This window comes from Sesamum indicum, linkage group LG8 (genome assembly GCF_026168435.1).
Source record: "Sesamum indicum cultivar Baizhima isolate 11 linkage group LG8, ASM2616843v1, whole genome shotgun sequence".
Lineage (NCBI taxonomy): Eukaryota > Viridiplantae > Streptophyta > Magnoliopsida > Lamiales > Pedaliaceae > Sesamum > Sesamum indicum.
Genome location: NC_142664.1, coordinates 1,892,677 through 1,956,610, shown reverse-complemented (window position 1 = coordinate 1,956,610; position 63,934 = coordinate 1,892,677). Strand labels below are relative to the sequence as shown.

Sequence of the window (63,934 nt, the reverse complement as noted above, 5' to 3'; positions counted from 1 at the left end):
TTCAAAATTCCTATATATTAAAATTATTAGTCAATATATCTCATATTTTAATTTTATATAATAATAAAATACGATTTTTTATTTATATTCTTTAAAAACATGCTTAAGCAACAATTTAGTGAGTTTGGTACTTCATTTTTGTAAATAAATATTTAAAATTCACCATAAATTAGAACTATTAGTTAATATCTCATATTTTAATTTTACATAATATCAAATATGGTATTTTAGTTTGTATTATCTAAAAATAAGTTTAACTAATAATTTTTTTGTAAATAAGAATTTAATATAATGCCTTTGAATTTTATCGTTATAATTTCAATATCCACTACAACAAAATATTTTTATTTCAAAATTCACCATATATTAGAATTGTTAGTCAATATATCATATTTTAATTTTAGATGATATTAAAATATGGTATCTTGGTTTATATTATCTAAAAACAAGCTTAATCAACGATTTTGTACGTTTTTTTTATAATTTTTTAAAATAAATATAATGCATATAAATTTTATTGTTACAATTTCAATATCCATTAAATAAAATTCATTGTATATTAGAATTATTAGCCAATATCTCAAATTTTAGTTTTAGATGATATTAAACTATGTATTTTAGTTTATATTATCTAAAAACAAGCTTAATCAATAATTTACTACATTTTAATAATTATTTTATAAATAAAAATTTAATATAATTCATATGAATTTTATCATTATAATTTCTATATCCACTACAAAAAAATGCCTATATTTCAAAATTCACCATATATTAGAATTGTTAGTCAATATATCATATATTAATTTTAGATCATATTAAAATATTGTATTTTAATTTATATTATCTAAAAATAAGTTTAATCAATAATTTAGTATGTTATGATAATATTTTTATAAATAAATATTTAATATAACGTCTATGAATTTGTTGACGTTACTTCTCATTAAATGGGACTGAATATTTTTTTATGGCTGTCAATTTTCTCATCGTATTGCTTCTTTTTTATTTTCTTGTGAAAAAAATTTTCCTGGTTCTTATTTAAATTTTTGAATAATATATTTCAGATGGTATAATGGTTCATATTTTTTTTAAATTCAAATATTTTTTTTAAAAAAAAATTAATTGAGCCCGTGAGCTTTTGCGGTTCACTGAGCTCAAGCTCAAATTTTTGATCGAACTTGACTCGTTTACGCCCCTAATCTCATTATATAGTTTGAATTTTTTGTAACAAAAAAAATATTTCTGGCAATTTATTTGTATTCGGCTATTACTAATTACACATTTGTATTACAAGGCTTCCATTAATACCATCTCCTTTGAGGTTCAGTATAATTGTAAATACTCTCTTATTATTTGAAAAATTGTAAATATCTTTTAAAATTTGATAAAATTATGTAATTCTTGGATAGAGATATGAAATTGTCAACTATGGTATTACTGTATTTTATTTTTAAAAATATATTAAAAACTTGTAAAAAAATCGGACAGGGTGGATAAAAGAATTTGAAAAATTATATAAAAAAAAATGATCTACTTAGTTAATAAAAAAATTAAAATTTTAAAAATAAATAAAATTATAATTCTTAGTTAACAAGAGTATTTTGGTCAGTTCACCATAAAAAATGGATGAAAACCTAACAGAGACTAACGGAATGGACTAATTATTAGACGGCCATTAAAATTAGGGGGTATTGATAATTTTTTAAATAATGAGGGGATATTTATAAATTGTGTCAAACATCAGGGAAAGTATTTGTAATTTACCATTTTTTTTATTTCTTATAGTCTATTAAACTAATTTCTGCAAAAAGGCCATGAGGTATCATCATTTAAAATAGAAAAAATGGGTAATTAAACTTACATCCGTTTTAAAAATATAAAATTATACTTTTCTCTAAAAAAAAATTAAAATTACACTTCTATTAGAGTTTGGACGAAAAATACGGACTTTTAGGAAAAGAAATATTACATAAATTTTTAACTTTCCTACTTATTTAACATTTTCATATATATTTCTGTATTTATAAAGGGATAAATACAATATATATATATATATAGAGAGAGAGAGAGAGTGTGGTTAATATCATTACAAATTTTTTCTTATAAGTACAAAATTATTATATAAAAATATCGAATTAGGGTAAAATTGAAGAATTATATTTTGTTTTGTTTTTTCCGCTAACGTCGGTGTTTTTTATCAAAATCCTAATGAAAGGGGGACACGTGTTAACAGTGAATTTTTATAGGAGGTATAAGTGTAATTTCAAAACTTTTTTAGAAGAAAATGTAATTTCATAATTTAAGGGATTGTAAGTGTAATTAAAAAAAAGAAGAAGAAGAAAGTTGAAAATTTTGACAAAAAGTTGGATAAAACTCCGAGATGGGCTTTTGTTCTTCCCTTTGAAATTCTTTGGTAGAATAGAAAATTGAACCTTCCTTCTAAAGTTGTAGACGGTAACTCAAATGCTAAAATTGCAAAATTAATCCCACAATTTTGGGTCACTTTATATTTGACCCCAATTTTTACTAGATTTTAAATTTTGACCTCATATTCTATTAAAAATTATAAAAAGAAACAAAAATGTTGCCAAAAAATAACCCTCAATATTAACCGACGTAAAACTACCAGCGAAAAACCCACATGAATATTACACGTGCACGTGGGTTCAAAAAATTGTCAGCCGTTAGTTTTGATGTTTGTTAGTGGGAGGGGCGTTTTTTGCGATGTTTTGGCCTCTTTTTCCAACTTTGAACTTCGAGTTAAATTTAAAATTTTATAAAATGTAGGGTTAAGTTTGAAATAATTATAAATTGTAGGAGTAATTTTATAATTTTGCGCAACTGAAATTATTGGAGTAGTGTCATATTAGTTTTTACAATGAAATTACGAAATTTGGATCAATAAATTTAAAGGTAAAAAAATCTAAATTTCTAATAATTAATGTTTGAATTTATTAAAATAATTATATATTGAAAAATGACTTTAAAATTTTGAACTTATTTTAATTATATTCTAAAAACTTATTGATAGATTTTAAATTACGTTCTGAAAAGCCTGTCTCGTTGCAGAGGATGTACTTGGGTCTGTACAGTATCAGGCTTTCAAATTTACTGGGCCAATGCACCGTCTCAATTCTCATGTAGTCCGTTAGTTCAAGATTCGATCGAAATTGATCGATAAAAGATCGTTGAACTCGATTTGTTAAACTTATCGAGCCAAACTTGGACGAAATTTTTGTTTGATAAATTTTCGAGTTTGGCACGAGTTCAATGTGTATCAATGTATTCGAGTTCGACTCGTGTTTGATCCAATTAAAACACGATTAAATCAATAACCAGATAAAATTTAAAAGCAAGTCTTGGAGTTCGATAAAAGCTTGCACAATAATGTGTTCAACTCGACTCAAATCATTTACAGTCCTATGGAGACATTAGTCGGACGTGAATATTAATTAAAACACCAAAAAATAAATGAATTGAGTATTTATAAATTCTAAAATCAGGACACATGAAATTAATAATAATCAAATTAATTAATTAGATGAAATAGTTAGGTCTAAATTGATGAGAGGGGCATTGTTGGTAGATTGAGATGGTTGATGGTTGGGTATACCCCAAAAGTTTAGGACACTCCCTTCTGCTAACTCAACATTTGCCCTTGGAATTTGATCTCTCTTTGTGTCTGCATTTCCTGTGCTTCCTTTTTTGCCCTGCACCTTCAAATATATTTACTCAACCAGCAGTTGGGTACATTCGATGAGTATGCTGAATTTAAAATATATATATATACATATATATGAGCTTGCAAAAAAATAAATTTATATTAACGATTGAAATACACTGATTAGGAGCATTGTTGTACTATCTCTTTTACTTATTAATGAAAATTACATTTACCCAAAAAAAGATATAATCATTAGTCACAAAAATTTTAAATAAAATTGTCACTATAGACAATCAGTGAATTGGTGAGATGTTGTCACTAGATCGTTAGTGATAATTTATGCCAAATAATTTTCACTATTAGAAATATGAAACTTATTATTGTCATAAAATAAAAATTATTATCACTTAATAAGTATATTTATTAAATCATCACTTAATTTTTTGTTAGTGTTTTTTTTTTTCAATGTGGCAACTATATGTGGAATTAGGCATGTTGAAGGGCGAGTATTACCCTACTCGACTCGGATCCGATAAATATTCGTATTTGTTATTTATATATTTTACTCAAATCTTACCCATAGAATACCCATTGGATCTCGCATAGTTTATACCAAAAATAATTGGGTCCGGTATGAACTTTACCCATTGAGTCTTACACATATATTATAAAGACTGAAACAATTATACATGTTTCTCTATAATGATATCACCACTACACCTAACTAAATTAATTTATTAAAAATAGTTTATGAACTTATGATCGATAAAATAAATTAAAAGCTGATAGAGGTATATTATACCCACTTGAAAAAAGACAAAAATAATCCTCCAATATAACTAAAAAATCATTGGAGCCCCAAGATCTGCGTCTTTCTATCTCAAATTGGGTTGTTCGATCGAACCTACTCTGATGATTCGATATCTGGACCATATATCATCTAACAACTCATGATTTGAGATGAGACTACGTAGACCAGAAAGGGGGCACATTTTGCTCTATAAATACCCTCATTCCATGACATTTATGGTAATACATACTCATTACTCGCTACTTCATTTACTACTTGAGATCACCATTTACCATCTCGAACTTGAGCAAACTTAGGTATTGGAGTGTTTTTGTCAAGGATCATCTCGGCTAGATTAACGTGTTTTTCTCTTCTTAGGGACCACCAAAATATTTGGGATAATCATACTGGATTGTGGATCACCTCGCCCTGGGAGATTGCATTACACTCGATCATAGATTGTCTTCCCCAGGGAGATTGCATCATACTGGATCGTGGATCACCAGCCGTTGGGAGATTGAAGATTTGACCCAAATCATTGGCGCCATCTATGGTAATCTGAGAAGAGCACTCACGTTCTAAGATGAAGGGACATCTAGTGGACCATACATTTGGAGGTGGTGAGAAGACCCCTTAAAAGGTAACCAGATAGTTTAACTGTCGAGACATGAGCTTCAACAATCGATCGAAGAGGCAAGTAGAAATGATTAATGGAATATGAAAAGAGAACCACTACTTCAATAACAAGAGAATATGAGAAGAGACATCAAAGGAAAAGAAGTCGCTAGGGACCCAAAAGAAATGACAAACAAGGAAGTGCCTGAGAAAGACCAAAAGATAGAACTTTTAGAGTTTGGATCCAGTGAAAAAGGTTAAGTATTTAGAGATCGTGATCACAGAGGAACATAAAGAGTTGACATCTGAAAAAGATGATAGAGGTGCATGACCTTTAGATCAACATAATAACTGTATAACAAGGATGAGGTGAATATGATGAAAGATGCTAAGTGGCCGAATCCTGAAAAAGGCCAAGAATTTATAGCGAGATCGCGAAGACGAACATAGAATGTTGAGGTATGAAAAAGGCCATCACAAGAATCCTTATGTAAAATACAAGGGAACACCCCATTGACCACAACATGGGTAAGAGCATTGATGATGGTAGAGAACACTAATGTCTTAACGTGGCTAGAAATGATGATGGGCACTCCAGCCATAGAAAAATTAAGTAAGTACTGTCACTTTTTTTAAGGTAGTATTGTCATTTTCATAAAAATAGAGGACATAATACACAAGTTTTTTGGTGCTTACAAGATAAGAGTGAAATGTTAATTAGACGAGGATATTTAAAAAATAGTGTTAAGAAAAATAAAGGCGAGAAGTAAGAAGAACAATCGAGGAGATCGAAGAGTAGATCACGTAGTATAGAGATATTTGCATAGGATAGATCTCGATAAGGCACCTGAAAAATGGGTCATAAGCATGATAGCATGACAACTCATTGTAGGTGACTCTTGTAGAGCGGTAAATTTCGCTACAAATATTTAGCAAGGCCATGAGATTAGCTTTAAACATGAAGTTTTGGACACTTGAGGAGTCATGGGATCTCGTGATACGTAGAAACAACTAAGCTCTATCTTCTCCCAATGTATTTTAGATTATCACTTGAAATGAAAATTTTCAAGTTAGAATAGAAGATTTTCAAGTCGTAAACAACCCCAAAAATGAATCAAAAAAAAGTAAAGGAAAAACAAAAAAGGAGAGGGAAAAAAATGAAAAAGGACAACCACATGGATCAGGTAGAGAAGGACCTCGACCTCAAACTCAATCTCGATCTTAAAAATAAAATTATTGGAGAAATAGAGGTTCGCCGTTAGAACCTAAATAATTTTCAAGGAATAGAACTTGAGGTCATTGTAAATATAACTAGATGGAAAGTAGAAGAAGCGACATATTGGAGGCCATAAAAAAATGATGATTGCACCAAGAGGTGATGAAAACTAACCGCGTCCCTTGAGGTCGTGCTTTTATCTAAAAAAGATTATCTTCATGGAGGTTGCACATGGAGGTCGAGATCGCATTATTGTCTGAAAAAGACTAGTTGAAAAATCTGAAAAAATTATCTTCATGGAGGTCTCGTGATTATCTGAAAAAGATTTGACTTAAGCTCCAATGGGGTCACGTACCTCCCACGAGGTCGCACTAGTATCCAAAAAAGATTATCTTCATGGAGGGCGCACAAGAAGGTCGAGATCGTATTATTGTCTGAAAAAGACTAGTTTAAGTATCTGAAAAAGATTTTCATGGAGGTTGCGCACCTCCTAGGGGTTGTGCTATTATCTGAAAAAAATTATCTTCATGGAGGTCATGCAACGAGGTTGAGATCGCATTATTGAAAAAGATTGAGTTGAGCTCCAATGGGGTCACGTAACTTCTACGAGGTCGTGCTAGCTAGTATTTGAAAAAGATTATCTTGATGAAGGTCGCACACCGAGGTTGAAATCACATTATTGTCTCAAAAAGACTAGTTGAAGAATTTGAAAAAGATTTTCATGGAGGTTGCGCACCTCCCGTGGGCTGCACTTTTATCTGAAAACGATTCTTCATGGAGGTCCACACTGAGGTCGAGATCGCATTATTGTCTGAAAAAGACTAGTTGAAAAATCTAAAAAAGATTTTCATGGAGGTCACACACCTTCCACGAAGATCACCTTATTTGAAAAAAAAAAATTTGATTTGAAAAAGATAACCTTGATCTAAGAAAGATCACCTTAATATGAAAAAGCTTTGATTTGATAAAGATCACCTTAATCTGAAAAAAGATCACCATAATCTGAAAAAAATTACCTTAATCTAAAAAGATTTTAGATCTGAAAAAGATCACCTTGATATGAGAAAGATCACCTTAATTTGAAAACAAAAATTAATCTGAAAAATATCACCGTAATCTAAAAAAGATTGACGTGAAAAAGATCACCTTAATCTGGAAAAAAAAATTAATCTTGAAAAGATCACCTTAATATGAAAAAAGATATTGATCTAAAAAAGATCACCTTAATCTTAAAAAGATTTTTTATTTGAAAAAGATCACCTTAATCTAAAAAAAATTTATCTAAAAAAGATCACTTTGATTTGAGAAAGATCACCTTAATTCAAAAAAGATTTTTTATTTGAAAATGATCACTTTAAATCTGGGAAAGATTTTCTATCTTAAAAGATTGTACAACTATTCGCCCCAAGAGGTCGAGGTTATCAATGTAAAGTTTGAAAGATTTCTAAGAACCCAAGAGGTCGAGGTCCTAAACACCCTAGAGATCGAGAGGTCATATTCTACTTCAAGTGTTTTTCTGCTTCTTCAAGTGCTCTTTCAGATACACTTAAAGAAATGGGGGACTTATGATAGAGTATATCATACCCACTTGGAAAAAAAATATAAATAACCCTCAACAAGACTAAAATATCACTAGAACCCCAGGGTCCGCGTCTTTCTATATCAGGTTGGGTCGCTAGATCGAATCCGCTCTGATGGCTCGAGATCTAGACCATGGATTATTTGACAACTTATGATTTGATATGACACCACGTGAACCAGAAGGTGGGCACATTTAGCCCTATAAATACTCTCATTCTATGGCATTTATGGTAAGATATATTCATTACCTCTACCTCATTTACTATTTGATATCACCATTTATCATCTCGAATTTGAGCTGACTTAGGCATCGGAGGGTCTCTGTCGGGGTCCATATCGACTAGCCTAATGTGCTTTTCTCTTCTCAAGACCACCAAAATATTGGGGATAATCATACTGGATCGCGGATCACTTCGTCCTAGGAGATAGCTCATACTGGATCGTGGATCACCACTCCTTATTTGACCCGGATCAAAAGCTATTTGAATTTTTAATATATATATACAAATTGAATATCATTGAAATATATATAATAATCTTGATTTTATTTAAATAATGAATCGTTATTAATTAATTACAAAAACAACATAGACTAAGATAGGAATTGGTAAAAAAAAAAAGTATGGAAATCATATTTTATCTTTAGAATATTATTTTATTGTTTTAAAATTGCATTCAACTTTTATTTCATGAGTTTTTTAAATTCAAACAAATTTTGTTATAACTAATTATTATAATTAAAAATAAAAAATTATAACCAATAAATATTAATTAATCGTGATTGGACAACAATTATTAAACATTGTTTCCGTAAACTAGACCAAAACATTGACCAGAACCCAAAATCACAAAAAATATTTTGTTCAAAACTAAAAACACAAAAAATGTTCGATTAAACATGATCAATACCTAAGTATTTGCACTGATTTTGTTTGGCGGTAGTATAAAATATTAATTTATTATGATTTTACACCGTGATTATTTATAATGTAGATTATAATCCATCTTTTTGTAGTAATATATAGACAAAATGACCAAGGATCAATACTGATCACCTGGATCCAGTCTTTTATTATCTTTGCCTCTAATAATATATATTAAATTAAATAAGCTATTATATATATACAAACATGTATTATTATTATTATTATTATTATTATTATTATTTGTGTGTGTGTGTGTGTGTGAGAGAGAGAGAGAGAGAGTGGGACTGATCACCTGAATATGGTATTGATGGGAAAATAGATTTCGAGGGTTTTGGGCAATTTTCCTTCTTCCTTGGCAAGTACTTTTGCCTTTTGCTTGTTTCCTATGAATGGGGGGCTCTCTTAATCCTTGTCTGCACAATGCATGCACTAATTGCATAATTATAAATTGCATTGCAATAAAAAAATGATAAAAAAATGGTAAATGCAGACTGAATTTTCTATTTCAAATTATGCATGCTGCATTTTATTTTTGTAATATATATACGCTATGTGTATAAAAATTATGTCATTTATTTTATTTAGAAAATAATTTTATACATATATCGTGTATATATTTGATGAACAATGATGCAATACGATTTGAAATAAAAAAAAATTCCATCTGTTGTAATTGGGGCTGGCGGACTGCAAAACCCATCTGCGATCTAGCTTGAAAAGAGCGGACTTGGAGTTTTGAAATGATTTGAAAAATGACTAGTATTACCAAAATTTTAAAATTATAGGACTAAAAGATATCGCAATCTCTAAGTTATATGACTAAAATTGAATTTTTTCTAATTAAAATATATCAATGCATATAGGGTTATAAATGCATTTTGTACCATACTAAAGTATGAAAGGTAACAAAAAGTCCTTGACAAAATAATTTGACGTTGACAGGACAAAAATGTCATTCTTATCACTTTCACATGTATTCTTCGTTTGACGGCGTAAAGAATGTTTTATTAAAAATATATTTACAAGCTCAATATATACAAATATATTTCATCAAGTAAATTATTATGTTAAAAAATACATGTAAATATGTATCAATACATAATACATATAATATAAAAGTGGACTATATATGTTATATAAATAAAAAAAATTATTCAATTACATGTACGTATATAATTAAAATATAATATATCTTTACTCAAAAAATTATAGAATATTATAGATATATTATGTTATAGATTTACATACTTTTACTTGTATATATATATATATGTCTAATGTAATATTTTAAAATTATATTAATAATTTATTTCTAAAAAAAGATCAGTATATATAATAACACAAGCAAAAATCATGTAAATCTTAAAACAATTAGGTAAAAAATATAAAAATAATAGATTTACAAAGTTTATACAAATTTATACTCATTATAAAAAATTAATAATTTTGGGAAGTATTTTATTTTAAATAAAACTTTTATAATAATTCAAATTCCGGTTTAGAAAAAAATATTTAATAGACATATTTTAGGAGGTGTAAATAAGAAGGCATCTTAAAAAATTAATATTTGATTTAGAGAGGTAAATGCAGTTCATACACAGTTCGAGGATACAAAATGTATTTAACCCATACATATATAATAACTTACCGTAGAGGGAGCAAAGCGACGCAATCTGATCTCTTTTCTTGGTACATTCTGATAGCTAAAAGCTCGTCTGAATCGACAGACGCGTTCATGTTTCTATACATCTGTTCAAAATAGCAAGATTATCGATTATTATTTCAATTTTTATGTATATATATATATATATATATGTATGTGTGTGTGTGAAACACAAAGAAATCGAAAATATTTCTAGATCGATAAATTAGTAATGTTCATAATGTACCAAATTTTTAAATAAATAACTAAAATAATAGCAAATATATTAATTTTAGCAATGAACTACACATGTTGAAAATTAACTTCTTACTGAAATGTTTCATGAAAAAAAAAAATGATTTTCTAATATGAAATTCGTGATAAACCTTTTGTTTTAATAAATGATTAGTTAGGTAAACTTCCAACCAAACGAAAGGCTAACCTAGCTACGTACCTAGCTATACAAATATGTTACTTTTAAAAAAAAAATCATTATTATTCTTAATTATAAAATTAAAATTATAGTGGATAAAAAGTAAAACACTTTCAATAATTATCGGATGAAAAATGCAATTTTTTCCTAAAATACTTCATAGTCCATAATCATGTATAATTATTTAATTTCATGAAATTAATTAAAGTTTGCTCTAAATGTGCATATATATAATTAGTACTATGTTAATTACAAAATATTTTTTTTTCTCTAAATGATATATATATACATTCACATGGTGAGTACTTATTTAATTTTAATTATTAATGCAAAAAATGAGAAAAAAGAAAGAATAATTAATTTTGAAAACAAATTAAATATTTAATATCACCTGGAGATGGCTCTTGATATGAGAAATCTTGAGCCCCCTAACATCCATCATTTGCATAATTTTCTTGGGAGTTGCTTCTGTCAAAATAAATAATAAAACAACAATGCATTAATTATATATATATATACATAATTTAAAGTCATAAAATACCAAATACCCACAAATTATAATCAAAATTTCCACCATAACATTAAATACATCGTTACAAGAAAATAATTTAGTAGGTACGAAAAAATATAATGTTAAAATCGTCGAGCTAATTAGCAAGTAAAATTTTCGTTGTGTTGCTAATTTCTATACAAGTTAATTCTCGTTACTAAATGTGTTAACGAGTAAACTCCGTGTATTAATTAAATAAAGTAAATTAGTAATATAAATTTTACTTGCTAATTATCTCATTTTGATTCTTTTCGTTGCTATTGAATTATTTTCTTGTACTGCATTAACATATAATATTTGGCTTAAAGGCAATTTTCGTCTCCTAACTTCAAGTCATTCTCGTTTTAGTTCCCTAAGTTACTAGGGTTTCATTTTGATCCTGTAAAACTGAAAAAATTTCAATTTTAGTACAAATTTGATCGGAAAGTTGAGTCACTCGCCGGAAAAAGTCACATGCCAGACATGTGACTTTTTAAATTGGGACTTGCATTGTGATTGGTAGAAAAAAAATAATGTGGTGAAGACATGACCTAAAGTTAGGGGACTAAAACGAGAATGGCCTGAAGTTAGGGAATGCCTTTAATCCTATAATATTTTCTTCTTCCTCAAATCAAATTACAGAAAACCCTTTTCTAATAACCCCTTCTTTCCTCATCTCCACCACAAAAACAATCAAAATTATCACTTATCTCACAGATTCTACAGAGAGAGAAAGATGAGAGAGAAACCCTAAAGTACTTTTTTCTTGAACTATATATATATACACACACATATATATGTATAATTAAACTTACTGTGTTTCCCTCCGAGCTTGTGAACAGCTTCAACGAAGAGATGATGAAGGTCGGGCGTCCATCGTAGACGCGGGCTCGACGATTTCCTGTACTTCCTAACCCTAATACTACTTCTCTGAGAATTCTCCATTTCTACTCGACAAATAAACATAGACAAGATGGTCTATGAAACTAAACCCTATACGTATGTGTGTGTGCTTTTTATACTACAATTGTCGTTTGAATGAATGAGTATAATATAAATGCTGCGGCTAAGGAAGGAAGAATGGAAGAAAGTATATATATATATATATATATATATATATGTATGTATAGATGTAGGTAGCAGTGAATGTATGGTCGGAGATTATGGACTTTTTGTTAATGTCTATAGACTTTTTGGAACATCCATCAATCCATATATTGTATGCTTAGTACGTCCTTTTTTCATCTTGACTTTATGGGAATCTTGAAAATTACACACACAAGAATGTGATGAATGAAATGCTCTCAATAATGTTTTGTATAGTGGAATAAAATAGTATATTAGTCAATAATTTAATTAAGTTACGTGCTAATGAAATTGGAAATAATGCAAGCAACTCCCTTGTAATATCGCAGCAAATTATTCCCTTATAAAGAAATAAGTAGCGATTTACCTCATTGTATTTTTAAAAATACAATAATTTATCCCTTTATGAAGAAACAAATAGCGATTTATCTCATTGTATTTTTAAAAATACAACAATTTATCCCTTTATGATTTTCAAAATGAAGCAATTTACCTCCCTCCCTGTATAAGGAGGTAAATTGCTTTATTTTAAAAAGTATAGGGGGACAAATTGTTATATTTTTTTTCATAGGGGAAGTAATATGCTCATTTTCAATATTACAGGGGAATAAATTGTTATTCACCCTAATGAGATTTATATATGAAAGATGACGACGCTTAAATCAAACTCACAATTTATGCCGATATTGATGATGGGACTCGTGTGAATTTAGAGGGTTTAATTTAGCTTATATTTGAAATATACATGTCGAATTTTATTTTAAAAAATAAGCTTTTAAAATATTTAAATAAATAAAATATCAGAGTTATAAGAGGTAAGAGTATTCGATTTTATACATTATCAGTGTTTTTTTTTTATTTATTTTTTTGGTAGGGGGAAACGTCAATTATATAAAGAGAAAAATTTCAATTTGAAATTAATTTTTTTAAAGAAAAAATTATATGATGCAAAATATATTATGTTATGATATTATATAAACTCTTTAAAAAATGGTGAAACGATTTTAAAAAAGTTAAAAATTTTGTGTCAAGGTTGAGTGGCAAAGTTTTCTATCAGAATATATTGTTAGTCAATTTTTAGCAATTACGTCTATGACAAAGTGGGGACGAAAAATAAATTCCTTGTGCAAAAGTGTCCACTTTCTGTCATTCTTTTACTACTATTCCCCCCCCCCCCCCACCCCCCACCCCCCTCTCTCTCACGCACACACCCACAAAAACATTTAATTTTCTTTTCTATTTTCATCATGAATTGTGAGGAGCTAATGATTAGATATGATAAAAAAATTTACACATAGACAGACATGTGTGTGTATATATATATTGATGGGAATTTTATTGCCAAAATACAGTTGGAAACTTTTTCATTAAAGACAAGACTCGAAAATCTTTTATTGAGGGCAAGATGGACATTTCATCAGAGATAGCAGAGGAGGTCGCTGGTCGCTGGTCGCGTCAGGTCATGGTTATGGCAGTTGTGTCAAGTTGTTCGGATCCAACCCGTATATCGATCCGGACACGTGGAAGCCCAGAACAATGCTTAGTCAATGTATGGGTAATCCAGGAAACGACACATGCCGGGCGATGGGACCCACTTAAGCCCGATAAATACCCCAAGCAATAGTGAGAGGAGATAATTTCACATCTATTATCCTAATCGCAAACTAAAATCGCATTATTTTCCTTCGATCGCCAACTAACTTATGCATCGAAGGGTCGTCGTTGGGGACGAACCTGACTAGCTTAACCTTACTGTTTCATCCTCAGGCCCTATATCAGATCTGGAGAAGTGACGTGGATTAGATCGTGGTCGTTGATCAGGATCGCACGAAATCGAGCCAGATCATATATATATATATATATATATATATATTGAGAGAGAGAGAGAGAGAGAGAGAGAGAGAGAGATAGGCATGTGTAAATATATGAGGCACAAATATCTTTTGGTTTTTTTTTTTTGAATGCAATATCTAGTGATTTATTTATTCTATATATATTAGAATATTATGAAACAAAATTTTTGGAAACATGTTATAATATAATTAAGTTTAAATTGAACTTATAAAATCTTTGATATATATATATATATATCATACATACTGTAATAAAATTAATTGTGTGTTGAATTATAATAAATCAGAGATAATTACAATTCCACACTTTTATGTTTAATGTAATTGTACGTAAATTTTTTGTAATTTTAAAAATTATATTTCGGACCTATGAGGTATGACTTCTATCTAATAAATAGGTCCATTCGTTGTCAAAATTCACATAATTTCTTGATATTAACAAGAAAATTAAACAAGAATTGATATTTACTCTCGGTTAATTTATTAATTATCGACTTAATGCAGGTTAAATAGTTCATTTTTTTTTTAACTAAACTACCTTTATAATGATGACGACATATCTCGTTACATGCATGCATTAACGTGTGAAGATTATATTTAAGATAATTTGATCATAAAAGAATTTACCTAACCTATAATAAATCAATAACAAGTAATCGGAGATAAATATAAATTTCTATCTGTTTTTTTTTTTTTTTAATATCACTAATAAATACAAATCTTTTAAATAATAGAAAGTTTGTGCGTAATTATCCCAATAAATTATTATCAACGAAATCTGATTGAAGTGGTGGAAAATTCATATTTCATAATTTAAAAAATATATATTTAAATATAATTAAAAAGAACAAAGTCCATCAAGATGATAAGACATGAATAGCAAAACGTGGAGTACATGGGCAAATAAAGTTGTGTATTTATTGAATTATAATAACAATAATATAAATAGGAATTTTTGTTTCTTTTCATGGGTGCAGTTGTCATGTCTATAAAAGCCGGTGCCTAATTTTGGACGCAATAAGAAGAACTGAAGACGTCCCCCCCCCCCCCCCTCTCTCTATATATATATATAAATGGATGAATAATAATTTACTTTATGTGATATTAAAAAACGCCACATTACTCCCTTATAAAAAAAAAAACATAGCAATTTACCCTCTTGTTTTTAAAAAGGGGAAAAGTATTATTTTAGTCCGTTAAGTATGTATAATTTTAATTTTAGTCCGATAACTATGTTCACTTTTTGTTTAGGTCCAGTAACTTACGAAATTACTTACTTTTAGTCTTCTGGTAGATTTTCGGACAATTTTATCCCTATGCAACTTTTGAAAGGCAGTTTTAGTCCATATGCACTCATAGGGGTAAAATTGTCCGAAATCTGCCAGAGAACTAAAAGTAAGCAATTTCGTAAGTTATTTGATCTAAACAAAAATAGACATAGTTATCGGATTAAAATTAAAATTAGGCATACTTAGCAGACTAAAATAATATTTTTCCCTTTTAAAAATCATAAGGGGTAAATTGTTGTATTTTAAAAAGTATAAGGAGGTAAATCACTATTTATTTTTTTTATAAAAGGATAATTTACTTATTTATAATATCACAAGAGGTTACTTGCATTTTTCCCGTATATAAATATGCAGTTTGAATTCATTCTATTTTTGTTTTTGTCATGTCCGTAGGTGGACTACATATGAGTTAACGTGGCCCTTTTCACTCCTCAATTTGGTACTTGTCACAAGTTTTGACCCTTGAATTTATTCCTTTTTGCGTGTCGATTTTATGCACGTAATAGGAATTAGGTGTGTTTTTAATAAATTTTAAAATAATTTGTGTAAATTAATAAGATGAGCCAAAAAAAAAAAAAAAAGAAGAGTTGTCTGCTATAATTGACCATTTCATTCTCTATTACGAAACAAATAAGGTTGAAACTGTCCTTGAATTTGTTAGGGAAAAGTATTATTTTAATCCGATAACTATATCCATTTTTGTTTAGATCCAGGAACATACGAAATTGCTTACTTTTAGTCCTCTCGCAGATTTTCGGACAATTTTTTACCCCTATGCAACTTTTGAAAGACAGTTTTAGTCTATATGTACTCATAGGGGTAAAATTGTCTGAAAATCTGCCGGAGGACTAAAAGTAAGCAATTTCGTAAGTTATTGGACCTAAACAAAAATGGACATAGTTATCGGAGTAAAATTAAAATTAGGCATACATAGCGGACTAAAATAATACTTTTCCCAATTTGTTATATCTATTAGGGAAAATAGCATTTTTAGTCTCGTAAGTTAGATTTGTCACTTTCGATCTCATTCATTAAGGGATTATACAGCACTTTTAGTTTCATAACTTACAAAAATTAACACTTTTGGTCATCATGCACTTCTCCATCTACAATTTAACGATGTAGGTCATGTGCCCAACACGGTGTCTTTAAGTATTTTTGGTTGGAGGAAAATTGACCCTTTTTTCAATAGCAACATATGAGTGTTTCATTTGGCTTACTTGATTCATTTATGGAAAGCATGATTCTTTGTGTTGCTTCTACTGGGTTTCAACTTATAAAAATATAGAAAGGATATGATTCAGTTTTTGTGAGAAAAGATAGAAATCGCTATGTTTTTTTGTCTTAATTTCCTTCAAAATTTATTTTTTCCCCTCAAATGTTAGTTATGTTTTTCCTTAAAAATGGTTTCAAGCTGGAAAATAAACCACTTTCCTCTTCAACCACAAATATTTAACAATCACATGCTAGACACGTGCACTACACCATTAAATTATAAATTGAAAAAAAAAAAGTGGATAAGGACCAAAAATATTAATTTTTATAAGTTACGGGACTAAAAATATTAATTTTATAATAGACATTGTAAAAGTTTTTGTAAGTGTTGATATATATAGTATGAATCATATTGTGTTTAGATGCAAAGTTTATTTGAGAATGAGTGTGTTCTTTAATGCTAATAAAGGGCTGTTTGGATGGTGTAATTAAGAATTATTACAAAACGTGTAAGAATTATAGTTAATATTCTCTAGTAAGAATATTCAATAGCTTGTACCCATACTATGATCGATTTAGTCATATATGGTAATAATTGTGTTTGGCCCTAATTATGCTGCAACTCTACTTTTCTCAATACTCTTTACGGCCCTAAAAAAAGCTATTTCACACGCCCAATGTGTTAAGCTAAAATATTCCGTGTATTTTAAAAGGTTCGTTGAACGTAGCTCAATTGTTCTTCTTTGTTAAATCTAACTAACGATGTTAATTCTTTTCATAACATGACCGCTATAGCCGTGGTTGAAATTACTATACACTCTCATCTCCCGAGGTTTGATGTAATTATACATTTTCTCCCTATAAATTATATTTATTACACTCGAGGTTCGCTTATTTTTAACAAATAAACCCATTTGTGAGTCAAAATTCATCGAATTTAATGATACTAATAAGAAAAAAGAATAAAATTCATATTTACCCCGATTGACTTCTTATGAATTTATTGTAGGTCAAATAAATCTTTTTATTATCAAATTATATTTGTACATCTTTTTGCATTTAATGCATGTGGTGAGGTGATTATTCACCGTTATAAGAATAGTTTAGTTACAAAAGATTTGTTTCACTTGCAATAAGTCAATAATAAATTAATTGAGGCTATTGATTTTTATTTTTTTATTTTTTATTAATATCAACAAATAAACCTTTTCTTCATCATCTAAATTAGGAGTTTATTTAGTGTGAGTTCGACCATTTTTAGATAATTTTTCGGCACAACTCATCGTTTGCAGTTTTTGAAAAGCTTAGCTCAAGCCCAATCGGACAATCATCAAACTGGATTTTGCAGTCTAATTGGGTTGGAGGCGGTTTCAAGTATATAATCAATCATTTGTACAATTATATTAGTATTTTATGACAACTTATGCTTTTGGTATAATTATTTATCATAATAAATGCATTTTTTCTGTAGTGATAGTTAGCAAAAATATAAAGTATGATATATCATTACAATATGTAAAATTATATGCATGGTTATATATTTATTACAAAAATATAAAAATAAATATAAAAAACTTACCACTTTTTTTTAATAAGATTGTGAAAAAAAAGCCCTTATTTTGAATTAAATTATAAATTAAACTAATCATAATACTATATAAATATTATTTGAAATAAAATAAGATGATTATGAAAACATATTGTAATAATGATAATATTGTATGTGCATTATATACTTCAAAATATAAAAGTACATTAAAATAAAATAAATATTTTTATTTAATTTATTTTGACTTGGTGTTTTTAATTATAGTTTAATTTTTAATGTCAAAATTTTTCAGTAAACCTCATACATTCTCAATAAATATTATTTTACCTTGATGATCACATTACATAAATAATGAAAATAATTGGACATTATCCCATAGATTGCTGTAGTTTATAAAAAAGTATGTTTTTTAAAGTTTCTACATCGTATCTTCTTCTATTCATATAGCCTATATATTTTTTCTAGTTATTATCAAAATTTTTAAATATTTTTATTTAAATAGTTATCAGCTGTGACTAAAACTCTTTAATATTATTTATTTTATTATAATTCTATTTCAATTCAATTATGTACGTAATTAACAACTATATTATAAAAATTAATTGCAAAATTATTTATTTGGACACATAATTTATAATTCTATTTTTATATGAAAGGATATATTGGCATCACAAAAAGAAAAAAAAAGAAAAAACATAAAACATGACAAATCATTCGTACATTTATAATATAGAAAATAGATATATTATACAATACCAATAAAAGTATCGTAATTTTATTATTATCTTGAATATTACCTTATGTATTATAAAAAATTTATATAAGTTCCAGTATAATATTATTTTTGTTGTTGTTGATATCATTATTATTATTATATCGTAGTCGAACGTGATCTATGAAGTTTATGTAAATGCAAAATTGATGAATACCCCACCAATTACAGTGTGGTTTGGGTTGAGCCGATTAGTTGGGCGCAGTTATGAGTATTTGATGAACACCCCTAATCTAAATGGACTCGTAATTCGATCTGGCCAACAGTAAAAGAGGTCACTACCACGAGTAACGAATTTTACTTTTTCCAGTTCAAGATCATTGTCGGTATGGAGGAAGTTATTGAGGACGACCCATGGCTCTTCTAGGGGCAGTAGATTATTTTGCAGCGGTGGGAGCCTGGCTTGTAATTACGTCAGCATACATATTCTATTTGTATGAACCTAGTAGACTTACTCGTTGAATACTGGAGGGACGAGAGACTCAACACATGGCCAGCGGGGTGACGAAACCATTATGGAACACTTGTTTGAAATGGTTGTACAAATGGTATTTTGAGCGTTCCGTCCAGTTTAGGAACACGTGTTTAGAACGATTTTAGGAACGGTTATGTATTTAATTTTGTAATATTTTCTATACCATTTCTACAATCATTCCTAATTTTTTTAATTTTATAATTTATTTATATTTTTATAATTTATTAATATATTTAATAGATTTGATTAAATGAATAAATTTATACATTTTAATAAATTTTCATATATAATTAAATTATGTTAATGAATTTTTAATTAATTGTATTTATAAATTTTATTAATTGAATAAATATTAAATAATAGAATATAATAAACATTAGGAAACATGAACAATTAAGAAAAAATATTGTATTATTATGAAAAATTATTTAATTACAAAAATGAACAAAAATATAAAATCTAATCCAATCCCTCCTCGTCAGCAACGTCCATATCGTCCTGATTCGAGGTCGGGGGATTTGTCAGAGGTGGTGCTGCGATCGAGGAGTGAGACTCGCATCTCTTCATCATGGCCATCATGAGCTTGAGGCAACCGATGTTGTCCTCCATACCCGGGTTTGGCGGTGACGGTGGGAGTGGTGATGGTGATGTGAATGTGTGGCTAGAGACGGGGGCCTCAGAACCAAGGCTGAATATTCGGTCCTTGTTCTTGGCCACGACTGCAGGCAATCACACCTGATGCTATGTGTTGGCGATGTCGTTTGGGCAATGAAGGTCGCCCTTCTTTTCTAGGCGACCACCATCACCCAGGTCTAGGCTCGTCGCTCAAACCCAGGCAGTGTGTCACGGGAAGATTCTTTTATCTCGTAGTGCAATATATTTTTCGCCCGTGCGGGGTCTCAGGTTACAATCAACCTTCGACCAGCCTTAGTACATCTCAGAGTTTTACTGACTGTCCGTCGCATGTCGTTGATACTGAAGCTTGCTAGCACGACATCTGAACGCATCCCTGTGCGGCACCGCGTGCCCTTGCGCTCGCCTATTCAAAATGTCCATGTTTGCCGAGGCTTTCGGCACACCCGCCTTAACGTCTCTTAGCGGCTGGCTCCAACTAGCTAGTTTGCCGCTATGCGTCTTGCCTACAATCTCAGAACCTGCCGACACATTCCTTGAAGGCAAGGAGCATCTTCGCTCCGCCTTGGCATTATGGCGCTCTGCATGCTTCAGCAATGCCCATCTCATGCCCAATGCTCATTCGGAACATCCTCGGCACGCCTTCGTCGTGGCCGTCTTCTATGCCTCGCTCGAGTAGGACCGCATCATAAGTTCGAGGCCCATTCAATATGCCGACATCCTGTCTTGATCTCCCACGGCATGCTTTCTTACATTCTGGTGTGGCTGCATACTATACCCACAGTGCGGCGTCGCCCCACGACCGCTTATCTTAGCCAACGAACCCCCATGGACGGCTAGAACTCGATAGCACGTGCCATGAGTTGGATCACGAGGTCTTGGAATGCTTGCCTCGATCACCCGTTTGCACGAGAGGTGTTGCCCCGAATTTCTTGCAGTCTGCGGAGCAACCTTGCGCGTCACACGGAGCCTCTCGGCCGCATTTGCGCCCAACGTAGGCTATCTTGGCCCTACGCTGCCCTTCAGGTTCCCATGCCTTTTGAGGTTTCTAAGCACTCCTTTGAGCTGCCTAGAGCCGGCTCTTGAAGGCCTCCATCATGCCCCCAAGAGATGCTCATTTAGTGCAGACGTTCTCTAATATTGTTGTCGTCGTGCACGGGGAGAGTTGGCTGGAGTTCACCACTGCATGCCCCCCTTATAATAGGCTTAAAAATATTTTTTCTTATTCCATGAGTAGACACTTGCAATGGCCGAGGAGCGCACATTTTTCGCATCTCCCTCGACCGACATCCAAATCATGTGCCACTTGAATTTTAGCATAGCCTACAACTTCCACATCATAACTCTAGAGTTTCAGCCCCATCCGATCATCCATGGCTGAGGAATTGCCCGCGCAATACTCTGAAACTACAGTCTCGCTACTGCAATGGCAGACTCTGAACATCATCGTCGTTTCCTACTCAAACGGAACCGTCTACCTCTGAAACATCTTGGAGGTGCTCCCAACACTTCAAGGATCTCGCCATTGGAACAATATTGCAAATCTCAAAGGATAAAGCACTCTGCTTCACACATTTCTCTCCTGCTCGTGCGCAAGGTGGCGTCTGATCATCACCCTTATATCTTTGTGGCCAAACGTCCTCGGAATGACTTCATACTTGGCGGATGACATTCCCACACATCAAGAAAGTTCCCATATGAACAGTTCTGCAATCCCCAATCAGTAAGAGTCTCTGCTCAAAAGTCGTATGCGCATTTGCCGGCATTCCCTAGCCGCCCGCACGTCCTTTGCAAATCACTGTCGTCTGTCGAGCTCAAGGAGCGGCCAGTGATATAATGTCACCCGAATTTGGCAGCCACCCCTTCCAAAGGGGGACGAAGGCGAGGTCTCCCCCTTTGGGAGCGTCGTCGCCTAGAACAATACGGGTTGTGGCGGTGTCGGCTTTGTCGCCCACATAGGTTGTGGCTATAATACATTTATTGTATGTATATTATGTAATAGTGTACGTATATTGTATATTATATGTATGTAATAGTGTATATATATACTTAAGATTTGGATCATTCATTTTTTATAAGATCAATGATTGTTACAAGAAGAGTACAACGGGTAATTTAGTAAAAATTAACGTTATTAAACTTATCTAATGGAAGGGGAGAGTATGCAATATTTTAAAAAGTACATAAAATTTTTTTCTTATTTTTTAACACAGAAAAGTTATTAGCTAAATTTTGAAATATATAGGAGTTTTATACAATTTATCCAATTATTTAATCTGACCATTATACCCCTCTTCACATAGGTAGAGCACGCGTATGTCCACGGCAAAGGATATACACGGAAACGAGGGGGTATTCAACGGACGTCACCCTCCTGATAGCGGGGGCTTACTGTAAAAACCGAAACTTTAGGGGATGTAAATATATATTTCCAATATTTTTTCATTTGAATTTCTTGCCTCTCAATTCGAATTTGAAAAACCAATTGGATCGGAGCCAGGCCAATGAACACACATTGACGCCCCAAGTTCTCTTTCTCTCTCTAAAATAATAATGCAACTGAAATTCCGCTGTGTCTGTGCATTCTCTCTCTAGAACAATCTCAATTTGAATTTATGTACAAATATGTGCGTGTGCGTGCATGAATAGTAACTAAATGGTATGGCCGTGGTTTTCCGCTGAGAAGAAGAAAGGCGAAGGAGTGGCCGGAGCAGAAGGGTTTGTGCGGAGAGTGGTGGCTGCAGCTATGGGATGTTTTTTCGGTTGTTTTCGTATCAGAGATTCTCACTCGCATCTCATACCTACTGCGGTAAAATCTGGATTGTTTGATTTCTTCTCTCTTTAATCACATTGTTTTGGAGTTTCTTTTATATGTTTATGCATTTGTTTCGGAGTTCAGCAGGAAGTCGGGGTGTCTCACAATAAGAATGCATTGTCATCGCTATTCCTTTCTGATGGTAATTTTTTTTTAAAAAGAAATTAGATTCTGTTTCTTAAATTTACGCGATAATTGATCGAGATCAAGTGGATATGACCTTCTTGTAATGCTATCGAAATTTGTTTGATTTTGTCGGATCTTCATTTATCTAAATTATGTTTACTCTGAATTGGCTTTCTTATTACAAAGACGGTTCACTTCGAAAGGGAGGGGAAGGTCTGAACCCACTTCACGAAGATCATGTCAGGGAGCTTAAGGATGAGGTCTGTTTTTGTTAGATTCTTAGAGAGTCTAATGTTTCAGTTTGGAGTTCTAATTTCAATGGCTTCAGTAGAGTACAATGCTTTTTATCATCTAGTAGCCTTATGATATATTATGAATGGATCTTGAAATTTGTCGAATTTAAGTTATCTTGAGTTTTTTAACCAGCATGCATGGTAAATTACTGTCTATGCTTTGATAATTAAGCTCAAGTGTGAGGTCAAAATTTTATTTTATCAGATGGTAATGGTCGATTTTGCTTGACGTGATTTCATGTGGATAGCAGGCTGCTGAAAATCTATAGCTTCATTTTAAAGCACTAAATTTGTAAGATATTATGTTGAATGGGTCAGGTTAGATTAGAATTATGCAAGGCTAGTTCTTGTTGTTTTTGTGGCTGGAAACCCTCGTGGCATTGGAATTCAAGATGCAACATTTTGTTTGAGTTCTTCAGGGGTTTATATCCATGTATTCATCTAAAGTTGCTCCTTAAGTTGCTCATTACAGTGCCTATTGGTTAATTCTGATGCATGGAATATTTAGTACGATTCAGTTTTAATTTCTGTCACCTATTCTTAGGCTTTCAATGAACGGCTGTGCAAATCCAAATAATTCTTTTGTTTGGATGCACTTTGTTTGTGCAATTTCCTTAATTCTTAATTTTGCCAGTGGATATCATCTCATAAACTTGACATATTGATATATGCTCTTAGTTTCTTTATCGTCAAATTGTGTGGCTTTGTTCAATAACGAATTTTTCGGTCTAAGACCATTGAATTCAATATCAGAGTATTCCTAACGGATGGTCTTACCACTTAATAGTGCAGTATTTTCAATTCCCTGTTTTGCTTTCCTCAAATTGTTCTCTTGTTTGCCTATTAATATGTTAATACATGCTAGTGCCACATGCATGTTTAATTCGGTAAATGACTGTTGAGTATTTGCTCTACGGACACTTATTCAGCTTGTTCATGCCTTACGTATGGAGGTTACTATTTTATTCTGCAGGCCAAGTTCCTTAAAGCATGTGGAACTTTACTTGAGACTCCAGTTGAAATTCGAAAAGCATCACGAAAATTTTTGTCAACTCAATACAAAGAAGACGAATCATTGAATTTCAATTCATGGCTTCCAAATGCATCAATTGAGAAATTGAAACTAGAGAACCAACCTGATGAATCTCCAGAACCTGTCATAATTTCGGAAGCACTGGGAGCAGGTTCTTCGGTAGACTCTCCTAGCAGGTAACCTTAATTTTTTTTTGTATGGCTTTGAGATATCGAACAGCTGTGATTCTTGAAATATGCCGAGATTTTCTCAGAAATCTACAACTTATTACTCCCTACACTGATTTCTTGCTGTTAGCTGCATGACCGATGGACATAATACCAGAAGGGACTCTGTAATCTCCAATGCAAGCAGTGATATTCAGACTGTTATCACTCCGATAGATGTGCCAGATGATGAAACTCATTCTTCTGCAATTTCATCTGTTTCTCCTGAAGATGTTGCCAATGTGCCATGCAAAAACAAGTCTGTTCGTTTTGAATGCGAATCTGATAGCCCTGCATCTTCAGCAAGTTCCAGTCAACACCCGAAGCTATCAGGGTCAGCTGGAAAATGCTGTGTAGCAAAGGTTTCACCATATCCAACCCCACTGAAATTAACTGATGAGATGGAAACCCCGGGGACTGTATTCCCTGCATACCTGCATGACATGGCCGGTAGAAAATCTACGAGGATCAGATCACAGTACGTCCACTCTTTCCTAGACCGAGTTGAGTATCCCTCCCAGTGGAATGAAGCGAAGGATGAAAATTCTGATCCCAACCACCTGAGAGGACCTTTTGAGCCAAATGATGAAGCAGCCTTGAAATCAACCCCAGTACTTAGCATGTTAATGGAAGATCTTTCAGTTGTCAAAGACACGAAAGATGAAGTGAGCTCTTCCTCTTGGTTGAAGCCATATTTACCGAATCATGACTCTAATAATGAGCAATTTGGTCCCACTTCTAGTAAAAATGTCCATAGTTGTCCAACTCCAGGAGATAGGCCTATTTTGGGACTGGTCGCAGCCCACTGGAATGATGATGAAACCTCTTGTATTTCTCCTAAATGGTGGGATGGGAATGGCATTCCTAATTCAACTAACAAGTACAAAGAGGCACGTTTGCTTCAACTTTTTCAGCTTTAGGTTTTCTAGTCATGATCCTCTTTGTTTTCTTGACCTTGCTTAATTATCCAAGTTGAACTCATGAATGTTTCTTTTAACAGGATCAGAAAGTCAGTTGGCATGCAACACCATTTGAGGTGAGACTGGAAAAGGCATTATCTGAAGAAACCTTTATACCCCGGAGGTAGCTTAAGTTGCTAAAAAATTGTTTATAGAATATCCTATCTATTTGGTTCGAAGCTGCCATTAACTGTGTAGGTAGAGATTTTTAGTTTAACCAATGGGTGCAGTTCTGATTGTTCCTATTACTTGCAGTTTATGACATAGTAGCTTGTTCAATGACGAGTTGAGGTTCCTTATGCTTCAGTTTACTTTAAGATCTTCCCTTTATTTTAGTGCTTAATAAGGTTCACACCAGTTTATTTGATTCAAGCATATGAATATTTACCCAACTTTTTTCATGTTACTACATGCAAAGCATGCAGACAAGATTAACTGCATGCTTAAGGATAAATTAAGTATGCAATATGCATCACATATTGCATACTTAAGGATAAATTACATTCTGTTTACACAGAGGAAGAGGGCTTCCCTAGAACCTTCAGGAACTTAACTGAGTGAAGTGTGATAGTGAACAAGTTCAGCTGAAAGAGCTAGAATCTTCCTCAAGTCTATCATTCATGGATGTTCTAACTGATGCAAATTAGTTTCCTGTTTATGATTGGTCCTAAGCTCATGGCACTTCTTGACTGGATCTTGATTGGCCTCATTCCTTGCATGATTATGTGAAAGTTACATATCTCACATACACGAGGACCGAGTGACTAGTTTTTACAGTTTTATGCCTATGATTTTACCTTCAGAAGGCTAAAAAACTGTAATTTGATCTGCAAAATACTAATTTCAAGAGTCTCATTTCGCAGGAAGCCCATTGCAGGGACACCGCCACTTCATTTGAATGAAGCTGATGAATCTGATACAGCTTCGTCAGGACTGCAATCTTCAGCTCATCCCAATTCAGTTGTTTCATTCTGATGAAGGCTTAAAACCGTATCCCAGTTTTTGCGAGTTCACTACTGTGCACCGCCAACATATTTCTTCCATCATTATTCGTGAGCCATTCTAAGTTGGTATTGAGCAGAACTCACCCTGCCAATACCCTTCAAGGTCAATATTCGCAATGACTATAAAAACAAAGTGACACTTGTTTGAAATTCTTGGTCGTTTATCTGTGTCTGTCTAGCTTAGCTTTTCAGTCATATTCTATCAGTCAGATACATAAGATCACATCCTAACCTTGATCTACAGTAATTGAGAAAACTAAGCTGTTTCCCAGGACAGCTTCGCTTTCTGCAATCTTAAATGTGTACTGAAAGTTGGCCTGAACTGGAATTGGTTGGGGTTAGAGGGAAAGAAATGCTGCTGAAATGATTTCTATGAGGGCATGTTGTTGGCGCAAGAGGGGTTTCATAGTTCTCAATCTGAGTTTTAATAATATTGCGACAATAAAGCGAATATAATTGTATAGATTCGAAAAGTGCTACTTTGATTAAATTCTCAAAGGATTGTGTTTGAATTTAAAGAATTTAAGAAAATGATTTTATACTAAAAGAATTTGAAATTCATTTTATCCATCAAATCTTTACAAAACATAATTCAAAGTAAGAGTTGAATCTCTATTTTTGAATCCATCAATTCAATAATTTAGTTTGTTGCTTTCAATTAATTAGATGATAAGTACAATAATATTTATATTATAACTGAATATTTTTTTAGGATTATACATTGAATATATGACAATTGTAATTTATATTAGGGTCAATAGCTATAAAATATGAAGGTTGATTGATCGAATATTAAAAAAAAAAAGATTGGATTGACCCTCTTATGTTATTTTGTAATAAGAAGTGTGGAAATATTGAAAGAGGATGGCAACCATGATTTTGGTTTGTATTTCTTGGAAGGAATTTCACATACAGTATGTGAATACAAGCCTTCAACTCTCATAGTATTTAAAGAGCTGTAGATAACTATAACTCTTGATTGCAGCTGACCAACTGAGTCTTTCTTCCTTTCTTTAGTCTTTTTCTTAAAATATATTTTTTACATCAAATCAATGTTGCCTTAGTCTAGTGCATAAAATCAAGGTTGAGGTCCCATGAACAAGTTTTAAGTCATGAGTTTCGAGTCTCATTGGATTTATGGGTATTTGTCTCATTTTATATAAATGTTCGTCTCATATTATGTGTGTTATAATTATTTATTTGTTGCATCACTGATCTTAATTACATTGATATATTAATTGAATTGATATATAGCTCAAAAGGTCTAAATATTGAAATTTTTAATCTTTGCTCACTTCAACAAGGATAAGGATGATAAATTCAAAAATGGTAATTTATTTTTGGATTAATTACATCGATACTTTTTAAAAAATTAAGTTTAATTATATAAATACTCCATCCCTACGACGGGTGTTACTGTAATGTATTTTAAGATATATTTTGTATAAACTTCATCTGCCAATAAAAATATATTTATAATTACTACTATAACTGCAAGAAGCGTACTTGTAATATGCAAATGGCATGAAACATTTGTGTGATTGTACGCAACTTTAAAAAGCGCCAATATAATTGATAGTGAGAAATTTATAACTTTTGATTTACACGACTTCAATTTAAGCAATTGAAGACCATAAGCCGTAAATCAAAACTGATATTTTTAACTTATTTTCATAAAAAGTTGATAAAACACTTAAATTAACTTCTTACAAACATCCTTTTTATTTGGGATAAATTACATCGACACACCATAACAGTTTGTTGAGAATATATGATCAATATTGGAGAATTTTTGAAGCGTGATTTCACTATCCTTAAAATGAATTTTGCACCCATTATATGTTTGCTGTCAGATTAAGCAAACTCACTTTTAGGATACGACAAAACCAACCGAGGCTTACCGAATAGCAGTTCTAGAATCTTCCTTTCAAAAACAACTCGAGAAACTAAAATATGAGATGAAAGAACTTATGAATATAACGTGAAACCTCCTTTCAACAATATAGTTTGCCTAATTACACAAACACCCCATAATCTTTGTAAAATTATGGATGCAACCCCTTAAGGCACATCGGTGCAGTGTATTTCAGGAGTATTTGTGAAAAATTTTTGTATTCAGTAAGGGATGTATATGTAATTACGACTATAATGTCAAGAGATATATTTTTATTTTTTAAAAAATAAAAAATATTTGTGTAATTAAAATTAATTTTGGGGGTTACATAATTTCCCTTATAGTTTTTGCATAGTAAAATTTGGACCAGCCCATTGTGGGGCCCCGCAATTTATTTTGTTTTAGGCGGACTAGGTATAAAATCAAACCAGTCCCGGGGGCAAAAACCCCAATTCTAGTAAATTAGGGTTTCCGGCATCGGAGACTTGAGGTAACTGTTTTGATGAGCATTTTCTTTGTATTCCGTTCGAAGTTGGCATTGGAGGCTGTTGGCAAGAGCTGTTTCTACTTGAAATTTGTCTCAATTTTTTAAATGAATTTCAATTCTTTCCTAGAGTATTGTTTTGGGCTTCACTTAATTTTTTGAATTTGCTGCATTGATGAGTAGGTGATTCCGAAGAAGATGCAGCAAGTTGGTCAAGCTAAGGAGAGGCCTTTCTCTGTGAGTGCCGGAGAAGTGGTAACTTTTCCCGAACTCGGAGAATTTCCTTTTTGCTGATCATATTTTTTTAAATTATTTGATGATTTAAACAGATATCATTTTGATTCGCTTCAGTCTGGTCTTGCTATGTTTATGTGGATATGTGAAGAGGGACATTCTTCCCTTTTTCTTTTTCCCCAAAAAATTGCTTGTTTGGTGTTTGCAGTATTCACTCAAAGTATCTCATTCTATTTTTCATAGTGGGTGGAAATGCTTAGCTTCATATGTGTTTAAGAGACACGTCCGCCCCATGATTGAATTTGATTGATTGTTGAAAATCCACCTGGTCTTGTTTTACATTGTACCGGAAGGGAATACTTATTCCACCTATGACTTATTGAGTTCTCTTCAATCTATGTCTCTGTTCCAGTAGCCTGTCTCTTTTGTATTCAATGTAGTTTCATCTATGAGAAAAATAAAGTCAATTTGTAATTTCGTTATTTTGCCTGGATTTTAATCCTTATGGTTGCTTGGGTGGATGGATTTGGATTTGAATCAGGATTTTGTTGGATGGTAGGCATCTTAGGGAACAAATCCATTAGTATAAATTTCACTTTTTGGAAACAAAAGGATTTAGATCAGGATTATAAGCAGTTCTCATGCCAGATTTAGTTTCTGCAGTTCCTGACCATGCATTTCTTGATATATGATGGCCAAATATGTAGTTCTACATGCATAGCTGCTTCTTTAGTATAGTGATGAAAGCTTGTGATAATAACTTCAAAATTTTAAAGTTGCTACACAACTTTTGTAATCGTTATATTGGTTATATATGTCTCTTTCTTTCTTTCCTTTTTTATGTTTTGCTTTTCATATTTATCGGTGGCATGGAGCCAGGTGAGTGAAAATTTGGAGATGGGTAAGAGGATCTTTGATGATATCCTTTCATTTTTCCATTTACTTGCTGGTGAATCTACTTAGTTTTTCCTCTGTTTCAGAATTTTTCCCATGCTGAGGACGTACGGTTGGAGACTACCCGTGCAAGATGTATTTGCTCTGACATTTTGTCTTATATCTCAAAATTAAGCTAGTACCCTTGGGATATCTCATTGATGAAACCCTTTCTTTCCTCCTTGACAGTTTCAAGTATCCTTAAAAGACACGGAGAACTAACAGAGCGACTTTCAAGGTATAGATCCTCTAATTTCTCTTGATTCCATGCTGGAATGGTTTATAGCTGATCGGATGGAGTTTTTCCTAAAGAATGATTTGAGTATTGACTACATATATTAGTGGTGGTTATCCAAATTTGTTCTGAGGTTGAATTGGTGATGACAGCATTTGAGAGATTCTTTGTGACATTACGTGCTCTTAGAGTCATAGATACAACATTATTTAATTTCTCGGTGTTGTTATCTAGCCCTTTAAAATGATATATAAGTTCACGATGTGTAGCTTTGTGGGTTGGATTGTGGGACTAATGTAATTAGTGTGTCAAGATTTTGATTCAGCAATGAATTGGTCTGCTGAAAATGTAAATAACGTGCTTCAATATGTACTGCTGATTAAGGGGGAAGTTATTGAGTTTGAATTTAACTTTGAGGAGATCTTTTGGTATGATAAGAGTTTTGCATGGGTGACTAACTGTGCCTGCTACTGTGCTTCTATTCTCATTTCATTTCTCAGTATTAATTTATACTCTGTTGTGTTGGGCTGCAAACCCCATCCACTTAAGGGTCTGAGATAGGTTGTGTGATATGTCTGCCTGGTGTATGTGTGGGATACTTTTATATATTATGTACTAAACATGGTGACTTCTTGAATTACATCTTTAACTGAACAATTTAGATCCTTTTTTTTTTTTTTTTTTTTTTTTTCAATTTTCCATCTCAAGGACCTCTGAATTTTGATGCATTAATATATTTTCTTTCAACTCTCAACTGCTGTTTGACAGCCATATTTCAGAAGCACCCCAGCTTTGAAGTTTCTTTGGGTTGGTTGGGTCAGGCTATATATTTTGGCTTCTAACTGAGAAGAATATGCCAGAAGTTCGGTGGGAGTGCTGGGATAAGAAACTTATATTGAAGGGCTGTATTTCTGCCATCTTGTAAAATTCATGAGATAGGGACCCAGCCATTTGAAGAGTACCATGAATCTAACTGCATTATTCCGACATGTTACCGGATTATTGAATTATAAAGCAGAATCAGTTTCCACCTTATGTTGCCTGCAAGATTGTCTTTCTATGTCTCTGCATGATTTTTACTGCTATTTTTCTTCAAGAGAATTTAAAAGTTGCTTACTTTGTTAGGGACTCTGACAAGACAGTATTTGAGCGTTTGCAAAGGGAATTTGAAGCTGCCCGTGCTTCTCAAACTCAAGGTACTTTAACATATTGTCTTGTTGGCCTCTGCTTAATTTATAAATTATTAGCTTATTTCGTCTTTGTATCATATTAAATTCCTGTGTTTTAGATAAATATTATAGTGATGTAGCAGGAGAAGAACCAGTTAAGATATAAATTACTGGTTGCAAAGTAGGAAAGAAGCATTATAGAAGTAATTAGAATCACAAGATACGATCCAGACGATTTTTGGGAAAAAGAAAATAAGAAAGAGTTTCAGGTAAGAATTTTGTTTTACAATAACATGTACGTAGCTGGACTTAGGATGATATAGTGAAATCCTAAAGTTTATGACACCGCAACTGATAACCCCTTTTATGAGAGGCAATTAAAGACCACCTCTTAGTTAGGCAAAAGTTGCAAACCCTATCTGGTGATTGATGCTCTATAGGTGGTAATCTTAAGTTTTTTTTGCCTTTTGCAGGTATAGCTCTGGTTTTAAATATCTTTTGTATGCTTTGGTTAGCCACTTAGCAGAAACTGGACATATTTTCTAGAGTCTATTCTGAACTTTGATATTGCAGAAGCAAATGCCTCGGTTCTGGTGTCTGATAGGTTCTTGGGAACCATTTATTGGTTCAACAAAGTCATTTTTCAATGTCGGACATCTAGCTTTTCTTTTTCTTCTTTCCTTTTCTTGTAGTGTCTGAGATTGGAGGATAAAGTTTCTTTGATGAGACCAGCATAATTGGTAAATTAGAAGATGAACAATGGAAAATATGGGTTGCTATAGCAGATGAGTACTTTTTTGAAATTTGGTCGCCCTGATATAGTTAATGGTTCTGGGTGAGAAAAGCCTTCTAGGTATTTGAATTTTCAATTTAGTTTGCATATCCTTCTTTGGAAAATGGACTTCCTTGAAAGGCATTAGGGAGGAAAAAGTCAAGATAATTCAATCCCAGTGTTGTATTGCTATTTCTGTTTGTGATCCTTAGTAACACAAAAAAACAAAAGAAGGAAGTCCCATAACTTCAGAAGGATTGATGTTACGTGTCACTGTTACTATCTCATTTTCCTAGCTGATACAGTCGGACACACACACACACACACATAAAAAATAAACTCTATCTATACTCTGAATTTTCAACTTGACATTTCTTTGAGATAAAAAAGGTCTCGATATTCGCCTGTGCGGAACAATTTAGATTGGTGTATATATATGAATAAGATGCACAACTAGTAGCATTTCTGTTTTGTAATGTATAATATTTCCATTTCTGTAAAGACTACTACCAAAGGATTTACCGAATGTTATATCAAGCATTACAACATTTATTGTTGAAGGCACGAATGTAACTGGTTCTTATGAAATTATAGAGTTTTGGAGGTGTATTTGGGATACGTAAATGACCTTGGATTGCATTTACTTACTTTTTACTTGGAGCTGCGTCCATTCTTTTATTGGGTCTTTAGTGAAAGGTTCTTACATTTGTGCTGCCTCTTTGAATTGCATAAGATAGTGGAATTTGAGTTAGAATATCAGTACAAGAAATTTTCTTGTGAACTTAATCAGTGAGCTTTCCTTTTCATTGCTTATTTGAAGTGGTTCTTGTATAAGCTTCGCATGGTATATTGTCTATTTTACTTCAGTCATTTCTGGTCTCCCTCCCTCCATACCCCCATAAGTTATTTGCTAGTTCTGATGTAATGTTTGTTATCTTGTAGAAATATGCTTAGATGGTGAGCAATGGAATGATGGGTTACTAGCTACGATAAGGGAGCGGGTATGATCCTATTAAGTTCCTAATTCTGTTTGTTATAGTTTTTCTGTTTTCCATAATTGACCGAATTAGTGATGCACGTAACTTGGAATCATGTTTTTCATATTTCACATGGACCAAAGAAAAGATAGCAGCTCGAAGGCCCACCTGCAGACTTAATTACTTTGCTTATTTTTGCATCTGGTCCAAAATGGTTAACCTACTTCTTAAGCACAAGTTTTGGTTATGCATCGTTTTCTCAACTCACCTTATTTGTAACAGCTTGTATAAAGTATCAGCTAGTTTTTGTGTTTGTTTTCTGTTTTTGTTGTATTGGCATGATACCATCAACTTTGATATCTGTACATCGAAAAGCCCTAAATTTGATGCTCTCTCAATTACTATTATTGTGCTTCAGTTAGATTGAAGTTATGGGCAAGGCTTCAAGTGTGAACCTTATAAGACTTGGTTAAGTATTTAACTTTGATATACCTTTATCATCCATAACATTGACAAGTTTCTGCTTCTAAGCCTTCTTGTAAATCATGGGAAAAGTAGGCCTGAGTAGTTACTGCTGAAGTGTACAATGTGGGTTATGCTTGTGGGCATAAAAATGGTATTGGGGTATCATTCATATAGGACTTTTGTAACTAAGTCCTTTCTTGTATAGATTTTGTCCATTTTTTGCTTCCTTCCATTGTAGAGTTTAGTTGTTGGAGGATCCTGCTTTTGGATAATGTTCCTATGTTAAACAGCTTCCCGTTCATGCTAGGTGCACGTGGAGGCTGAAAGAAAAGCCATGCAATTGCCAGGGGAGACCACAGCAGTGACAAACCTTCCTTTTCATGAAAAAATAACTTACAGAGTTGGAAATAAGGTAACTTATGATTGATTATCTCTTTTGGCTACTGGTATTTCCTAATTGGTAATATACTATGGATTTTTTCTTGTCATATCCGAGAATGCATACTAAAGAGGATTAAGCTGTGCTCCTAGAAAGTGACATGCTACTCTTCACTCAGTTGTTTTGTATGTAGAGTATAAGATTTGCCTCATTATAATGCATTTAACAAATCCAATTTTGGAAGTGAAAGCATCTAGGAAGAATATGGATTGGAGTATCACGAGTATTGGTTTCAAAATGACTTGGGGACCAGCTTAACCTATTCTTGGATACCCTTAGGGGTGTAAGTTCTTTTAATCATCTCCATGACACTGATAATTATTTATATAATTACTGGTATAGGAACTGTTTGCAAAATTCTCCATTTAACATAATGCATAGGTGGTTCCTACTCTGAATAGTCCAACACGTCATGTATACATATTTCCCTTTCCATTTTCATCACTTCCTTTTTCTGGGGGTGTTGGGTTGGGGGTGGAAGAGGATGGTTATTCTGAATGTTCTAAACAAACTATAGCATTTGTGAATCCCGCGAAAAAGAAGATATAAATTTAGTATTCAGTTATAATGTGTTCTTATAATTCCTTTTTGTTTTGTTTTTGAGCTTTTTGGAGGGAGGGGAGAAACAAGAACTTCATATATGTGGAATAATGAATTTATACCTCAAATAATAGTGAAACCAAAAATCAGGTGTTCAAGAATGAAGCTAGAACTGAGTAAGTGCTTGATATAACAGGTGACTAGTGAAACAGGCTCCGAGCATGCTGAAAGCACCTGTGGTCTTTGTTGGTTGCTTGATGTCTGTTTCAATCCTCTGAACTCCAGGCATTGGTGAAATGCTGGAACCTTTTCTGAGATGTTAGCCTTCTTAATCAGCTGGAGTTCTCATTTACTTTATAAGAATTAATAATTCCGTACACGTTAATGGTGCAGCATGTGTAATGCCAAGTCATCGACCTTCATAGTCCAAAACTTGATTTCAGCAATTCAGTTTTATGTAATTTAAAAGTAGCTTTAATGATAGTAGAAGATAAGAATTTGGCTTCTAAGGTATTTTGAATGAACAGATGATCTGTTGCTTGGAAGGAGCTAGGATCGGCATCCAATATGAGACATCATTTGCAGGTAATTATTCGTAAATGCATTTTTTGAGATTCATCTATAGGTTTAATATTCTCTGATACAAAGTCTTGACTAGCTGATTTATTCTAGGTCAATGAAAAGGGACGTCTTCAAGAAGATTTCTTCACATGTCTATTACCTCAAACTATTTTTAGTGGTCCAACATGATGAGGACGATTTAACTCTTTTTATATATTTTTCAGATTTGTTTTGGTTTAGCGGATTAGTTGTCTTGGAATCTTGTAGATATTGTTTTCTCTTGTTAGTTAAATTTCATTGTTTATTGAGTTACCTATTATCTATTATTCTGTGCTAAAACTAGAGAGATCTTTTGGTAAAATTGTTCTTCTGTTTATGCTTTTGGGTGCATCATGTTGTAAATAATTGACCGCTGATATGAATTTATCCCTTCATTCACTCTCTTTTTTCATACTGCCCCATATCCTCCTCTCGGTTTTCCCCAGAAAGATTTGCTATTATGGTTTCCATTTTAATTTCTAGGACCAGAAAAGGAAAAGTAAAAAGAACAGTCTGAACCCATAATAACAATACTTGCACAATTTGCGCTAAGATATTATGTTCCAAAATGCCAGCATTTTCCAATTAAACTAAACATATAAGTATGCCGAATGTAGTGCTATACTAAGCACAATGATTCAGTGCATCAGAACTTTTGGCAAATTCAATTCAGTCTAGTTAAATAGACATTGAGCATGTCACAACTATTAGTATATACAACTGAGGTATAAAAGCTTAGGTGGGCTTCCTTAGTGCACAAGGCTACCACAAATTGCTTGTTTGAGAGGGTTCACTTGTGCAAATTTACATTCTTTGTATGACTAGAACTTCCAAGGTTCCGTATCATGGTGGAGCGACTTCATTACTCGTCTTAGGACCACTGTCGAGTCATTCGTAAAAACATGTTAAATTGTAAAGACTAAGTAGACACTATTTAGAAGAGATATTGGCTATGCTAAAGATTTAGATGGGTGAGATCGTGATCCATGGAAACTACTCATTTACCTGAATGTCTGATATCAGTTTGATCTTTCTAGTTTGTATAGTTCCTTGCATCTATCTATTATAAACAACTAGCTACCAACGCACACTTGATGTGTGTGCAAAAGAATATCTTGCTACAAATCTTGCATTATTTTAATAAATTAATATTGTATAAGCAAAAAGGTGAAAAGAATAAATTAGTATGTGAACAATGCATGGCATTTTAATTTGTTAATGCGATCGAAAGTTTATGAGAATGCTGAGCAGTTAATAGGTAATGGAATGAAGTCAAGTAATGTAGGATGTTAATTTTACTTAAACCCTTTTATTACTTTTTAAATGTGAAAAGTGTAAGGATAATTTAGGAATTGTACATTTTGCACACCAAATTAGTTATTCTAAGAAGCTTAGGTTTCATAGTGTAGTATAGATATTTCCCAAAGCCTATTTACTTGGTAGTTATGGATCCAAGCAAATCCCCTACCTTCCTTTTGCAGTTTATTGTCTCAGAAGGCAGGAAGTAGAATGGATGAGAAGATAAGAAACTACTAACTATTCCAATGTTGATATCTACAGGAGAACCTTGCGAGTTGTTCCATTGTATTCTTGAAAGCAAATCGTTTCTCGAGAAAATGACTGTTATCGAACATACTATTCCTTTTTTCCTGCCGATACGGGAGGCGGAAAATGATTTTCTCTCTTCAAATGCAATGGTAAGTCCTGCTGCTCGAAGTCATGTGCTGATCATGCGTATCTGAAATGATATTATTTTCCTTATTTGGTTTTCAGAAGTTCATAGACTATGTGGGAGTCTTGTTGCAGGCTTATGTCGACAGACGAGAGCAGGTATCTTTTTTTGGAAATGTCTTTAATGCATGATCAAGTTCTTGCGTGAAGCATATGCAGAATAGTTAACTGTCTCATTCTCGCTCTTCTGTTATTTCTTCTTTTTTCATTGTAAACTTGTTATGGAATCATGGAACATGCTTTCTGATTCTAGTATTTCCCCTTAAATGCTACAATTTGGTTATGGCATCTAAGAGTACATAGAAGGTCACTGATGCTTAGATATAAAACATGATTTAAATGAGAGGGCAACAAATTTTCTATATGAAACATGATTCTAACAATTAACAAACATCAATGACTCCCTCCCTCCCTGTTTTTGTACCTATATGTGCTCACAAGTGTGCACCTATCTTACATAGTGACTAGTAGAGTATAAGGAAACACAATTATTTGAGGTAGAAACACATTCCCATAGTAAATTACCAAGAAATCTGTTTGTGTGTGTCTCTCTGCCCCCAGCAAGGAAGAGGACCTGGAATTGATGAAATAATATCTTAGAAGAGTTTGGAGTTATTCGTGTGTTTTGGTAATTTCATAAAGTAGGGGCAGTTCTTGTAAGTTTCAGATCTGCAGGTTTAATTATGCCATGTCTTCATTCAGTTGTCCTAAAAGGCGTTAAAAGACCAAGAGCTTTGTCATCCCTCCGTGTTTATCATCAGAATGAATATGGGCTTCTGCTCATGAATTCTTTCAAAAGATATAACCATGGTACTCTGCCCTGCTAAAGCATATTGATGGTCACATTTCTTGGTTTAATGCCTTTGTGTTAAGTGTTTCATGCAGTTCTATTTGTGCTTGTTGAGTCTTTTAAAGGGGGCATTCTGAGTCATATATTAACACAAGAAAATGTCCACTCATGTGGAATTTTTTTAAAACATTTATAGAATTCAGCCAAAATTCTTTACCTAGTTATGTTTCAAAATTTGCAATTTGAAGATGCCTAAACTAGTAAACTTAATGCTCTTGCTGTTTCATTTTGGAAACTATTGTTTGCTTTCCGAGTTTGATTTCAGCATATTAGTTAGCAGAACCATAATGCAGATTGTATCTATTCTAAATGTTTTGGAAGCCTTCAACAAGATATGGTGTGGGCTACGTGATCCTTTTGTCTATTGTTAATTATTACCTTTTTTAGTTTTGTGAGACATGTTTCCCATTGTTTCATTTTTCTTTTTCTGACTCATGTTTTTAAGTAAGAAGACTCCTGCTTAAGTCTCTACCGAAACTATAATCAAATAGTAACTTATAAATATAGTTTTCTAGGACTACTAGAATCTTTCAGAAGTACGTTCATTTAATCATTTAATAACCAGGTTGGTCAAAATTTTCAATCAATCCAAAACCTTTGCTATAAAGTTTAAATAGAACATCCAATGGAAGACAGCCTTAGCTCCAATGAAATTGTTGTGTGGATGAAATATATTCTGTTCTCGTGATGGATGCAATGGCGAGAATCACGCTGTCAGGAAGGACTCTAGGTTCTTTCGCTTCAAATGGGTTGCTATTATGTGGATTTATATGCATCATCATTTGTTTCTTATTTTTTCCATTATGTTTCTCCAAGTAGAGGTCTTGAACAATATATGTTGATCACTGATTCTCTTCTTTTCCAGGTTCGCCTTATAAAGGAGTTGTATGGAAATCAAATAGGAGAACTCTATTTTAGCCTTCCATATCATATGATTGAATTTGTGCTTGCCGACTTTAATTGGTAGGTGAAGGCTGCTTCCTGTGCTTATCTGTGCATTTGATTGATCTGTTTAATTACTAATAAAGCTGTTTCTAAACTTTGCATGGACCATCTTTTTCTATTTGTTTTGGGTGTTGAAGCAGTCATTTAGTTCCTGTCTTTAACTAGTGCTGTACAACGTTTTTATATGCTCAAAAAGGAAGAGCATCCATTTGTCGATTTTGCTTCATCGTGGCTTTTCCACTTTTGTCTTGTAGCATGAAAAATAGATGGCATTTGCTGTTTCATCAGTTGGAAATATTTTGGTAGAGGCCCAGTATGCTAAATTGTTGGGATAATTAGGTAGTGCCCCATGGCTAATTGTGCCACAGATTCTTCCATCCCAGGAAATGGAATGGGAACTGCTTATAGTGCAATTTAAAATATTAAACAAGCTGCTATCCAGTTAGTATTTCTTGGTTGTAAACTAAGAAAGTTGGCGTCATGAGTTTGGAGACAAGAAAAGGCAAACTAGAAGATGCTTGGATTTTTCATCTGTTTTGTATTTATGCTTGTATCTTGGAATGAAATTCTATTATATGGTAGCTTCTTTTTCTGGTCAAGCATTTTTCAGCTCGTCATGAAATGCAATCACATGCTAGCTTGATGCTTTTCCAATTATTCTTTTCTTTTGTTATTTTACCAGACCTGAGTTCTGTCATTTGGTTAATCCTTTTAGAAAGAAGCACCAATATTGCATGCTAAACCTTTTTGTCAAAACAACCATGCGTTTAGTCAAGTTAATCTTTTAAACACTTCAACCATGCTGCAGCTAGCATATGGAAAGGGAAAACATTTATTTTGTTTATGCTTGCACTAAGTAATTAGAACTTCTCATGTTCTTATAATTGGTTTTTGGATGCTTACTTTCTATGTGTTCTTGTGTTGATTCATTCTGACAGCAAGGTCACAGTGAGCCTCAGATATGCTGATCTTCTCTCTACACTTCCATCAGTGGTTAGTGTTCTTGCATGGCCGATTCAGCAACCTAAGAAATCATGGACTGGTGCAGGACAGCTAAACAGAAAGGATTACGGAGCCTTAGGACGTCAAGCTATTCCTGCTCGTTTGCTATATGCGGAGGATGCATTAAGATCAATGAGCTTGCCGGAAGGTTTGACTCGCTTTATGGAGTTATTGCAATCAGTTAGCTGCCTACTTTTATTCTATGGATATGACCCCTGCTGGTAGCTAATCTAGTTCTTGATTATACCTTTTTCCCCTTTTGAAATTACAAAAACCTCCCTTACAAGTTTCCTATAAAAAAAAAAAATACAATTACCATCCTTTTAGGATTATATATTGAACTAACACACACTTTTTGGAAGTAGAATATTAACATACCATCAAATTTCTAAATACTATCACCCATTCAAACGGAATGGAGCGGTATGTTCACATTATAAACTTGGAGGGTAGACTTTAGTAATTGAAAAGGAAGAGGGGTATAATCAGTGACTTGTTTTATTTGATGATACCGACATTCCCAGCTTACATGAATACTCATACGCGCGCGCACACACACACAAAAAAAAAAAGAAAGAAAACACTCACTCTCACTGTGTATCTGTGAATAAAAGCCATAACTTACCTTCTGATGTCGCCTTTTTTCCTCCAGCATTTGCCGAGATTGTTTTGAAAATGCCTGAATTTCTGAAGGAAACAGTACCTGAGCAGAATTCTGCTTAGTGCTCATGTTCTCCCTGCTGGAGACTCCATACTGTAAACTATGATACTCGAGTAATATAAGGTTTGCTGTTCTTGAGCATGAGACGATCTCAAGATGTTGTTTGGTGTCAACTTTCGATCAATTTGGATGAGAAGATTGCATATTAGCTTGGGTATGGACCTTTTTTTTCTCCTCTCATGTCTGTTGGGAAATGGACTGACAATGTACATTCTGTATATACCTGAACAATTGGTGCCTGCTATTGTTGCCAATGATATCTCATAGACAAACTGACATTTTTTGAACAAAATATAGCAAATATTTGAAAAATTAGGTAGAAATTCATCTCTCACACTCTGTATATATATACACACACACATATATGGCATGTATAATTCCTATATGCAGGGGTGTGTGTGTGAATTTGACAGGGGAGTTTTTCTTGTGCTTTGGTTTGATTCTGGTCCAGAGAGCATTTTTGAATCGTTCTATACTAAAGTTCTGATGTTCTTGCTGCTCTTTCATCTGAAATATATCTTGTATTATTTTATTTTTTCAATTTTCTGTTTTATTTATTTATTCTTGATAATAGCGTGGAGATTACATTTTCTCACAAAGATCTATCAATGTAATTTACATCTATAATTTTGAAGGAAATTTCATATCATGCATTTACACATTTTCAAGACTCTCTAATTATAGTCTATATAGCAATTTATTCATTTCCTTAATCTTGTAACATGGACTATTTTCTATTATTATAACATTTTTATTTAAAATAAATATTATCTAAATGAAAACATTATACAAATATTTTTCATATAATTGTTCAAAAATTTACATTTTTTGTTATATATATATATATATTAGAACTTTTCTTAAAGAATATTGTCAATATAATTTTAAAATATTACATTTTGAGCATATATGTGTTATAAAACATGCGAATCCATAGGTAATTAATTTATAATAATTTTTTTTTGACCTTAATCGATACTAATAAAAAAAGAAAAAATACTTCTCACTCACAACTGAGGAATTTGTAATACTGCAACACTAAATTTTTAAATATTTTAAAAATATATACCAATATAATTACTTATTTATTTTAAATATTCTCTATTATTTTTTAATCGTCAGTCATATATTAATTTTATTTTTAAAATATGTGTCGTATCTATCTGATTATATGTGTAAGTATTATAGAATATGGGTACTCCTATAAATAAAAATCAATTATTAAAAAAGAGTAGAATGCTGACGTGGAATATTTCATTAATAAATGAAAGAATGTAATCTATTGGCCAAAGTCAAATTAACAAAATAATAATATATATAAAAAAAAGACAGTCAAATTAAACATATTTGTGGGTATATTTGTAAAGTCAGAACTCTGTCTCTTTCTCTTACATACTAAAATTATGTATTTCTAATACTTGTTTAAAAATGGACGCAGTTGTCTGGACTGCACCGGGTGCGCATTACGCCCGGAGCTAGGGCTACGTTTGGAGTTTGCAAATTGCAATAACATCTCTTTTTATTTTGTGAAAATAAATCACAGAAAATATCGTATTTTAAGCAGTAATGAACGTTAGGAATGTTTAAAAATAAAATAATAATTATTTGAAAATAAATAATTTTACAATAAATTGCAGAAGTTTCTAGAAAATTAATTATACTTTTTCGTTTAAATAAATTTAATTTAAATTATTCAAAAATAAAAAAAAAGTATGAATTAAGAAAAACACCAAAAGTGATAAGTAAGTTTAGATGATAAAATTGTTAACTTTTAGTAACTGCCAAACAAGGCACAACAACAGTGTAAGGACACGGATTCCGCCCCCCGCCTCATTTTAGCAAGTGGCCTTGCAGCTCGCCGTCTCACCTTCTTCCTTTTGACTCGCAAGATTCTGAATTAGCTCCAAGCTAACACTTCTCTTTCTCTCTCTCTCTCTCTGTCTCCTCACAGCTGAGCTGATCCTCAATCTTCTCCCACTGCATGAAGAAGTAATTGCTGTCCGCCTATACGTTCAAATTTTTTGTATCTATAGCCTCTTCTTCAAACCTTTAACAGATCGTTCCAGCCCCAAGTTTTTCCGTTTTCTGCACGCCCTTTTCTCTAAATTTGAACCTCTTTTTTTCTGGGTTCTATGTTTTTTCCTCTTTTTCCAATTCTTGTGATTGATAAGGCAAGAACAAGGAAGAAAAAATGATGGGTCGGTCTTCATTTGCGTTATCGAGGACTGGAAGTTTCAGGCCTGAAAATCTCGGGCAGAATGCGTTAGCAATGGTGGGCAATCTCTGTTTCACTTTATTCGTAATTGGGGTCTTGATTTTCACCATAATTGCTGCCACTTACCAGCCTGACGACCCTTTGTTCCACCCTTCCTCAAAGATCACGAATTTCTTCTCATCCAATTCCATTGCCACCTTTAAATCTGATGTTGGTGTTGTTAAGACTGGTGAGGACTTCGTTGCCTCCAATCAGACTGCATTTGCTGCCTTTATTAACATTACCGATATCGATACTGCAGCCTTTGTTGATGTTGACGAGCCCACGGTGGTCTCTGAGGCCCGTGAGTGTCGCGTTGATGATCCAATTGATTGTCGTGATCCTGATGTGTTCCATTTGTTGATGAGGTCCACCATTGATAAATTTAAGGACGTACATTTCTACCGGTTTGGGAGGCCGGTTCGTGGGGATAATGATAGTTCTTGCCATATGGCTTGGCGGTATAGGCCAAAAGGAGGGAAAGCAGCTGCATTTTACAAGGATTATAGGACTTTTACGGTGGTCAGGTTTGAGAATTGCACGGTGAGTTTGATTGGGATGGGGGAGTATCATTCGGGTGGGAATGCGAGGAAGAGGAAGGCAAAAGGGAAAGGTAAGAAGGAGGGAGCAAAGGTGGAGGGTGATTCTCTTGGCCTGCCGATGGTTGGGGAAAATGTGGACGACGCACTTCCGTTGGTCGAATCAGAGGATTCATTTAGTCGTAGCAAGTATTTGATTTATGTTGGTGGAGGTGATAGGTGCAAGAGCATGCATCAATACTTGTGGAGTTTCATGTGTATGTTAGGCGAGGCACAGTATTTGAATCGGACTCTGGTGATGGATCTTAGCATTTGTTTGTCTAAGATATACTCTTCGTCTGGTGTGGATGAGGAAGGTAAAGATTTCAGGTTCTACTTCGACTTTGAGCACTTGAAGGATTCAGCATCGGTGCTTGACCAAGCTCAGTTTTGGTCGGAATGGAGCAAGTGGCAACGCAAAGATGGATTGAGTCTCCATCTGGTGGAGGATTTCTGTGTGACGCCAATGAAGCTAGCTGAGGTGAAGGATACTCTAATTATGAGGAAGTTTGGATCCGTGGAGCCGGATAATTACTGGTACCGAGTTTGTGAAGGTGAGACGGAGTCTGTCATTCAGCGGCCTTGGCATATGATTTGGAAGTCGAGACGGTTGTTGGATGTGGCTTCCGCTATTGCAGCAAGAATGAAGTGGGATTTTGATGCTGTTCATGTCGAGAGAGGGGAGAAGGCAAGCAACAAGGAGCTGTGGCCTAATCTTGATAGAGACACTCAACCAGAAGCCATTCTTGCAACTTTGCAAGGCAAAATTGAAGATGGAAGGAATCTTTACATTGCTACAAATGAGCCAGACACGTCGTTCTTTGATCCTTTGAAGGACAAGTATTCCACACACTTTCTTGATGAATATAAAGATCTATGGGATGCTAACAGTGATTGGTATGACGAAACAATGAAGCTCAATAATCGAAATTCAGTCGAGTTTGATGGTTACATGAGGATATGTGTCGATACGGAAGTGTTGTTGAGGGGTAAAAAACAGATTGAGACTTTTAATGATCTCACTAAGGACTGTAAGGATGGCATTAATACTTGCACATCTACCGCCTAATCCACAACGATATGAGGTGTTGGACTTCCTCTCGTGCATCTTATGTGTTTGTCTCCGAAAGAAATTTCGTCTCAGGTTAACTTAAGAAGCTTTAGATATCATGTGTAGGATTTGTTTCATTTGTTAGTGTCCTGTAAGTTTAAGACAATATTACTTGTTTGTATGCAGTGTTTGACAAGTATATATCTTCTGCATCATCTTGAGTTAATTTTCCCAGAAAATTTGTGAGAGTTCAATGTTGGTGATATGATGTAAAATAAGAGAGGAAGGCATTTTGGAAGTCAAAAGCATATAGCATTTGGAGGCACATAATTTTTTATTGTGTAGGAGTTATAAAATGATCGTCAGAAGAATCTAACTCTGATCGTCTTTTCAAGAAGAATCTAACTCTGATCGTCTTTTCAAGAAAAATCTAACTCTGATCGTCTTTTCAGGCCGAGTTTTTAGCTTATGAGATGGTTGGAGGACTATTTGGCACTCTTTCCTTTATTGTCGTAACATGCATTCTTATCCATTCCTGAACCAGAAACAAGTCTACATATATATAGGGGAAATATGTCAGTTAAGTTTTCGTTTAAAATTATTTGAGGAAACTTTACCTTTTTTGTCTCAATTTGATTCTTCTAACCAAATGTGGTCGGATTTTGACTCTTTAGAGGGTAAAATGATTAATAAATTTAATTTTATTACTTTAGTCTCTTGTGCTCATAAAATTATTAAATTAATCATTTTTCACATGGAAAAAATAACTTTTTCAGATTTTATATGTGATATGTTGTAATTATCTTATGTGAATAATGAAAACTTTCAACTCTTGTGAACATAATAATAATATATTGCTTAACTTAAAATAAATAATATCTTCTTTTTAGTAGTTCAAAAAAATCAATTTTGAATAAATTTTATAAAATTTATCTAATATGAAATGTAATAAAAAAAATCTAAATCAGTAATTTTTTATTTCAAAAGTTAAACCTTAACTATATATATTAAATGTTTGGATTTTTGAACAAAAAGTTGGTAGTTTATGCTTTTTAACTAGATTCATTGGTGGATTTACATTATGTAAAATTCATTTTAAGAGGTTTTCTAAATATAGAGTCCCATTTTATAGAAAAAGTTCTATAAAAACTTGTTTAAATGAATTTTTAATATATTTAAAAACCACCAAATAATTTAATTAAAAAGTATATTCCACCAATTTTTTCTTCAAAATCATAGCTGTTAATATTTAATTATATTGTTAAGATTTAATTTTATTAGACATATCTTTAACTCCTAAAATTAAAGAACTAACTTAGATTTCTTTTATTATATTCTTAGATTAGATAAGTTTTATAAATTTATGTATAATTTTGATATATTTTGTCATATTTCAAATGAAAAAGAAAGAGACTGTTTTATTTTAAGTTAAGCAATATGTTAATATTATGTTCAAAAGAGTTCAAAGTTTTCTTTTTCATACAAGATAATTACATCATACCATATAAAAAAAATAGTTTTCTTTCTAAAAAATGACTAATTGATAATTTTACAAACTTAAGGGATTAAAGTGATAAAATAAAATTTAAATTGATCATTTTACCTCTAAAAAGTGAAACTCCGGCCATATATTTGTCGGAAACTAATCAAAGGGACCAAACTGCGACAAAAATTAAAGTTTCAAAATGCTAAAGTCAATAAATAAACTTGAAAAACTAAAAGAATATAAATAAAACTTAATTTAGGGACTTAATATAGCATTTACCCATTTTATTTATTCGCATAGAAGTGAAAGAGTTAAATTACTTATTAATTATATTATTGTAAGAGAAACTAATTTTTTAGTGCAAATATATAGTAACACATATACAAATTATAGACAACAAAATGTGCTTTAACATTTGAGGTAGGGTCCCCCCAAAAAAAAAGAAAAAAAAACTTTTTCTTATTATGAATTGGGTAAATTATATTTTGTCATTCGAATTATGTCCATTTTTACACTTTGACTTCTAAATTTTTTTTGCATCAACTTACCATCTCAATTTTTTACTAAATTTGAACTTCTATCAATTAAATTTAATGTTATAATAATATATATAAGTATGTGTGTAGGACTTATGATGTTGAGACAATTTAAGCTGGCATTTGAGAATGGTCTTACTGCATTTAGAGAATGGACTACGTCTCAACATGCATATATGGACGGTGAGAAAATTAAGTGTCCGTGGTGGAACTGAAAAAATGAAGTTTTCAAAACACCGAATGAGGTAAATTTTGACTTGTATATGAAAGGTTTTATGCTGAAATATTATAATTGGACTTCCTATGGCGAGAAGAGGGTACAAGAGTACTTTAAGGTCGTTTGCGCCCCCTTTGTAGGAGGAGCAAACTCTCGCTGTTTATGAGGAGGAGGGTACTAATCCGCACTAGGGTGATGTGGTGCAGATGTATTTTGATGCCGTCGGTCGGCTTTCTAGTCTAATTATAACTAGGAGGATGCGTCTGATGATAGTACGAGATCTTGTCCTACTAATGTCGGGCCTAATTCATATTACGGTGGGGGCCCTTATGATTATATATCTGGGCCGTCTGATCATTTTTACGATGTAGTGCATGCTGCCACCCAGCCATTGTGGAACGGTTGCACCCAATCTCAATTAGCAACGGTTGCTGGTTTGGTGACTATCAAGGCCAAGGGAAATTTTTCTGAGCGAATATATGATCAAATATCCCAATGGGCTAATAATATTTGCCCCATAATCATACCCTGCCCCTCAATTACTATAGTACGAAGAAGTTGATAAGAGATTTAGATTTATCTGTTGAGAAGATTGATGCGTGTAAGAATGATTGCATGTTGTACTTGAAGGACGATATTGATTTGGATTATTGCAAATTTTGTGGAGCAGCTAGGTACAAGCTGACCAGGGAGCAAAATCCTAACTACAAGAAGACACCTTATGCCATTCTTAAGTACTTTCCACTTATCCCTTGTCTGCAGAGGTTGTATGCTTTAGAAGCGACTGTCAAGCACATGACGTGATATGCCAACCATCAGACAAAGTAGGTATCCATGTGCCATCTGTCTGATGCAGAGGCGTGAAGGCATTTCAACCGAACATATCCTATTTTTGCAGGCTGCAAGAGCCCCATAGTGTTAGATTTGGATTTGTGCACGGATGGGTTTGCACCGCACGGGTAGTACGGTTGTACCTATTCATGTTAGCCCGTTATACTTACACCGTATAATCTCTCACTAGAAATATGCATGAGTTCTGAGTATATGTTCCTAACGATGGTGATCCCTAGCCCTCCAATTCGAAACGACTCATCAATGTTTACATTGAACTGCTGATCAAGAAGTTGCAGAATTTGTGGCATGCGTGTACACTGACGCACAACAATGCAAAAAACAAGACATTCATGATGCGCGCCACATTGATGTAGATCGTGAACAACCTACCCATTTACAGGATGGTGTCTGGATGGAGTACTGCTGGTGCTATGGGATGTCCAGTTTGTATGGATGACACACATGCATTCCATTTGTAGAACGGTAGAAGGCGTGCTATTTTGATTGCCACATACTAATTTGATAATTTTACAAATGTAAGGGACTAAAGTGATCACTCCAAAAAGTGAAACTCCAGCCATATTTTCACCAGAAATAGTAAGAGGAACCAAACTGAGACAAAAAATAAAATTTAGAAATGCTAAAATCAATAAATGAACTTGAGAAACTAAAGTAATTTTAAACAAAAACCTAAGTACCAAATATAGTGTTTACCCATTTTATTTATTTGCATAGAAGTTAAAGAGTTAAGTTACTTATTAATTATATTATTGTAAGAAACACTCGTGTTTTAGTGCACACATGTATTGTAACACATATACAAATTATAGAAAACAAAATGTGCTTTAACATTTGAAGTAGGTCCCCCCCCCAAAAAAAAAAAATTCTTATTATAAATTGGCTAAATTATATTTTGTGATTCAAACTATATTCATTTTTACACTTTGACGTCTAAACTTTTTTTCCGTCAACTTGTCATCACAACTTTACTAAATTTGCACTTTGCCATATATGAGGGTCTTTTTGTTGAATATTTTGCTAAAAAAATATCATATGCTGTGCATATGTGGAAAATATCATATCACATAACCCTTAAATATCACATGTGCACTGCACAAGATATTTTTTGATAAAAAAAACTTGATTGAAAAATAGTTATAAGTAGCAAAGTGCAAAATTTAGTAAAGTTGATATAGTAAATTGACACAAAAAAAAATATTTAAATACCAAAGTGTAAAAATGATCATAGCTTAGATGATAAAATATAATTAACCCTTATAAATTTGAGGTACTTAGGGAAAAAAATATATCTTTTTTCAGTAAAGGTAAATTTTTTTGGATAAAGATAAATAATCGCAAGTTCAACAATTAGCCACCCATGACCCAACTAGTTAAGTCTATTGCCCCCACTTGAGTTACAGGCCCACATGACCAAGCTTAGCAAAAAAAAAAAAAAAAAAAAAAAAGAAATTGTATATCTTGTTGTATATATATATTCTTGCAAAACATAAAACATTGACTAGATTTCATTTTACAGAGTACATATTATTGTTTAAATGAAATTGTTGATAATCTTCAAAATAAGTCATTTTATGGTAAGATTCATCCAAAAAATGTGTAGTATCAATTTTTAAGAGTAAATATAATGTAAGCTTAAAGAATGCAATAAGGCTAGAAACCAATACAAGGTTCTTATACAAATTATAATATTTAAACAATATAAAACTTGTACAATATAATCTTAGATCTCAATATTAGATATTTTTACTATTTATAAATACATTCAGTGTTAAAAATATTATATTTTACGATCTAAATTATGTTTGTTTTTACACTTTATCTTCTTCTTTTCTTTTTTTTTTTAATAATTTACCTTCTCAACTTTGTGAAATTTGTACTTTGCCATATATATGACTTTTTTCTGGTCGATTTTTTCTATCTAGAAAATATAGTGATGTTTTTCGGACATGTGCACTGTATATAATATTTTTTCGATAATAAAATCGATCGAACCAAGGATGTATGCATGAAGAGAGAAAGTTGACTGGGTGGCTGTATGCAAAACCAAGGCTCGAAGAATAATTGATGACTCTCGATGGACCGAAGTCACATTTTAGCTAAAGGAAGCCATACATACTTAGTAAGTTGTTACAGACAATCAAACGTATGATATGCATGATCCAAATAGTATAACATTAGTCGTTGATTATTCTGTGGCATATCAACATGGAGCAGGTACATCTCGCTCGGCAATTGGTGAATCTGATGATGAAGATAGCTTTGATGAGGATTATGAGATTGAAGAAGACAATAATTATGATTGAATGTTTATTGTTTCTGTAGCGAAACATTTGAAGTTTATTCATTCTATATGAAATATAAATTTTTCAATAAATTAAACAATCTTGGGACGGTTTTATGTGGCACAAATCGTCCCAACACCACAGTTCCAAATAGGAACGGTCTATATGAAAATATACCGTGTCTAAAAACCATCCCATAGTATACGGAAATAATGTGAAATATCAACTAGGAATGATTTTCTATATTCTAACCGTTCTAGAAAATGTTCCACCCTACACCAAAAGAAAAAGAGGAAAATTCAAAAAATTGGAGCGGTTTTCTAATTTGGCAGTTCTAAAATGAGTTCCATAATAATTTAATTTGGCGCCAGCTGAAAAAAGGGGAAAAATTTACAATTAACGATCATAAATTTAAAAACTATTCCTAATTTTAAGATCGTTAATAACCATGCCAAAATGTAAAAATATTGTTCCTAAATCTAACAAGAAATGTCTAGTACATGTTTTGGTTATGATATCTTAATATCCGCGTGCCTAATTAGTTCCAAATTTAAAAGAATATAACATTCTATAATATGTGAATATATCTAACAGTCTGATTGAAAATCACATGGCCTGATTAACAGTTGCACCGTTTTGAACCTCGCTTATTATAAGCTAGATATGAAATTCAGTATCCGTATGACAAAAATATTTAAAATTTCACCAAATGTAGTCTTTTGTCTATTTAATCATATCTAACGGTTTGTTCAAAATGTAACGGTCTAATAAGGCGATGCAGTACAACAGTATAAGATGCTAGTTTTATCTATGTAATACTAACAAATTTGAATATATAAATATACTAATGTAGTGAACATATATCAATCTCATGAAAAATATTTTATTTTTTCAGTGGTCTTAATCAATTTATTGTATATTTTTATTTGTTCATTAACGTATCCAGTACGGATTTTATTTAATTTTTATTTAGTTTTTTAAAAAATGAATATGTATTTGGAACTCAATTAGGAATAGTCTTTTACCAATAGGAACGGTTTATTAAATACTGATGTTTACACAATGTCATTTTTGTTTGCATTATTTAGGAACGGATATGGGAGCTGAATAGCTCATAATATGTTTGTTTGTTTTACAAGAGACGTTTCAAAAGCTGGTGGAGAATCATCAGCCTCAGGCCACGGCCGATTACCATGATAACCCAGCTGAATCGGAGGCCTCGGTGGTGATGACCGAGCAGCAGCTGTGGCTGGCAGCAGTTGAGGACAATAATAAGGATCGTGTATTCGACCTTGATTTTTAGGCCCACGTCTCCAGCCAGACCTACACGTCGCCATCGCCGCCACCACAGCATAGAGGATCAGATGGTCCGGTTGGAGATAGTGATGATCGACATGATGGCCTTGATGAAGTCCATGCAGGACAACGCCTCGACTAACGGACCTTCACAATCGACTGCCTCCACTAATGCCCCAGCACAGCCTCCGATAGGACCCCTCCCCTAACGACGATGATATGAACGTTGCTGATAAGGGGAGTTTAGATTAGGTTGTTTTTTTTTAAATATTTGTAATTGAATAATTTTTATATTAAAATAATATTTTTCTATAAGTATCCATGTTTCGTAATGTTCATTACATTCCATTATTTAATATTTAATTAATTAATTAAACTAATACACATAATTAAATTTAACAATTAATTATAAATATAAATTATTATTTAATAATAAATATTTTAAAGAATATTTAATTTAAGAATGGTTTAGGGACCTGTTAAAGAACTGTTACAATTTTCAAAAATAAACCGTTCCAAACATAATTACTAAAATAATTCTAAAAATGTATTCTTAAATAAGGACAAAACCCTTCCTAGGTATATTTCAATTCAGATTAATGCATATTCAACAATCAGTTCCAAACAATAATCCTACAACAACAACACTGTATTCCAAATAAATGATAAACTGTTACTAAGGATATTCTAAAGCAGAAGCAATCTTTAATTCCAAAGACCGTTCCCAAATATATCACCTACATACACAATAACCGTTCCAAATTTATTTAAAACGTATTCCAACAACCATTTTAATATTATTATAATTTTTTTTAAACAACAATTCCAAAAGCTATAAATTGTGTTTTAAGTAAAGAAATCATATTTTTATATTGAAATACCCAATTAGGAACAGTTATACTGCATATGGTACAAATATCGTTCCACACTTAGGACGGTCTATGCTCAACCGCTCTTAATTACTATGAACATCGTCTATAACGACGAAAGGATAACTGTTCCAAATACCGGTTCAAATTAATTCAACTAAAAACAGCCCGTTCCAAAAGTTACAAAAACTATTCCTAAATCTAGTACAAATATGCACTTCTTTGTAGTGTACATTTTGTAAAATATTGATGCGTTTCAAATTTTTTTGATATAGGGTCATCTGGAACAATTTTCCTAAATCATTTCTATTTCAAATTCAAATTTCTTCAGTCCAAAATGTAAATTTAGATTATATTTGGATTGATAGATTTGAAGACATGGGTTCCAAATTTCTAATAATAACTCCTTTGCAAACTTTTGGATTTGTTTAGATAATTTTAATGGTAAATTATAAGGAACTCTTCTTAGGTCTGACATACAAGTACCTCCTTATTTTTTGACAAATTATTAATACTCTTTTGATGTTTTGATGAAATTATGTAATTTTTTTGATGAAGCTTGTAATTGTCCAATTTGTTCTTGTGGTTTTTTTAATAAAAAAAATAAAAAATTGTATGACAAAAAAAAAAAAAGGAATTCATGGATCAAAATTTTAAAAACTATCCACTTAATCCATGAAAGGTTTTGAAAATTTTAATAAATAAGTAAAGTTATAATTTATACTCCACAAGAGCATTTTACCCAGTTTATCATAAAAAAATAAGGGAAGCCCAACGAAAACTAATAGATTGGGCTAGTTGTTGTATGATCATTATTATAAGGAGGTATTGATGATTTCTCAAATAAAGAAGGGTATTTCTAATTATATCATATCTTAGGGGAGCTTTGTTGTAATTTTTTCTAATTGTAAACTCAAACCAAATGCTTCAACTCTCAATTTAACTATATTTTGTTGAACATTGATGGATTTTAAATTCTTCTAATATAGACGAGTAATAGCTTAGCTTATTGGTCAAGACTGAGGCCTCATTTACAATTCGAGGGCATGATTTGGGTCCTACCAGAATATGGATATTTGTCTCACTTTATGTGAATTTATTGTAATATATTTCATAATTCTTTGTTATATTGTTATATTTCAGGGTTTTTTTTTTTTTGGCATTCCAAGTTGAATTGAGGGTTTGTTTTTTCTTTTGTCCATTTACAAATTTGTGAAGAACTAACACAAATGACTACAATCCCATCATTTCATTATCAATTCTTGGTAATAATTCATTTTTTCAGAAAAAGAGACATTATAAAAATAGACATACTGTAAAATCAAAACAGGCCTCTAGGCCAAGTCCTTCTCCTCCAACAATAGTGAACAGAACAACATTTTTGTTGCCTAAATTTGAGGATTTACAGTAACCTCACACTCTAAATATAGACAACCTCAGGGACCTGAAACAACAGAACATATAATAAAAGAAGCCACAACTCTCACATTTGTGCAAGGAGACCACATCCCAGACAATGCAACTCTTCTTTCTTTCCATTGAAAGTGCAGGATCATCATATTTTGGACAACCTTCCAACTCACAACCTGTAGCATCTTACCAGGTAAACAAACGTACGTGCTCGTTTTTTTTTTTTTTTGAAAAGCACGACGTCCCTTTTCTGGCATCTCGACGATCCTATGTTTGGACACCATCTACTTCATTTAGTCTGAATCTTGAAGAGGTTGATGTTAAGGAAGCTAACATGCATCTAAATCCTATGTCCTTCTGTGTATTATGTTTCTATGCGATGGCTATTATTCAGACACATCTAACTTAAGACGAAATTGTTATTGAGTTGCTGCATTCCATTGTAATTAGATTTCTTCGAATGATATTTTTGGCTACAAAAGCCAAATCCTTTACACAGCTGTAATAGAATCAATTCTGAATTGAATGTCTCAAAAGTGTTCGAGAAGTCGTGTTTCTTGAGTAACTCATCCAAGCAAGAACACAGGCATGATATATGTTGTTTCAGTTCACCGCAACCAACCACATACTCATATGCAGAAAAGAAAATACAGCAGGACACAAGAGCGCGCACACAAACATGAGTCTTTTGACGAAATTAAGGTTTTATTTTTGTAAAATTTATCAGGAAAAAAGTATAAGCGGGCGCCAATCAATCATCCCTCCGAAGCATTTGATTGTTTTTTGTGAGTCATTCATGCTTCTAAAAGGTTTCTGCTATCTAACAGGACAAGAATGGCTGAAGAATCAAAGACGAGCGTAAAGTACGAGAAACCAAAGCCAATCATCCCTAACCTGTGCATGGACACATTGAAAGCTCCATCCTGCTCCTCAGCCTTAACCTCTCCAGTTGCCCTGAGCAAGTCGGCGACTGTCAGACGATACAACTGCTTGTGCTCGCCAACAACACACGCCGGTTCATTCAGGTGCAGGTACCACAGAAACGTGGGCCTGACACGCAATAGCCTGTCGGTGGGCTCAAACCTGTCTGAGTTAGCAGGTAAATCAAGCGTGATTTGCGAAAATGTGCCTCGTGTTCATCTCATGTCTGCTCAGAGGCAAGGCTCCTCATAATCCAGTTGCCTACCTTCATCATGCAAAGAGGCTCTTGATAGATTATGTTCATATTGCTTCTCAGTCCTAGTCGACTCCTGTTTTATACCTTGTGCAGTTTGTTGTTTTGCTTCGATTCAATGACCATCAGTCTCTGAAGTTCTTGTACATAACTCTCTCTCTCTCTCTCTCTCACACACACACACACACAGACACACACATGTATTAACTGACCTGATACCTTAGCTGCACAAACAAAGACATCCTGCCTAACTAGTTACCGCATTAAAGAAAGGTTTTTTAACCTCACCATAAAAGTTAAACCAATTTGGGGCATGATAATGTTATCAGAAAAAGAAGACTATGATTTTAAATAACGCTACTACATAGCATTTCAGAAGACTTCTATAATATATATACAACAGAAATATCAGTCATGCTGACCCGTCACTTCAAGAGGACGCAAAACATTGGCAGCTAAGCATACGCATCAGGCTATATTGGTTTATACTCTGTACACGCTAAGCTGTACAAAGAGAACTTTCCTCAACGAGGATCCTTCACAGATAGTCACATAGGACAAGCATCTTCTCCTACTTCATGAGGAATCATGTAATTCCGACAGAGAGGGCACGTGGTATTCCAGTAATTTACCCACTCCTCCAGGCACGACTTATGGAAAACATGGCCACAGGAAAGGTGGTTAACCTCTGCATTTGGCTTGAATTCGGTCAGGCAGATAGAGCACTCTTGTCTCAGGCAGTCGCATATGGAAATCGAGTCATACCGTGTTGTTGGTATTTGGCTGCGGAATTCCTCCATGTATGATTCCGAGGGGCTCCTATGACATTCAGCTGAGTCGGATGGCTCCACAGAGAGTTCTTCCCATGATGCAATGCGGATGCCAATGACATGCAGTATAGACCGAACGATCTCCCTCATGATAGATATGGATATTGCTGTGTTTGCTAGAATTACGCAGAGCACTCCAGCATCAGCTGGAGTTGGATAGGACGAAATAGCCATTTTGAGCAAGCCTAATGGAGAATTGCAAACATCGATTCAGCCAAAGTCATTGAAGACCCAGATACAGTATTCATCATGCAAGCAAAATGGAAAAAGTCGAAAACCCAACTTACTCATTCCCCTGTGCCTAATCGACCCAGGTACAGTATACATGATGCAAGCAAAACAAAAAGAAAACCCAGCTTACTCATTCCCCTGTGCTGGAATCTACTTCGAAGACGGAAAACAGTAAGAGTATAAGGCCATATCAGACTATCATTTTCCTCTTTTTCTTCATATGATACCCTAAAAATGGTCGTTAGTCCTATCCTGACATTCTTGTTTCTACAACTAATGGATATATCAAAAATCTGTGGTATCTTCCACAGATGTCGTACTAAAAGGTAAAGCAGTTTGCAAATTTTGATACGGAATCAAACAAAATATGCTCAGTTTTGAAAAGCTCATACATCCATTGACAACTAATTTCAAGAAATGCAAAGGCAACCATGCAAACGTGTTTTACAGTCAAGACACAGCTAGCTCGCAAAGCTTACCGACAACATTGCTGTTGCAGCCATAGCAACAAAATGGAACTATGGGTGAGAAACATTCAACATAGTTTATTCCAAATAGAAGGCAACAGAAATCGATCAATTGACAACATTAGATCAAAAGGGGCTCGTTCTCAGTTGAAAACTCTACAAAAGTTATTGCAGTGAACAAGGTAGAACATATCCAATACTGACCAATCAATGAACTGACAAGTGTCCTGCTAGCAAGCAAGTCGACCACATTATTACAGGTTAATAATATTTGGTGAAACACAACTTTTGCAAATTAAGAATAAAGTCTGAGATGTTTAAGATTAACACACATCTAATTACAGAAGATGACAGCACGAATAGTCCAGAATCATATCACCCCACCCCCTTCTAAAGAGAAAGAACTAAGGAACCTCTGGAAATTAAGCCACATAGCATGCATATAATATGATTCTAATGGTTGAAAAGAAAAGAAGCCCAAAAAACTCCAGAATAGCTAATAAGCCTCAGAATCAATCCTGAACACATAGATTCACACGATAACTAGTAATCCATATTTAAGAACCACAAATAATTATTACAACAGCGGCTAAGGCAGAAAAGGATCATGACCAAACAGAACCACACAGAAGCAGCAAGCTAAACAAGATAAGCTGGAAAAAGGAAAAGGCCACCTTAAAAAAGCAAAGATCCACACAGTATTACAACATAGAAATCCCCAAAACATAATTCTAACTTCCCAAATGGAAAAACCCATCAAGAATTGAAGGGGAAAAGAGTCCCATCTGTCTCCAAGAACCCAAAAAGAAGCTGCTTTTTTTTTGTAGTAAAAACAAAAGAAGATAAGACTTACAAGTTTCTTGAGCTCAAAGATTAGGCCTTTTGTGGGTTAGGCACAGCCAGCCACCTTCAAGATTGTGCAGAAGAGATGAAACAATTTGTGCAGAGAGTCAAGGGAGTAGTGATATGAGAATTGCAGATATGTATTATAGTTTTATTGTATGCTTTAACTATCAATTTTGTTTGAAGGATTTATAGTGCAGATGAAAGTACTGTTGACCCCACCATTGTTATCACTTTCCTTTGTCTTCTTATGTGTTAATACTTTCCTCTTTCTCCCATGTTACATTTTATCTTGTTTGTCCAAATTTTGCTCTTAGGAAATGCTGATCAACTCCAAAATATAATAAAAGTAATAATATTTTTTTTAAAAAAAATTGAGTATACGGAAAAATCATAAGAAAAAAGAGTTAAAAAGTGCTTTTTTCCCCTTACTTGTCCCAAACTTTTGCGTTTTTTCTAAATTTTTTATTTGAACAATAGAATTAAAAGCAGAATTGCCACAAAAACATATACCAAAAATCAAGAATTTTTATTTTTATTTTTCAAGCCTTTTGGCAGCCAAAATAATAACATGGAGATTTAATTCATAGAAAATTGTGGGAATAATAATAATAACACCTATTTTTGTGTGGTTTGGAGAGAAAATAAGTTTTGTACAACTGTTTTCAAAATTATTAAAGAATATTCTGACAACTGTTGATACTTTTTTACTTTTAAGTCATTTAAAGTATCTTAGAAACTTGTACAATCTTATAAGATGATGTTGAAAATAATAAAATATTATATCTTATAAGATTATGGAGCTGGTAAGATATTTAATAAGTAATTTTATAATAAATATGATCAAAATTAAAAGAGTTTGTTAATAATTTAAAAACTTCTATATAATATTTGGATTCGTTTTCTTAGTATTTTGTGAAGATGGAGAGAAGAAAAATAAAGATAATTAAGTATGTATGTTTGGATTTATTTTTGAAAATAATTTGAAATAGGGATTGTATGTTTAATGTTGTGTTTTGGGAGACAAAAATTATTGTTCATTGTCAAATCATGTCTTTTTTATATATATTTATGTATATGTGTGTATTTATGTTAAAACAGTTAAAAATACCCAGATAATGTGTTTCTGTATGATGGCAAACATTAGGTATGTTTTGACTCATCCCAAAGATAACTTAAAAATGAAAACAAACATAGCGCTACTTTTTTCGACTAAGCTTATAAATTCTTGACGTCTTATTTTTCAGTTTTATAAAACTTGTCATCTAAAATTTTTGTTAAACATTCTTTGGCATCATTAAAATATCTTGAAAAACTTATAAGCTCACCAAAACAATCTCTAAAATCCGATTGAAAGATTTGAAATCATAGATTTCAAATTTTTAATAACAAGTTCTTTAAATTTGTTTGGATAATTCCAAATTTAAAGGATTTCAAATCCTGCAATTTTAATTTTGAACTACATTTTGTTGAATATTGATCGATTCCAAATTCTTTTTGAACGGAGTCATTTAAAATATTTTCTCCAAATTTTTTCCATTAATCTTAGTTTATTTTTATTTAGTTCAACTTAGAGGGTTTTTTCAGAACACCGTAAAACTTTTTAAAACATTTTATAAAATGTTGTGATTTTTAGAATTTTAAAATATTCGAAAAAAGAACTTATAAACTCATAGAATCAAAAGTTAAGAGATCATAATTAGCTCTTTTTTTTTAAAAAAAAAAAAGTAAGAAGTTTTCTAATTTATTTTTAAAATCTTAACGAACTTCTTCAAATTATCTAGAAAATCAGTATTACTAATATCTTATAGGTTCAATTAATTTTATTTTTATCCAAATATTTTTAAATTTTATAAGTTCTAAGAAACGAATATTTCATAAAATCAGTGATCTTATAAGATATACGAACTTAAAAATCTTTTAGATAAGTTGATCCCAACGCTCTCTTAACTTAAGGCTCCAAAGTTTGCATGTATTTGTTTGGAAAACTTTTACCCCGATTTTATAATAAGTATGATACACTTATCATGTGATTGATCTTTTTTTTAACTGTTCACCAGTCACAGAGCAAGTGTACTACACTTACTAATTAATTGATTTAGGTTTGGTCAAAGCCAATCTAGGTTAGAATGTTCTTATTTGTGAAGAAAATAAATAATCATAACACACTTATTATATAATTGATTTAGATTTAACTAAACTCAATCTAAATTAAAAATGTTTGTATTTATTAAGAGAGAGAGAGAGAGAGAGTAAAAAATCGTTGTTTGGTGTAGATAAATTATTGAAAGCGGGGTTGGCCACTGACACCTTCCGCTTGTATCATATTTTCGGCGCAGTCTGTCTAGGAAAGGTACTAAAATCGCTTAGAAAAATACTTGTCACCTAAAACAAATACGGCTGACTAATACTATTATACACCCAATCATGAACAAATTTCAATAGTGTTGGTGTGAGTTTATACCCATATACAACATAATTTACTGAACTACGTAGAAGATGGTGATTTAAAATAGAAAAGCAGGAATAGTACTCTACAAACCCGTCAAAGAAGATTGTGCATGCATCATGTATGTCGGTCATGATCTGCACAATTGTTACTAAGAATCAAGAACTAATCATCTAGGAATCGACAAACACGAATTAGAATGTATTATTTAGCTCAGCAAATGCTCTGATAAGAATTCAAATTCACATTAACATTCGATCTTAACTATTAAATTAGAACGGATTGAATCATATATAATGAAATCGTAGATTTGATGATTGATATGAGTACAAGTTGATGTGGGAGATATGGTGGGCATGGGATTTATGGGAAATTGGTGCAGTTTTGGGGAGGATGGAGAGAAGAGTGTGGGGTGAAGTATGCATTGAATTGAACTCTATATGTAAATGATGAAATAAGTGCAGAGGAGGAGTGGTCTGAGGTCTGTCTGTGCACTACTGAGAGAGAGAGACACGTGAATTTCATGTGCTTGTCCTAATGTGCTGCTGCTTACTTTGTCGTCTCTTCTGTCCCAGTGATATCTATACCTTTGATTTTTCATTTATAAACCTTTACTAAACAAGAAAATAAAGAGTGCTTGGCGTATATTTTACATCCATTTCTTGCTTTTCCGCGGTCTTTAGGCATTGATGATGTTAGTAGCAGCCAGCAATGGCATTTAGTGATGTGAATGTGAAAAGATACGTATGCCTCAATGAATACCAATTTTCTTTTTCTTTTACACACCTCCCACTCAACATAAGATCTTGAGTCCCAAACCAGACTGCTACCCCTACCCACTTGAGTAGAATGACTTGATAGAATGACATAAACCACATTGCATATTATCCCCATACACAACATTTGGGATCCCACCAAAAACAAGGATGGAAAATACAACTACACGCTCATAGGTAAAATCATCATATCATTATGCAACCACAACCACCTTATTTTCTTTTCAGTCTCTGCTTCCATAACAGCGTTAAAGATAAAAATCAACCAATCTGAGTACCAAATTTTCCTCACATTTACAATGAATAAGTTAAGATGGGAATTATAAAGTGTCTGCAGATTGCAATCATCCTAACGTGTATCGGATGAACTTATGCTGTACATGTTATCCAGACTAACTGAAGAAGACGAAAAGAATAGAATACAATACCAATGCTGCTGTTTTTTGGACAAAGCTTTTCTCGTTATGTAGTCATTCGCGCTACCCAAGGTCCGGACATGGAGTACCTTGATCTCAGAAATGTCCAAACAATGGTCGAATCTTCAGATGGTAAATCTTTGCCATCTCACAGTTTTTTGGCACCCAGATAGAGATACCAGGAGTAGCAGGAAGAGACAGAAACATATTAGATCAAAGAATACCGGCCAGAGTTACAACCGGATTCTGTACCTAGAAGAGATGGCCGACCATGTTAGCTTCAACCCTTTCATAGGCAGTAATAATCTACTCTAGCTGGCAACGTAGTAAGATATCCTCCTTTCTTGGCATGATCAATATGTGTATGTAGGACTTGCAGGAGAAACAGAGAAATCAGTTGCTTTTAACCAGCTCTATATGAAAATATCAATTTAACCCCTGCAACACAACCAGACAATTGGTCACGCAAGGGCAAATAATGCATTCATTCATTTAGTATCCCCAATTTAGTGTTGATCTCTCCTTTCCTTAATCGAAGAGCTGGAGATTTTACTCAGCAGCTTCGGCTTTGGCTCAATGGATCATAATCATACGCATCACCAGCCTTGACAAACCGTCCCTTTACCCGCCTCCTTACATCTGCTCTTGCCTTGCGAGATGCGTACCTTACTTTCTTCTCGAATCTGTTATATCCATTAGATTTTTGTAAGGTACTTTAAATGGAAAGGAAGGATGACAACTTCAACAACCCCAACCCCAGGAATCAAGGTAATACTTACATAAGAACAAAGCATTGTTTTATTCCCTTTGTGCATGGTGCCAGTGCCCCCTCAATCAGTTTACCACTTGATTGTACATGGTATTACAGATGCAAAAGTGACTTTAACTACTTTAACGGAAGCTAGATGCAATCCATGTGGGTAGCAGCCCAACTTGTTTGTATGATTATTAGACATTATGACATTATTTTTTTCTGATCTGATGGCTCACAATCCACGTGGGAAGAAAGACATTTTAAATGCATAATCATCTAGGAAGAAGGTAAATGCATCTAAGTCAACTTCAAATAACTACCTGCTGTTCACCTTAACTTCAACAAATTAGACAATGGTTGAGTGAAAACCGAAAATCTTACTTTCGTGTCTTCTTCTTCTCCTTGTAACGCATGACAGCATCACTCCTGCTAGAGGGGGGAATAGAACTTTCAGGGCCTGGAGGACCCCATGGTGGCTCTCCCATGATTACAATTGAAGACACTCCACAATCTTGATAATCGGCGGCACTAGTCTCTCCATTAAGGCCAGAAAATGAGAGGCTGGAGTGTGCTTGCTTTGTAAAACACAAGTTGGGTTCGGTCTTACAGCTGACAACTGAATCTGCAGATGCTGCATTGCTACATGCTGGTTGCATCTTCATTCCTCCAACTGATGATCCCTAGTAAGTAGAAACAGAGTGCATTAGCCATTTCTATGAGACAACTATTTTACAAGATCATAGTTAAAAACCATAATGAAAAACTAACAGGTATTGGTGATTGTTAATAATTAAGTGAAAACTACCTTACAATGCCAAAGATGAAGCATCAGAAGGTTTAGAACTTTAATCCTGCGATTAGTCAATCAAGTTATGCATGGAATAAAAGAAAAGATGCAGAGCAATGCCAATAGATTAAGTGTCAAGAATATATGAGTAGTATATTGACAAAGTTTGGTTGACATCAGTCTTTGAGTAGATCCAGTTATCATATCACAACTCTCGAGTCAAATTTCGTGCTAATCTAGGATGAAACTTAAGTTGAAGCACAATTGTAACTTCGACTCAAGGGCTTAGTGTCTCCCATAAGCTAGGATAAAACCGCATCAGTTTTTATTATTGCTTTCTTCTTTCTGGACTAAATGATAGAGCTTATTATAAGTGCAACAAGATCTTGTGCATCAGTAGATGAAGGTGTGGACCAGCCTCTATTATGCCTTTACTTTTCCTGCATCATTATTGAGAAGATAATGAAAAGAAACTCACCTTGCTTCTCTAATACATATTCTCCTGGCTACAAATCTATTAATTCTTAGTACTCCAAATTGTCAAAAGCTTTTTTAAAAAAACATCGGAGTTACTGAAAATGACAAAGAAAAGAAATGCAACAAAAATGAGTTTTGCAACTCAGGCAAAGTTCGCACAAAGTACTTTGCACCAAGCAGCCGCTGATATTCTAAGATGCTCAAGCTCAATCCCTCTTGAGAGATTCTTGAAAATGGAAAACCACAAAGACGAAATAATATAGCAAGACTTGTAGTTCAATTGTAAGAATGTCCGCGGATAATTACTAGGATATCGGATTGTTTCAAAAAAACAAACCCTCTTCACTATTTTTCTTTTCTTTTTTGGATCTCAAGATAGATAAAAGAAGATGTTCAGCCATGGACAGATCATGAATTTTGTGCCAACAGTAAAAGAACGTCAACAGAAATGGCAACAATTGTGAATGACTAAATTGACTCATCCTTTTCGACATATTTTAAGGTATATATTTCACAAAAGTTCAGTATCTTATTCCATTTTAGACAGAAGGAGAAGTAGGGAAGTCCAAGCTACTACACCACCCATTCCATTTCCTTATCCCCATGACCCCTTGGCTCGGTGTATGAACCTCATGTCCACGTTCATCATTGTAAAAGAAGCAGAAAAGACAAGGTATTCATCTACCATGACCATGAGTATTCTTAATACCATCCAGCCAGAAGTATAACCAAACAGAAGACTCATCTTTTGTCCCAAACGCTGCCCACACTACCAAAATCACTCCCTGCACTTTAGAAAAACATTATTTTTATGAAAATCAAGGCCAGTCACCTGCAACCTTCCTTAAGAAGATATCTGTTTTGTAAAGTTACACAAAAAAGATACTTCCTTGAGCTCGTTGACTCAGGTGATGATTGATTCAGAAACAAACATTTGATATTATAGGCAGAAATTAGTTATTGTTGTTAAAAAAATAATTGGTACAAAAGCTGGTTCTAGAGGTACATTCTTTTTAGTTGATCGTATAGCTTTTACATAATCAAATATATGTAAGCACATTATAGCCTAAAATTAGCGTAGATACGCCGTCCTTCAAATAATAAACACTAGATCATTTAAGCAGAAAAAGTTCTATATTCGTTTATATGAAAATAGAGAAAAACTTAACCTCAGCGCACTAGGTTAAAGGACTAAGAT

At 33.0% G+C, this 63,934-nt stretch overlaps 5 protein-coding genes and 1 pseudogene across 12 annotated transcripts in view; 3 read left to right on the top strand and 3 right to left on the bottom strand.

Annotated features, from left to right (window-relative positions):
* Positions 1 to 3,471: 3,471 nt before the first annotated feature.
* On the bottom strand, positions 3,472 to 12,478 carry LOC110012405 (uncharacterized). Of its 2 annotated transcripts, none has more exons than XM_020695847.2 (5): positions 12,215 to 12,478; positions 11,262 to 11,338; positions 10,444 to 10,544; positions 9,088 to 9,208; positions 3,472 to 3,719 (listed from the first exon to the last, which is right to left on the bottom strand). In XM_020695847.2, exons 1-5 carry the CDS (start codon positions 12,363 to 12,365, stop codon positions 3,537 to 3,539), a joined length of 633 nt encoding a protein of 210 aa, XP_020551506.1. In that variant the 5' UTR covers positions 12,366 to 12,478; the 3' UTR covers positions 3,472 to 3,536. The 2 variants fall into 2 exon arrangements, with proteins under 2 accessions (XP_020551506.1, XP_020551507.1); XM_020695848.2 differs by having other exon boundaries at positions 3,472 to 3,713.
* Positions 12,479 to 22,722: 10,244 nt separating this feature from the next.
* Positions 22,723 to 27,083, top strand: JASON (aspartyl/glutamyl-tRNA(Asn/Gln) amidotransferase subunit). Of its 3 annotated transcripts, none has more exons than XM_020695743.2 (7): positions 22,723 to 23,080; positions 23,174 to 23,228; positions 23,399 to 23,472; positions 24,479 to 24,714; positions 24,836 to 25,634; positions 25,745 to 25,827; positions 26,567 to 27,083. In XM_020695743.2, the coding sequence occupies exons 1-7, from the start codon at positions 22,928 to 22,930 to the stop codon at positions 26,676 to 26,678; spliced, it is 1,512 nt and encodes a 503-aa protein (XP_020551402.2). In that variant the 5' UTR covers positions 22,723 to 22,927; the 3' UTR covers positions 26,679 to 27,083. The 3 variants fall into 3 exon arrangements, with proteins under 3 accessions (XP_020551402.2, XP_088739248.1, XP_088739247.1); XM_088883122.1 differs by having other exon boundaries at positions 23,171 to 23,228; positions 25,745 to 25,780; XM_088883121.1 differs by having other exon boundaries at positions 22,725 to 23,080; positions 23,171 to 23,228.
* A 1,899-nt stretch (positions 27,084 to 28,982) lies between these two features.
* On the top strand, positions 28,983 to 41,083 carry LOC105167418 (centromere protein O). Of its 2 annotated transcripts, none has more exons than XM_011087124.3 (13): positions 28,983 to 29,091; positions 29,269 to 29,340; positions 30,300 to 30,348; positions 30,442 to 30,490; positions 31,613 to 31,683; positions 33,371 to 33,429; positions 34,178 to 34,282; positions 35,377 to 35,434; positions 37,010 to 37,146; positions 37,223 to 37,279; positions 38,896 to 38,993; positions 39,914 to 40,125; positions 40,630 to 41,083. In XM_011087124.3, exons 2-13 carry the CDS (start codon positions 29,284 to 29,286, stop codon positions 40,698 to 40,700), a joined length of 1,023 nt encoding a protein of 340 aa, XP_011085426.1. In that variant the 5' UTR covers positions 28,983 to 29,091; positions 29,269 to 29,283; the 3' UTR covers positions 40,701 to 41,083. The 2 variants fall into 2 exon arrangements, with proteins under 2 accessions (XP_011085426.1, XP_020551248.1); XM_020695589.2 differs by having other exon boundaries at positions 29,003 to 29,091; positions 29,269 to 29,322.
* A 1,425-nt stretch (positions 41,084 to 42,508) lies between these two features.
* Positions 42,509 to 44,793, top strand: LOC105167417 (uncharacterized). Its single transcript, XM_011087123.3, has one exon. The coding sequence runs from the start codon at positions 42,890 to 42,892 to the stop codon at positions 44,597 to 44,599; it is 1,710 nt and encodes a 569-aa protein (XP_011085425.1). The 5' UTR covers positions 42,509 to 42,889; the 3' UTR covers positions 44,600 to 44,793.
* Positions 44,794 to 54,969: 10,176 nt separating this feature from the next.
* Positions 54,970 to 57,313, bottom strand: LOC148787095 (putative E3 ubiquitin-protein ligase XERICO pseudogene; annotated as a pseudogene). 2 transcript variants are annotated; one of them, XR_016066624.1, is made up of 2 exons: positions 57,088 to 57,313; positions 54,970 to 55,721 (listed from the first exon to the last, which is right to left on the bottom strand). The product of XR_016066624.1 is annotated as a putative E3 ubiquitin-protein ligase XERICO pseudogene, transcript variant X1 (transcript). The 2 variants fall into 2 exon arrangements; XR_016066625.1 differs by lacking the exon at positions 57,088 to 57,313 and adding an exon at positions 56,909 to 57,060.
* Positions 57,314 to 60,550: 3,237 nt separating this feature from the next.
* LOC105167416 (zinc finger protein CONSTANS-LIKE 9) overlaps positions 60,551 to 63,934 on the bottom strand; it is an 8,869-nt gene continuing 5,485 nt past the window's right edge. For both annotated transcript variants that reach the window (XM_011087122.3, XM_020696166.2), the window contains exons 4-5: positions 61,854 to 62,152; positions 60,551 to 61,401 (exon numbers count right to left, since the gene is read on the bottom strand). In XM_011087122.3, the coding sequence (XP_011085424.2) occupies positions 61,272 to 61,401; positions 61,854 to 62,152 (429 nt within the window). In that variant the 3' untranslated portion in view covers positions 60,551 to 61,271. The remainder of the gene's footprint in view (positions 61,402 to 61,853; positions 62,153 to 63,934) is intronic.

What these genes read in the sequence shown, in the direction of transcription:
- LOC110012405 (XM_020695847.2), bottom strand. Translation starts at nt 12,365, where the DNA reads ATGTTTATTTGTCGAGTAGAAATGGAGAATTCTCAGAGAAGTAGTATT. An exon ending in ATATCAAGAGCCATCTCCAG is followed by an intron (nt 10,545 to 11,261) that starts GTGATATTAAAT and finishes TATTTTGAACAG; the next exon opens with ATGTATAGAAACATGAACGC. An exon ending in CCCATCAATACCATATTCAG is followed by an intron (nt 3,720 to 9,087) that starts GTGATCAGTCCC and finishes ATATATTTGAAG; the next exon opens with GTGCAGGGCAAAAAAGGAAG.
- JASON (XM_088883121.1), top strand. Translation starts at nt 22,928, where the DNA reads ATGGTATGGCCGTGGTTTTCCGCTGAGAAGAAGAAAGGCGAAGGAGTG. An exon ending in ATCGCTATTCCTTTCTGATG is followed by an intron (nt 23,229 to 23,398) that starts GTAATTTTTTTT and finishes CTTATTACAAAG; the next exon opens with ACGGTTCACTTCGAAAGGGA. An exon ending in TCGGTAGACTCTCCTAGCAG is followed by an intron (nt 24,715 to 24,835) that starts GTAACCTTAATT and finishes TCTTGCTGTTAG; the next exon opens with CTGCATGACCGATGGACATA.
- LOC105167418 (XM_011087124.3), top strand. Translation starts at nt 29,284, where the DNA reads ATGCAGCAAGTTGGTCAAGCTAAGGAGAGGCCTTTCTCTGTGAGTGCC. An exon ending in TAGCTACGATAAGGGAGCGG is followed by an intron (nt 33,430 to 34,177) that starts GTATGATCCTAT and finishes CGTTCATGCTAG; the next exon opens with GTGCACGTGGAGGCTGAAAG. An exon ending in ATCAATGAGCTTGCCGGAAG is followed by an intron (nt 40,126 to 40,629) that starts GTTTGACTCGCT and finishes TTTTTCCTCCAG; the next exon opens with CATTTGCCGAGATTGTTTTG.
- LOC105167417 (XM_011087123.3), top strand. Translation starts at nt 42,890, where the DNA reads ATGATGGGTCGGTCTTCATTTGCGTTATCGAGGACTGGAAGTTTCAGG.